The sequence below is a fragment of the Akebia trifoliata genome, chromosome 4 (genome assembly GCF_017979445.1).
Source record: "Akebia trifoliata isolate Shusen 1 chromosome 4, ASM1797944v1, whole genome shotgun sequence".
NCBI classification, from domain to species: domain Eukaryota; kingdom Viridiplantae; phylum Streptophyta; class Magnoliopsida; order Ranunculales; family Lardizabalaceae; genus Akebia; species Akebia trifoliata.
Window position 1 is genome coordinate 39321234 of NC_141378.1, and position 72089 is coordinate 39393322.

General features: G+C 34.3%; 2 protein-coding genes across 2 annotated transcripts; both read right to left on the bottom strand.

Annotated features, from left to right (window-relative positions):
• Positions 1-16223: 16223 nt before the first annotated feature.
• LOC147404921 (B3 domain-containing protein At3g19184-like) lies at positions 16224-25128 on the bottom strand. Its single transcript, XM_086441024.1, has 7 exons — positions 24929-25128; positions 24741-24839; positions 24619-24650; positions 24364-24526; positions 19645-19851; positions 18205-18294; positions 16224-16372 (listed from the first exon to the last, which is right to left on the bottom strand). The coding sequence occupies exons 1-6, from the start codon at positions 25058-25060 to the stop codon at positions 18271-18273; spliced, it is 657 nt and encodes a 218-aa protein (XP_086297150.1). The 5' UTR covers positions 25061-25128; the 3' UTR covers positions 16224-16372; positions 18205-18270.
• Positions 25129-29421: 4293 nt separating this feature from the next.
• Positions 29422-43507, bottom strand: FLDH (NAD(P)-binding Rossmann-fold superfamily protein). The gene is made up of 5 exons (XM_086441025.1): positions 43183-43507; positions 42964-43095; positions 36413-36577; positions 32386-32691; positions 29422-29856 (listed from the first exon to the last, which is right to left on the bottom strand). The coding sequence occupies exons 1-5, from the start codon at positions 43450-43452 to the stop codon at positions 29716-29718; spliced, it is 1014 nt and encodes a 337-aa protein (XP_086297151.1). The 5' UTR covers positions 43453-43507; the 3' UTR covers positions 29422-29715.
• Between the last annotated feature and the right edge of the window lie 28582 nt (positions 43508-72089).

Consider the following 72089-nt stretch of genomic DNA (forward strand, 5'->3'; position numbering starts at 1 on the left):
CATTGCTTTTGTTAATTTGTTGATGGTGTCTGCCATCTGGGCAACTTGTTCCTCCATTGTTAACGCTCCAGCTGTCATCACTGCTCTGATGGATGTGTGAGTTTGTGACGGAGAAGTAATCGATAAAGATCTAGACGATCCCTCGCTTGACTTCGAATCAGATCCAGAATCTGACGAGTCGTCTTCTACCACGTCCGCCCACGATTCTTTCGTGGTAAGTGCCGTTTTTGTGGCACGTTTCTTGGAGTGATGCTGGAGAGGCTCCATTAGCTTGATTCCACCAGTCTTTGTCTTTGTTCGTGTCACATGATGATCGTGACTAGTAACCTGATCAGATTCAAGATTGGAAGAAAGGATTTTCTTACCTTTCTCAGTAGCGGCAGATGCGATAGCGTTGACGTTGCGAGATGCCATCGATGCTTTAGGTGATGTTCTTGCAGTTGACTGAAAGATGAGAGGTTGAGATGGTCCCACCGGGCGTGCCAGAAATTTGTCGACAATAAATTTCAACGGATCTACCTCGAGATCCGTGAAATAAGATCGCAAATGATTTTATTGATTTTTGATGAAAAGTGGATACAGATCTCAGTGTTTCCTCTGATTAACAGTCAAGTACAAAAATAGTGATGACGTATGTAGCTTTTCTTCTCTCCGTGCTTCGCGCTTTATCGGCTGAGAAGGTTGCTTGGACGGTGGCTTTTTTTGTGCTTGATCTTCTGTAGAGGCTTCTGTAGATTTTCTTCTCTCCGGGCTTCGCGCTTTATCGGTTGAGAAGGTTTTCTTGGCTTCCGGAGAAGGGCTTTATGCTTGATCTTCTCTTTAGTCGGAGTCCGGATCTCTGAAGAACCTTGCTTTGTCTCTGGAGGAGGGCTTGAGAGCTTCTTCTTCTCTAGAGGGAGAGCTTCTGTCTTCTGAGAGAAAGTGATCCAGATCCCCTCTCAATGAGAGAGGCTCTTGTATTTATAGACTTAAAGGTAATTTAGCTTTCCAATTATACCCCAACTTAAAGAGGTTTAATTGATTTAGTTAAAAGGCTAAATTTGTCCAAATCCCATTTTAAGGATTTAATGGATAATTATTGGGCCAAACTCATTTATTTGGGTATAGGGCCCAATACTTAACATATGGATCACTTGATTTTATTTGAATCATGGGCTTTATCTGCGAAAGCCCAAATCCAAACCATATGTGGTTGTTCCACCAATGGCCCCAATTTAAATTTATGGGCCCAATTTTAATTGAAGGGATTTTCATTAATTTGAAAAAAACGACGAAGACCCATTTCAATTTTGATGTCTACAATCACCATCACTAAAAATAAGGGCCTGTTTGGATACTAGGAGCAGAACTACTCTTCCAAAGAATAGGAGCTGAAGTACTCTATGGAGGAGTTGGAAAAGTAATTCTGTGTGAAAAGGGCGTTTGACAATCAACTCTGTGAAGTACTGGCATAAGTACTTTTGTGCTGGAAGTCTGTTTGGGAACCATACTGACTTCTCATGACTTCTAGAAAAAAGACCAGAATACCCTTATATTATACCAGTTACTGTTTATTATCTTTTAGTGTCATAATATGCCTTCAAACTATACTGTTTTTGACATTTTAACTATAAATATTAATATAATGTAATATAATAAATATTAATATAATATAATATAATATTTTAATATTAAATATTAATATAATATGTTTAAATCCATTATACTCAAAATTTTAAAAAAATTTGACAGACTATTTTTGACATAATATGACATAATATTAAAAAAAAAATTGACAGACTGGTCTTTTAGTGTCATAATATGCCTTCAAACTATACTGTTTTTAACATTTTAACTATAAATATTAATATAATATAATATAATATTTTAAATATTAAATATTAATATATGTGTTTTAAATCCATTATACTCAAAATTTTAAAAAAAAAATATTAACAGACTGTCTTTTAATGTCATAATATGCCTTCAAACTATATTGTTTTTGACATTTTAACTATAAATATTAATATAATATAATATAATAAATACTAATATAATATAATATTTGAAATATTAAATATTAATATAATGTGTTTAAATCCATTATACTCAAAATTTAAAAAAAAAATTGACAGACTGTCTTTTAGTGTCATAATATGCCTTCAAACTATATTGTTTTTGACATTTTAACTATAAATATTAATATAATATAATATAATATTTTAAATATTAAATATTAATATAATGTGTTTAACTATAAATATTAATATAATATAATATAAATAAATACTAATATAATATAATATAATATTTTAAATATTAAATATTAATATAATGTGTTTAAATCCATTATACTCAAAATTTAAATTTTTTTTTTAATATTAATAAATATTTCTTTCATTTGATTTAAGGGCAAATGAATTAGGAATATTTTCATAGAAAATTAATAAAGTTAAGGGTATTTTGGTAAAACGAACCGTTAGATTTTGACTCCCCGCAAGATGAGTTTTGAGAAATAAGTTTTCTCGACTTCTTCACAAAGAGTAATTTCTTGCTCTTGCACGGAGTAACTTTTCGAAGGAGTTGTTCATCAAAACGCATCCAAACGACTTATAACTCCCCGCAAGAGTCAGAAGTAGTCAAGGAGTCTTATCCAAACGCCTACTAACTTTTTTCATAGTTGTTGTCCCGAAAGTATCTTCTTGAAGCTAAGAAAAATCTTGGACCAGAAGTACTTTCTTGCGATAATAAATAAAGTGCAAAAGGTCGTTATTTTAAACAGTGTTTTAGAGGTTTGTGAGGCTTACACCTCGAAGCACGCCTCAAGATGAGGCTCATTAAAGATGCCCTAAGGTAGAAGGTTGAAACCTAAACAACTAAGCCTCACACCTCAAACCCCGAGGAACTTAAAATCATACACCTCAATGTGAGGCATATATATGCCTCACATTTTTTTTTTAAATATTGCATTTCTTTTTATTCTTTTTTAACAAATTTGATTCTTTTTTGTTATCTAAGTAAGATATTCTTTTTTTTACTTTTATTTATTTATTACTGCTAATAAACAATATAATTGAAACATTTAAAAATGAATTCAAATACAAAATAGTGATATATACAAAGAAAATCATTGAGTAAAGTTGATTTATAAATAATTTTTTCATAGTATTAGTGTTATAGCTATACAATTTTTAAGTCCAAATATCAAAACTACAAGGATTTGAAGTCACCACCACTCTTTTTTAGAAAAGGGTGTGAATGGACACCCAAAAAATAGTTTTGAAAAATCATTTTTATAGTGATTCTCATACAGATAAAGATACTAATCTACCTAAGATCTATATAAGGGGTCCATTTAGAAAGTAGGGAATGTGCTAGGTATCCTACTTTCTCCACCTTAGGTGTAGTCTTAGATTCGGACAATTTTCGAAAAGAAAGAAAATCAAAAAATCCGATTTTGTGCCCTCGAGTTCGAAGGACTTTAATCCCGACTTAGATAATATGGGATTCCTTATTAAAGAGAGATCCATCTTATATCAATGCCTTGAGAACATATTTTTGAAAATGTGTGGGTTTTGTTCGTTAAGAGCCCATTTTCAAAGAATGAGAAGGCCTTATGCCTTAGCATCGAAAATGATTTTGTGGTGGATGCAAATTGTGTAGGAATTTTTAAGAAAGATTTTTTAAAATGATTTTCTACTGCTACCCTTTTGATCAAGTCGAGACCCAATCTACTAGGTGTAGGTGAAGGTGTCCACTACATCTTAAGGTTGATATAAAACCAAAAAATAAAATAAAGAGAATGAAAGATAGAAGAGGAAGAATTAGAAATTTTTTTTTTTTCTACTCTTCCTTGGGACCCAATCTACTAGGTGTAGGTGAAGGTGTCCACTACATCTTAAGGTTGATATAAAACCAAAAAATAAAATAAAGAGAATGAAAGATAGAAGAGGAAGAATGAAAGGGAGAGAAGAGGGAATTAGAAATTATTTTTTTTTTTCCTTACTCTTCCTTGTTCTTGTTCTTTTTCTTTTATTCTTCTTTTTTTGTGTTCTTGAAGTGTTTCTTGGTCTTGAGTTGAGTGGCTTGTAATGTAGAGTTTAAGGGTTGATGGACTTTTAAATTAAGAGTTGAGTGAGTTGAGGTGGTGAGTTTCTTTAGAGATCGAGAGGTATGAAACTTGAGAGAGAGAGAGAGTTCAAGCATGAGAAGAGTTTGTGAGAATGAGGTGGGGTTTTATAAGGTTTTGAAGTGATTATTAGGGGTAAAATGGGTGGTGGGAAATGACTAGAGATTTGTAAATGGGAGGGTAAGTATAGAAATAGAATAAGTAGGTTGCTTTTGACCCAAACTCATGAATAAAATCTAATTGGATTGGGTAGGCAACCTATACCTAGGTTGAGTGTTGGGTAAGGTTGAGGGGTGTGGGTGTTAGGTAAAAAGATTGACTTATTTAAGGGATTAGGTATTGATATTTTAGGAGGGTAGAGAAGATGGTGACACATGGCAAAAGAGTATGTGAGTGTAGGTTAGGTGAGTTGATTAAGGAGAAGGGGTGTGGGGATTGCTTGTGATGGAGATTTGGAAAACTTGTTGAGGTTAAGTTATGACATGGAGTGTGGATCGATTAGCTATTGAGGATAATGATAAGGTTGGGTGAATTGATTTTTGGAGATGAGTTATGGTGGTGACAAGTGTCCATCTTGATTACCAGATCAATAGGCATTTGTTGTTGATTGGTTATGGTCACTACGTCATATTGCGTTTATTGCGACACCACAATTGCACTAAAAACGACTGCTAAAGGCTATCGCTAATTGCGACAGTTTTTTGCTATTATTTAATCGTCGTTTTAACCAACTGAAGGTAATAAGTAAAAGTTGGGGTGCCAATAGCCCTTCTAAAAAAATTCCTTCGACAGAAGCTCTATCTTACTCTTTACTCGTCTCTATCGAACTTCTCTCTTCTCTCATTCACACTCTCTACTCGTCTATGTCTCTCCTCTCACTCTCACTCAACTGCTCTTCTCTCTTGTTCTCTCTCGAATCCGTCGCTCTTCTGGTTTTCTCTCTCTCTCTCTCTCTCTCTCTCTCTCAGTTCCAATTTAGTGTATCTCTCTCTCTTACTTAATTATTTCTCTCAAAATCGATCAGTCTTTTTCATTTTAGAAAGTAAATCGATCAAAATTTTTTTTGGAAAGAAATCGATCGGAGGTTGATCGAAAGATCTTCGCTCGATCTCTCACTCACTGAATCTATGATTTTGAAGACGCAATCAGATTTCGATTTGCAAGTTTTAAGACAGAATCAATCGACGTTTGATCGAAAGTTTTATGGTTTTGTTCGATCTCCCTCACTTTTTTCGATTTGTGATCGAATCTTTAGGTATGTTAAAGTTTTTTATTGAATCTTGGATTTTCCTTAATTAATTTAGGGTTTCAAATATTTTCTTTATTGTTAAAGCAAGTTTTAGGATTTTGTTTGATTCCTCCTTCCCTAATCATTTTGAATTACCTTCTATCGTAGAGGAAATCCATATAAGATCACATTTTAGCAAACTAAGTTTCGATCTCTCTCGGATTTGTCGTGAGTTTTTGCTAGGTTTTTTTTAATCTAATCTTAAGGCATGTTAAGGCTTTTGATCGAAACTCAGATTGTTCTCAATTATTTTAGGATTTTAGATTCTAATTTTAATGTTATTTGTCAAAATGTTATAGATTCTTGGATGTTAATTGTTTAATTTATATAATTATAAAATCTTCATCTAATTTAGTTTTGGATGTTAGTTATTTATGTCCACAGATTTAACTCCTAAACAAAAACGAAACTATTGGAGAAAAAAAAAATTTGGATTTCATTAGCAAAAGATAATTGCAAGAATAAATAGGTTATTCTTTGTTCTTTTTTAAGCAAATTGGACACCTCGACAACCTTTGAAAATTCTTCTAATTTCTGACCTCATCTACCTGCAAATATATATAATAAAGCATTTTCCAGATGAACAGTTCAATCTGAGTTGGTATTCAAGATGACTACACCAATTTCTAATCATATGTCGAATTTTAGGTGCAACTTTGAAAGCACCCTCGATCCGCGGGGTGAGTGGATCCGCTTTTGACCTTTGAGGTTTGGGAGTCGCCACCTAGTTATTACGGTCTAAGAATCGAATTTTGACTCTAAAAAAAAAATAAACTAATCTACGAAGAAAAATACGGGTCCGGGGATCACGTTACGGGGTTGGAAGGTGTTAGGCACCAACCCCGCCCAGCTACTAATTCCCAAATAAAACTACATTGCTAACAAGACCTAAATAATAATAAAAAAATAAAAATGCTCACCTTTTCCTAGCGCAATGATTTTATTCCCTCAGATCTAATAAAACCGTTCCTTGTACCGTACTCCTTGCTTCGTTCTGTCTCCGGATCTGATTTCTGATCTCCGAGGCAAAGTATCTCTTTCTTAAATCTGGATTCTTTGAACTTTTTTATGGATTTTAGGGTGTTTTTGAAGGATTTTTAGGTGTTTTTCAGGCTAAAATCGAAGTATGGGTGTTAGGTAAGGAGTTGGGGCTTCAAAATTAGAGTTTTGGGAAGGTTGTGGAGGCTTCTTGACCTACTTTTTCTATGATTTTTTCTTTGATACGAAAATAGGGTGTGGAGGCTCCTATTTATAAAGTTTTTTAGAAGAATTAGGGTTTGATTAGGGTTTTTTTTAGAGTTTTAATTAGGATTTTGACTTTAGTCTTATGAGATTGACTTAGTCTTTAGGGTTTTAATTTAGGGTTTTGACTTTAGTCTTATGAGATTGACTTGATTAGTTTAGATTAGGGTTTTAATTAGGGTTTTGACTTTAGTCTTATGAGATTGACTTGATTAGTTTAGATTAGGATTTTGATTTAGCGTTTTGACTTTAATTTTATGAGATTGACTTTAGTCTTTCTTGGTTGACTTTTAATATCTTGACTTTAATCTTACTTGGTTGACTTTAAGATTGACTTTAGTCTTACTTGATTGACTTTAATTTTTGGAGAACCCCTTTTTATTATATCTTTAATTCTTTGGGCTCCCAGATAGAGGGGTCATTGAATAAATATCTTGGCAACCATCAACAATTTTGCCTGAAAGTCTGATTGATCGATTTTTTGATTCAAAATTTTAAATTGATTTTATTAATGTTTCACTTTACATTATTTAATGGTTTATTTGTTAATTTCAAAAATTTTAATTATTATAATTGTAGAATTACCGTTTTGCCCTCGGAGAGGATTTTTTACGCTTTAAGTCGTTTTTCAATGTTCCAGGATGTTTTGGAATCAGTTTTTTATAAGGAATTCAATGGGAATGTTGGTTTTTGTCATTTATGAAGTTTTTTGTATGAAATGGTCGTAAACTTTATGAGGGGCATTTTCGTAATTTTGTTGAATTCTGTGAAAATTGGCGAAATGATTTATTTGGTTTCGATTTGTTATTTTATGTGTTTGAATGAGTTTTTCTAATCGTAATGTAGGTTCTAAGGATGTTTCAAGGTTAGGGGTATTTTGGTAATTTGATCGTTTTAGTGACTTTTATCGTGAAGCTTCTTTTTAGTCTGCAAGATGATGATTTATATGTTTCTCGGGTCGTATTTTCCTAGCGTAGCGTGGTTTCTAAGTTTTGTCAGTTCGAGATACTTCATTTGGATTTCTGAAACATATCTGGTAACAAAATAAAGCATTGGAATAGACATCCATTATTGGGAACCGTTGCGATCGGGTTGACGAGTTGATTAATCAGGCGAGGGAAAAAAGGGGTGTCTACAAACTTCTAGTCATGATTAAGGACTATGTTAACAAGGAAAAATGCAAATTTTGGACATTTCGATGTACAAAATCTTTATTTTGTCGGTAGGTTTGCGTGCTATAAAATCGATTTTTTGGTACAAAAATGTTAGGATGTTAAGGGTTGTTTTAGTGATATCAAACATAATTTTGGGACTAATTTTTTTATGTTGTAAAAATAGAATTTTGGAGTTGCTATACTGATGATTAATTTGGATTTTTGAAACTGTTTTGATCGCGTAAAAATACCAAAATTTTAAAATGGTAGTTCATTCTGATTTCTTGTTCTGTACTGCATCTTTTGAGATAATGAAATTGGAGATTCTTTCTTGATCTGAGTTTTCAATCAAGCTGTATTTACAGGATAAATTTTTATCGTGTCACACTGTTTGTCTCATATTTTTTACATGGGTATACTGGTGATTCAAGGGCTTTGAGGATGATTCCGCATACCCTTTTAATTATAAAGGGATACTATTTGTTCTATAAATTACAGAATTCAATTCTAATGGTTTATTACATGGTGTGTTGTTTTTCAAGACGTGGTGAAGCGAGGAATTGAGATGAAGCATACAACTGATACATTGATACAACTGATAAAAGATCATGGTCGTTGGGTGGACCCATCATTGAGATGGATCATCGCATGTGGCTTTCTTTTGCAATGCCCTCTTTTGAATATAAGTTATTGTCCTCCATCAGAAGTTGATTTGTCTCCAGAGAAAAGCTTGGTAAGGTTAAAAATTGGTTTCTTTTTCATTGAATAGAAGACTACAAACTTCTGCTATGAATTCTATCTTTCTGTTATGAATTCTACCAACATGTTTTAGTGTCTGATCACGCCAAGCTCAAGTTTTTTACTTCTTTTCTCAAGGATGTGTGACAATTGTTCCCATCACAGTTACAATTCCAGAATTACCAATGGTAGAATGGAAAATTAACCAGAAGGGTAAGACCTGTTACACTGATTTTATGCATCATGATAAAGATAAATCGATAATACTTGCTATTGTGATTTGTGACCACAATGTACGGCTTCAACAAATTGATTTAGAAATTTTAATAAATAAATGTGTTGTGGGGTCTAGAATATAGATTAAACTAGTTGATAAAGATACAATATTGACAGATTATGCAACTGAAGATTAAGTTTCTAGTGAACCCCGTTGTTTCCCCCTCACTAAACAAGTTTAAAACAAAAACCAAATAAATCTAACACCTTGGTGTTGGTGTTGATGCTTGATTAGTGAGTTATTTTGTAATATAACACCTTCATAGTGTTGGTGTTGATGCTTGATTAATGAGTCATTTGGTATTCTTGAATTTTCATAGTACTATTAGTGCTGGTGTTGATGCTTCCTTAGTGAACCATTTGGTACTTTTGCTTGATCATGCTGATATTATTGTTGGTGTTGATTTTTTTATTAGTGAGCCATTTGGTACTCTTACAATTTAGTATGTATCGTTGGTGTTGATGCTTAATTAATGACTCAACCAGAGCCCTGGTTGTAATTCCATCAAGCATAGAGGCACTGTCTACCATCCCTTTGCACAGAATATCTAAGAGATCAGAATTTTTTCAACGGTGTATTAGGAAACCCTTCTCTGTCTTAAAAGTAGAAGCACTTGTTCAAGTAGTTGAGAAGCTTGGAACCGGAAGGTATGTTTGATGATTACCACCACCCCTTAATATGACCATAAAGCCTTTGGCATTTTTTTCCCCTGGTACAGGTGATGATTCCCATAGTAACCAACTTTAGATTCTGCAATTATTCGATGTGGGGGTCAGTTTGGTTAATAATTCAAATAAATCTGGGAGAGTTTCAGAAACAAGTTGAAGATTAATCATCGAGGTTCTTATTTTAGAAAAAAATAAAATAAAATAATGTTAGATACGATTTTAGAAGTAGAAGAAGAATTGGGGTCAATGGATTTGTAGGAAAATATCAAGGTCCCAAAAAAGACCCACAAACCTTGAACAAGAATGGAAATATTAAAAGAAAAAAAAAAAACAACGTACCTCGATTTTCCACATGCAGGAAGATTGCCACTCGTAGGAGATTTATCACAAGTAGTTGGACAAGTAGAGAGATGGAGAGGTGGAATTGGAAGTTTGAACATTTTCGAAAAAATGATAAAATAGAATAACACACTCGAACCCTTAAATAGTGAAGTGGGTAGTTAGACAATATTCCAAAATTAATTGGTGCTTCAGCTATTTAATCAGCTTGAAGGAGGCGATTAATCAAGATGCCAAATTAATCAATAGTTCAACAATTTAGTCAACTTGTGTCTTCTTGGGTTAACTATTTTTTTTTTTTTGAATTTTTGGAGAATTTTATAGAATTTTATTACAGTGATGATTCCTTGCAGCATACCGAATTTTAACACACTCCTTATTCTACAGGTGGCGTGACATCAAACTACGTGCTTTTGATAATGCATAGCATTGAACTTATGTGGACTTGAAGGTAACTTTTTTTTTCTAAGAGATTTACACCATCTTTGTGATTATTTTTTAGTATTGCCAAGTTGTAGGTACAATACACTTTTGCTGTTGCACTCTAGTTATGTAAATATGCCAAAAAAAAATTTCGATGATTTTAGTTGAGGATGCTTGTCATTTTTGTGAACACATCTTGTGATTCCTGCATATAGATTGGCCCATAAGATCTTAGGGTTTAGTCATTTCAAATGGCCCAGTCAGTCTCATGGTTTTAAAACGAAATATATTGTTTGTCTCCTTTAAATTTTTTAGAACTATTTATCAATACATATTTATATTTGAATAATTTTATTTATCTTATTATAGGTAGAGTAGTAGATGCTCAGTCACAAAATCTTATTTTTCATGGATTACAAACATTTAAGTCCAAAATATTGGATAGAGACTTGTTGGATCTCTCCAGTAGCTATTAAAAAAAATGTAAAATATGTAAATCTTTCCAATATAGCTTTAAAGACTGGTTGGGTCAAAATAATTTTACATTGATGAGTTTTTGATAGACATGGATGGATGGGGTGTTGGGTGTTGGTGTGTGTGCAGGATAAATGGAAAACATTGGTCCACACGGCAAGAATATCCCCTTAGCAGAGAAGGGGAGAGCCAGTGCTGCAGGAGCTCTTGGATAGGGTTTTATTTGCTCATGCGTACTGGTCTCAATAGCAAACCAAACTACAGATGAAGCATCAACAGACCAAGACACGTCTTCTTCTCTAAAGCTTATATTATAGAGGAGAGGAGAGACACATAGATCTGATTATTATTCTATAAAAAATCACTGGTTCTTCTTATTTTTGAGACTGCTCTACTCACCTCTGGGTTCATCTTGGATGACCCAAACACCTTTGGCAACAGAATCCACAGGATGCTGAAATTGAGATTAAGCATTGATGAAAGTGGTGATGGTGATGCAAAAGATCCACTCAAGATATCTTCTATGTATTTTTATTTTCTATTTCATGCATATGGATATTAATAATAGTAGTAATAATAATAACAGAAGCAAATGAGGTTTCAATAATTTTTTTCAATTTATAAATTCAGAATTTTTTTTTTTTTAATTATAAATCAAGAAAAACAACTGTCTAAGACAATCGTTTTTACTGTCGTTTTTTTTTACTATAAAAAACAGTCGTTTTTACTGTTGTTTTTTCCAACTGTCAAAGACAGTAGTTTTTTTTCGACTGTTAAGGACAGTTGTTTTTTTTTTACTGTTTTGGTCTGTCATAATTTAAAAAGCACTCATTTTAAAATGACTTCTTTTGCAACTGTATGAGCAATCATTTTTGGCACATTATGACAGTGGGTTATGAGTATGGATATGATTTTGGGCTTGGATATAGGTTTGATTTAGAATAAGCTTTTGTATTTGGGCTTAGGATTAGTTTATAGTTAAATTGTATTGAAATTGACTTAGGTTTAAGATTAGATTAGGTTGAGGCATTTTGAAGCTGTGGCTAGGGTTAGGGATTTGGTGGGCCTATGGGTTTGATGGGGCTTAGGAGTTTGGTTGATTTTTTAGAAAAATGATTTTTAAATGATCCCATAAATTCATTAGAACCTTAGGATTTTTATTTGAGGTGAAAAACAACATTTTTGAGTGATTGGGCCCTGAGGCATTTTTAGTTCTAAAAACACTACTTTTGAACTATTTTAGCATAGTCCTGGTCAAATTGGGGTGTTTACAATTATTATACAAATGAAGTTTATGAAAAATAATATCTAATTGTATTTTTGTGATTGTGATGAATATAAAATAATTAGTTATTATAAAAACTTTATTTAACTAAAATATAAAGTAATAATATTTTATATTATTAAATATTATTATAGATTAAAATTTGAAATTCGATTGAATGGATTTGGAATTTATAAAGATGCAATGGTTATCCTAATTTATATTTTTAATATTATATTATTTATTTAAAAAAAATATCATGGATGTGAAACTTACGCCTCAAGGCACTAGCCAGTTAAGCACATTGCCTCACGCTTAGTGTTGAAAACATTGGTTTTAAATAATTTTATATTTAAAAAAAAAAAAAGATTATCGATAAGAAAGAAGTGATTGTTGAAGATATGAAAGGAACGTTATGTAGTATAATAGGGACACACTGCAATAGAGTTTTCTTATGATATTATAGTTTGTAGCTTCATTACAATTACAACATACATTAATATCATATCATATTGGCCTTCAAAAAAAAGAAGTTAAAATGCTATTATAACATAACTCGTATTACTCGAAAAGGATATATTAAAATGACAATGATATTTGTTCAAAATGATATAATAGGATCGAGTTACAATGTATGAGTGATACACAATAATATATTATTGAAACATGTTAGAGGTGTGGCTTGGTGCTAATTTAGTAATGTACAATTTCAACATCTTAGTTATTCATTACAATATCTAATGTGTATGCTATTATAAAATATTACCACACTTGTTTCTTATTTATCTTTTAGTTTTTAATCTTCCAAACAAGTCTATTGATTTTTCAATGTCAAAGTCTCAACATTTAAGTTTTAAATTGATAGTATACAAATATTTACTAAGAAAAATTAATGATGTATAAAAAAATGTTGTAGAAGAGGAAAAGAATGTAATCTTTTATCTTCACACAAACATTATATTTGATATCTTCAAGTACAATCTCTTCATAATTTTTTTAGATATAAAAAAAATCTCAAATCCTATTATCATTGAGACACACTTCTTTTAGTCAAAACAAGATATAATTACTAAAGAACAAATCTTTTACAAGTACAATGTCTTCTCTATACACTTCATAGAGTTTGACTATTATATCTTCTTACAATACATAAAGATTTGAATTCTTGTATTTTCTAAGTTATATGTCATATAATAAATATGTTATTACAATTCCTTCAGATATGTAGAAAAGAGGTAAATACAGTTGTATCGTACAAGTTGATATTTGTTCTATATAAGAAAGAGTATAAATTAATATATTAATTCAAGAATGCTTGGGAGGATTATTTCAATGTAACATATGAGATAGTTAATCCACTTAATTCATGAAGATAGATTGACAAATACCTTATTAAACTAGCAATTCGATATTAAAAAAAGTTAATGTGTTTTGTAATGGAATGTGAGTTCAAAGAATTATCTATTATTTATAGATGTGGTTAATGAAATTTTCTGGGTTTTATAACTCCTTATTCAATCATTTCTAACAAAATTAGATGTGGCTGATGAAGGATTTTTACTATGTGTAAATTGAAGTTGTTGGAATTAATATTATATATAGATTTTGAAAGATTTCGATATGAGAAAATAGGTTAATGAATTCAGTATTTGTGATTCATTTGGAAGATTAAGAAAACAATTACATGAAATTGTAAGGGAGTTTAAATATGACGCAATGGAAAAAATCATAAATCAACATAAGAAAAAATCCAACAGTTTGATTTATATGATTCAAATGTTCACGTCAACAATCACGTTTTATTAAAGAATTAAAGAGAATGAATTACTAGTGATTGTATTATAAACGATTTGTAAACTTGTGTGACTAAATTTTGATGTAAAATAATTAGATTTATTAGTCTAAAGTAATGAATTTTTTTTTTCTTACTTCATTTTGCGTGATTTAATGATAACTTTATTACTCTAAAGTCTTATAAATTTTGTTGTATTGTATTGTAGTTATTATGTAAAGAAAAAAGAAGGAAAGAAAATAAGTTGAAAGAGAGAGGATCAAACCACATATTTTCCTCCTCTATTTCTTGTATATTATATTAAAAAAGATGAAATAACCATAATACATTTATACAAAATAATACCAAAATACTCTCACACCCTTCTCTCCAAGCTAGAGAATAGATATCAAATAATTTCAACTTACAACAAATAAAATTAACACAAGTAGGATTAAAAGCTTTTGTAAACATGTTTGCCAATTGATCTTATAATTTCACTTATCAAGTCAAAACTTCATAAATATAACAAAATGAAAATTTGTTTTTATATGTTTTGTCCTCTTATGAAACACATGGTTAGAAGAAATATAACATGCAACATGATAATCACATTAAAGTTTTATGGGAAGATTCATATTGAAATCCAACTCACACAAGAATTGCCTTAGCCACACCAATTCACACATTAGAGCCTTTATTATTTATTCACTAAATCTTACTACTACATTTTGTTTATTATTTTTTCAGAAAACAAGATTACCAACAAGAAATGTACAATAACAAGAAGTTGATCTCCTATCAGACGATGAGCCTGCCCAATCATCATCAATATAGTCTTCTATATTTTAATGATCGTTGGTCTTGTACAATAGTCCATGACCTAAGACTCCTTTTAAATACCTTAAAATGCAAAAAATAGCTTTCCAATGTGGAGCGTGCTTCCATAAACTAACTGCAAACAATATGTTTGGATGAGTGATTGTTAAATAGTTCAACTTACCCACCAACCTCCTATATCTTCTTGGATCATCAAAAAATTATCCTTGGTCTACTACAAGTTTTGTATTAAGATCCATAGAGTATTAGTTGATCTTGAATCCAATAGACTAATCTCATTAAGTAAATCCTCGACATATTGGCAACTAAAAAAGGTTAAAAAACAACACTTAATCTAGTAACCTTAGTGCCTATGAAGTATTATAGTTTTTAGATCTTTAGTATGAAATTGTTGTTGCAAGAACTTCTACAACTCGGAGATATTAGAAGAATCACTACCCTTTACTATAATATCAATATAGATTACTAAAATAAAAATTATTACAAAAGAAGTACTAAAAAGGACTTAATGATCTAAGTGACACTGTTACAATGTTTCAATCCAAAAGTTTCACAACATCATTGAACCTCCCAAACTATGCCTTGGGAAATTATTTCACTCCATATAAAGTTTTTGTAATGGACTATGTAAATAAACATTTTTCACATCTAATTAATATAATGCCCATTGAAAATTTGCAGCTAAAGCAATAATAATACGAATAGATGTAATCTTTGCAAAAGGTGAGAATGTTTCAAAATAATCCAATCCATACGTTTATGTGTATTATTTAACAACAAGAAGGGCTTTCAACCTTTCTACAGTTCTATTTGGCAAGTACTTTACTATATACATCCAACAACAACAAATTGCATATTTTCCTCAAGGAAGGGGAACTAATTCCCATGAACCATTAGTGTAAAGAGTCTATTTTTTATATCATAACTTCTTTCCATCCAGACTAAAAAACAAAACTTCCTAAACATTGTTAGAAATAGATATGGAAACCAAAAACAAAGAGAATATACAAAAAGAAGGCAAAAGACAATGAAAAGATACAAAATCAAAAATAGGATATTGATTGCAAATTCGAGTACCTTTTCTTTAAGCAATAGGACGATCAATAAATGAAAGATAATTAAATCAAAATGAATCAAAATTTGGGCATAATCAGATCCATGACTAACTCTAATTAAGTAGGAGTGCAATACTGACTACAAGTATAGAAGGACAATCCAACACTGATAATCAATTATGGTCTTTGAAGGCGGACAAATCTCACCAACTAAGAAAGTCTAGAATTTAACATTAACTTGTGAGTGACTTCCTCTATAGAAAATGCTAAAGTGACTTCCTACCACTCTAGGTTCAACACTGCACTGACATGGAGGTGTACTCAAAATCATAGATGATCTTCCTCAAGATATGAGTGAAAAAACATCTATGGTTCTAAGCACACCTCCATGTCAACACAATGTCGAACAGTGTCCTGTGCAATCTCAAGTATCATTCTTAAATATATATTGTAGAGAATTTTGTAGACAAATGACAAATCAAATGCCGACAAGTGGCATTAGTTTCCAATGAAATTAATTTCCATAGATTTTCCAAAAATCAAATACAACAAAAGGATCTTTGGAAAAGAGTAAATATCATCGAGAATTGTTAAATGTTCTCAATAAGATCTCTCAACTTGACAAAACAAAACACTAAGCAACAACAATAAAAAAACTTGTCAGTGCTAAGCATAAGTTGACTCCCGATAACAAAGAAAAAGCCAAACAAAGGTTGCTTGCTATGTTTAACCTGTAAAAAAAAAAAGGGGGGGATGGATCAATAAAAATTAAATAGTATATGAAACCTAACTATCAAAAAAATACTGCAAGAGATAATAAAACATGAGAAAAAATAAAAATACATTGTGATTTAGACATTGTCCCTACATTTTGGTGAATATTTGAGATACCCCATATGTTTCAAACTAATGACATACTCATTGGCCGCAATCTTCTCTTATGTGATTATATAAATGACCTAAATGCCAACATCTTCAACATCTATCAATAAACCCTTGATTTTTCTTTCAAAAATCTAACATCTTCGTGCTCTTCAACATTTATGGTAACTTATCTTTAATCTATTCAACCTCATCTTCAGTACATTGTTGTCAACCTTGCATTTGTACTCAAATGATGAATATGATTTGTTTTGGAAGAAAAAGAGTTTTAAGCTGAAGGTTGAAGCAAAGCGTGTTTTAAGTCATTTTCTATTATCCTAATAAAAAAGACTAAGGTCAAAACATGTTATTAGGTTGAAAAGTGTCTCAAATATTAACCCAACCATATGCCAACCAAAAAGAAATTAATCATGCTTGGAGAGAAATAGGAAAGTCCATTGGATAGATGACCAGTTGGATGGACCACATGTACAACAACCTCAAAAACTTAGGCACGTGCCATACCGTGTAGAACACTTTTCTCTATGAATTATGCAAAATTGGCACAAAGACGTGTTCCACTATCTAATCCACATAAACCCAATAAGATGGAAAGTCTACAAAAAAAAATTTCCATTTGATGTATATTGGTATCATGTAACAATATTATAAATAGTAGCTGAAAACCAAATATTTGAATAAATTTGATCCCATTGATAATACCATTTAGAGCGTAAAACCCCACCTTATGTTTTTATCTATGGTTCGGGTTCATTATGAAAAAAATATATGTTAAACTCCAAAATGGCTAAAAATCACCAAACATTTTGTTGTCAGAGTTTAACAAAATGATTATTTTAGGTAATTTAGGTTCATGGTTATTTTTCAGTTTTTAATTTTAGGGTAACGTCTCCGTCATTTTTGGAGATGTGAAGGGAGAATTCATTTGGAGATCAAAAAGCTAATGTTGTATCCACAAATCGGAGTCGCTTGATTTGCATGATAAGAAGAGGTGGGCAAAAATTTTGTCAATATATGGATAATGGAAGGAAGGATCTCAATCTGAAATCCAGATTACAAATATATACATAGCCATCCTAACCAATTTTCAAGTAAGCCTGTTTTAATGAGATTAATATCTCGACAATGGCGGGAAAAGAACCCAGGTCTATAGTGTCATCCACCTATACACTTTACCAATTAAGCTAGTTAGCACTTTCAATAAAAATTTAAAAATGTTAATAGATGGTACCAACATACATACATACAACGCACAATAAAAAGGGGTTCTATTGTTTTACTCTTTGCAATATCGTTAATAAGCATATTGGGCCTGTCAAGTTAAAATAAAGGGTCTATCTTATTTTTCACCACACCATGTAATATCTAAAGGAAATGAAGAAAATACTCCTAAGTATGACTTTTAATCTTGTTCCACTGCATAAAATATTATCATGACTTTTATTATTTTTTACATTTTGTTGTCATTCTTAACCTTACCCTACAACAAAACATGTACTGAGCTTTCCTACAAAATAAGCATAACTTCCTTAGTACTGGTGATAAAATTGACCTGTATTTTTCTATCAAGGAGGAAACAATTGATATATGAGTTTAAATGGTTGGCTAAAATCCCTGGATATAATATTTAAGGATAAAATTAACTTTGACAAGACTACTAAAAGGGCTCCAAGAAACTTACCCCCGCATTGATTCGATTTGCACCAACATCCAAATTTAGAAGCCCTAAAGCCCATCAACTTCTGAATCATTCAGCCCTTATTATGTAGACCTACAAGAAATAAATGGTAAGTGTGAAAACATATAATTTTGACACCCATGATTAAAATTTAGTTCTACTTATAGATAATTGTCATTGTAGCCTTGATGTGCAAGATAGGTTGCATCTTATAACCAATATATGAAATTGCCAAAGGAGTATCTTGCTCTATCTTAAGGTACAATACTTGAAGCAACAAAATATTTTTCATGTATATTATTTACAGCTACACAATGAGCACGGGCATTATCACTATTTATAGTGGTTGGGTGGGTCGAAAGATATATATGATAAAGAAATTAGCAATCTTCTAGAGGTAGTGGCAACCTCAAGATAGATCTTTTCTATGGAGGTGGTTGTAAGACCCCAAACGCATAATTTCTTATAAGCAAAGGAAGATGGCCAAAAAAAAAAATACAAGAAGCCGAGGATTGAAACTTGAGTATAATATCTGTTAATGGTCAGAATCAAGAGCCTAACTAAATATGAACAAATTGGAGACAAAAGAAAAAAATATTCGTATCTTCAAATTTGTTAGAGGAGTTGAGACAATCAATTTTAAGAGGTAAATTTTTTATTTAGTTATAGATATCAAATAAACGAGCAAAATATTAGAAAGATTTTTTGAAGCCTTATGGCAACTATTGTATCAATTTTTCAAAATCATTTTGAAAAAAAAAAAAATTTTAGAAAGTTGAAAACTCAATAATTTTGAACCTTAAATATAAATTAGAAAGTTTATTGATGTACTGGTGATGGAATATTTAAGAGTTGTTTTATGTTATTTTAAATGGATTACTAAGAGTAGTTGCTTGGCAACAAAGTTATCTTCTCCATGTCTTAGAGTAGAGAATACATTTGTTCTTAAAATATGGGAAAACATTGTGAAACTATACTCAAGTCTATTTAAGATGTTCCTCTTCCTAATGAAAGTAATGGGAAATTGTCTTCTAAAAACTGTAGCCTTTGAAGTTCTCTCAATTACAAAATCCTATTATGTGATAGTCTTCAAGGAGAATCAATTTTGGAAGCATTGTACTCAAACTTTAAAGGCTTAAGCTCTTTGAAATCTAAGTGCGAAGAAATGCTGATGATCTTCGTTTTCACTTTTTGTATGGTTGTTTAATATAGTTTGATGACGTATAAGAGTCTTCATGTCTATTTTATCCTTTCCTACATATTCAATGAATTTTTTCTTAATATTTGCATCATCACCATGAAAATTCTGTTCATTTAAATACTAATCGAAATATTTCTATGAAGTACTACTTCCATTTCCAGACTAGTTGAAATAGATTGAGCACAACAAACAAAATGAAAGTAATATAAAACAGTTGAATATGTTAAAATGCAAACCACCACCTTAAACTTTCTAGGCTTGACAAGCTGGAAAACTAGAGCATCACCATCAACTAAATCATGAGCAATAGAAAACCCTCTCCATCCACCACTTAATCCTCTCTTTTGAGCAAGGAAGATTGTTGGGTATTCCTCCCCATTTTCATCAACTAAAGTAATAGTCTCATCACGTTTCGGTAAGTTCGTCACGCAAAACTGTTTAGGAAGACCCTATTGACATAGACAATTGTGAGAAACAATTATATTTACTACTCAAAGTAAAATGATTATCAATGGATGTGTATGCATGTATGAGTGTGTGTTTATATGTTTGTATGTATGTATGACAAGCAATAAGCAATAATCAAAAGAAAATATATAAAAGTGCATAATAACTCTACTTCAGTCAAATGTAACAAAATTAATAGAGGGTGCATACACCAGAAGCACTCTTGATCATTCCAACTTCCATTTATATCTCTAACATCATTCAATACTACCTAATACATGTCTTTAAACAGGGAGGCCTGATGCAAAGCAGTTCATTGGCTTAAAACATAAACCGTAGAGCATGCCTTTCTAAAAAAGCACTCTTGATCATTCCAACCTTCCATTTATATCCCTGATATCATTCAATACCAACTAATAAATGTCTTTAAACATGGAGGCCCAATGCAAGGCAGTTCATTGATTTAAAAATGAACTGTTAGCCTCCATAGACGAAAGCCTCACAAGCATGCCTTTTAAAAAACAAACTCTTGATCATTCCAACCTTCCGTTTATATCTCTACACAAAGGCCTAAAGTAAGGCAGTTCATTGGCTTAAAACATGAACCGTAAGCCTCCATTGACGAAAGCCTCACGAGTATGCCTTTTTTAAAAAGTACTCTCGATCATTCCAACCTTCCATTTATATCTCTAACATTATTCAATACTAACTAATAAATGTCTTTAAACATGGAGGCCCGACGCAAGGCAATTCATTGGCTTAAAACATAAACTGTAAGCCTCCATTTGACGAAAGCCTCACAAGCATGCCTTTCTAAAAAAGCACTCTTGATCATTCCAACCTTCCATTTATATCCCGGGCATCATTCAATACTAATAACACATGTCTTCAAACGTGGAGGCCCGAAACAAGGCAATTCATTGCCTTAAAGCATGAACCATAAGCCTCCATTGACAAAAGTCTCACGAGCATGCCTTTTAAAAAATAACTCTTGATCATTCCAACTTTCCATTTATATCTCTAACATAATTCAATACTAACTAATACATGTCTTTAAACATGGAGGCCCGAAACAAGGCAATTCACTGGCTTAAAACATGAACCGTAAGCCTCCATTGACGGAAGCCTCACGAGCATGCCTTTTTAAACAAGTAGTCTTGATCATTCTAACCTTCCATTTATATCTCTAACACTATTAACTACTAAATAATACATGTCTTTAGACTTGGAGGCCCGAAACATGGCAGTTCATTGGCTTAAAACATGAACCATAAGCTTCCATTGAAGAAAGCCGCACGAGCATGCCTTTTTACAAAAAAACTCTTGATCATTCCAGCATTCCACTTTATCTCCAATATTATTCAATACTAAGTAATATATGTCTTTAAACATGGAAGCCCGAAGCTAGGCAGTTCATTGGTTTAAAACATGAACCGCAAGCCTCCATTGACAAAAGCCGTACGAGCATGCCATTTTAAAAAAGCACACTTAATCATTCCAACCTTCCATTTATATCTCTAACATCATTCAATACTAACTAATGCATGTCTTTTAACATGGAGGCTCGAAGCAAGGTAGTTCATTGGCTTAAAACATGAACCATAAAGCCTCCATTGAAGAAAGCCGCACGAGCATGCTTTTAAAAAAAACATTCTTGGTCATTCCAATCTTCCATCTATATCTCTAGCATCATTCAATAGTAACTAATATAAATCTTTAAGCATGGAGCCCCAGAGCAAGGCAGTTCATTGGCTTAAAACATGAACTATAAGCCTCCATTGACAAAAGCCTCACGAGCATGCCTTTTTTAAAAAGCACTCATGACCATTCTAACCTTACATTTGTATCTCTAACATCATTCAATACTAACTAATACATGTCTTTAAACATGGAGGCCAGAAGCAAGGCAGTTCATTGGCTTAAAACATGAATCGTAACCTTCCATTGACAAAAGCTGCATGAGCATGACTTTTAAAAAAAAACACTCTTGATCATTCCAACCTTCCATTTATATCTCTGACATCATTCAATACTAACTAATACATGTCTTTAAACATGGAGGCCAGAAGCAAGGCAGTTCATTGGCTTAAAACATGAACAGTAAATCTCCATTGGCAAAAGCCTCACGAGCATGCCTTTTTAAATGAGTAATAGAATAACATAATCAAAATAAAAAATGAACTATTTATGAAAAGACAAGAGCCAATATCACAATGGGAAGAGTTGTTTTTGTTGATGTTATTTAACCTACAATAGCTTTTTATTATTTAGTTGAGGATTAAGATGAAACTATTTGCTTAAAAAAATGAAAGAAACGGCATTGCAATTTTAAAGATGCACCTAAGTTCCTACTAACAGCAAGGAACAAAATTATGGCTCAAAAAGCTATAAAATTTCATGGTATGGGTGTATGTAGTCATTACATGCATACACTTGGAAATGGGGCCTAGAAGGATACCCCAACCCTAATGGGTAAGATAACAGCTATGGAGCAAAAAATTTCTAGAAGCAAATGTATGACATTACAAGGGAATAGAATGTGTGACAAGTCATTTTTCTTAAAGCCTTGGTAGATGTGTTGTATGCTTCACAAGCTTTTACACCTTTTTTCAGTAAGTCCCAAGGTGTTTAAGAGAAGTCTGTCCTTAAGGTCAGCCTTGAGGTTTAAGCCTCAAACGCCTTGAGAAACACAAATATTAATGATATGATTGAAGGTGAGGCCACAAGAATAACTTGAGGTGAGGCACTCAAGAATACCACCCCAAGTGAGTAAGAAATAATTTGAGTAAAACATTTCTAGAATCATATATATGACACATTAAAAAGGGTTTATACTCTTTGTTTTGTCGATCGAGATGTCAGATGTGTTGAACATGATCAGTTGGCGTGGCCAACACATTTGAAGCATCACACTTGAAGTGGCTACCAATCATACTCAGCTAAATTACTACCTTTCAATATCGTTGAAATTTAGTCACTAAAGCCTTCAATTGTTGTTGTTGTTGAAGAACACAAAGTTGCTTGAGCAACAACAACTTCACACACATCATTTCTAAATACAGCCTAAGAATGTGTGAAGCATCCTCTTTTCTAATGCATTAATGGAAATTAGTCGTATGCATCACGGGATTTTACACTTTCTAAATGAAGCCTAATGGGTTTGGAGAAATCCCACCATAAGGTGTGAAGCCTCTTTTATATATACTAGAGTTCACCCATGTGGCATGAGCATCCTCTCTCAAGTAGGTGGTGGCAATTTTAACATGACCATCTAAAGCGACACAAAATTAATGGGTTTGGCTCAAACCTAATTGGGTTTGGGGTATCATTGAAAAAATTTAAGTTTAAAGGGGTAAAATAAGAAATATAATAAAATTATAGAGGATGAAGTGTAAAAGAAATATAGTGAGTCCCACAAAATTATAGTTTGATAGGAGGGTTAAAGGAGTAAAAGTAAAAATAAATAAAATTGGAAGGGTATCATTAAAGAATTTTGAGGTTAAAGGGATAAAAGATGAAAATTAATAAAACATGTTAAAAGGGTAAAAGAGGAAATAAAATAAATTAGAGGAGTGAAAATAAAATTTAGGGGATAAAGAGAAAAAGCAATAAAGTGGGTCCCACACAAAAGTTTGTGTCTCGCAACTATACCAACGCAATAGTATTCTATTATATATATATATATATAAATAAATAATTTAGAAGGTGTGAAGCCTCTTTTCTTAATGTTATGTTTGTGACTTGTATTTTGTTCGTGTTATTATATTGGCAAACTCGTTTTAGGGTTTCTATGATGGATTTTCAAAAAAAAAAAAAATTCTAAGAAAGTGAGATGCAAGATTGTAACCCTAATTTTCACGAAAATGAACAAAAGGCTCTCACCATCAAGTATATAGGTAAGTATACGGAACCACGCAAATCGTGTGTCACATTTTCTCTTTATTTGTAATTTGCATATCTCACACCTATTTTTTCTAAATGTAAAATCCCTAATAGATGAAACGTATGTTTCCCAAGCTTTTTACACTCTCTAAATGAGGGCTAAGGGGTTTGGCATAAGTCTCTCCCTAAGGCGTTCCCGCGCATTTTTTATTTATTTATTTTCATTTTCAGGAATCCCATTGATATTGAATTCTATAATTAGTATTATAATGGGTATGTCTCTCACAACCCGAAGGGATTCGAGAGAGGGGTCATTTCATTTTTTGATCTGGAAAATACCAAATAGGTTCAAGGGATGACAAAATTAAGGATAGCTACCAGAAAGACTAATCCAATCCATGATGATGTACCGGAGAATTCAACATTTTTGTTACTTGACCAACCATTAGAAGAAGTAAATACATAGTACTTTGTATAATAATAATAATAATAATAAATCAATCTGATTTATTCCTTACCCTTCGCTCGATGAGAAAATGGATCAGATTCTACAAAATCAAACTCACGTTTTAAGCCTCAAACACATATAAAACACTACTCTACTAATAAGATACATAATTGATTATACTTACCAACCAAAACCCACCAGTCACATGTGATTGAAGCATAGGCTTTACAAAGCTAGGAAATTCATTTCCAAGGCTCGATTCTAATTCCTCTGCTCTCTCTGTAGCATTTTCCCTGGATTCATCCGACGCATATACCCGATTCGATAAATCCCTCCGCTTAAAATACCTTCCAAAAATAAAATTCCACTTAACCCCAATACTTAGATCAACATTGTCGAATCATAATAGTAAGTAAAGATGTAAATTTTTGTTCCCAACCTTCTAGACCTTTCTAGTCCTTCCATTGGTACCTGTAAGAAGAATCATGGGGAAGGTGAGGATTGATGATTGACTTGCAAATGTGGATTCAACATGAGAAATGGTTTGACACTTTGACTTACTTCTTTGTAAACTGGAGCTGGTTTGTTTGCGACACGACTAGATCTTCTCACTTGGACAAATTCTAGTTGGCGAGGCGTGCGTGGTTTGAAACTCTTAATCTGTGGATTTTAACAAAATCAAAGACATGGGCTTTTAATAGAGAAATGTAGAGAGAGAGAGAGAGAGAGAGAGAGAGAGAGAGAGAGACCGGAGAGGGCTTGGAAGGGGTGTTTCGGAGAGAGAGAGCGAGCTGAGTGAGATTGAGATCCTCCATTCTTTTCTTATTCTCTTCTAATCTCTGCTGACGGATCTCCTCGTACGATGGCTTAGCTTTCACCATTTCAATCTCTGTATCACTCACACACAAAGAAGGAAGAAAGGAAATGGAGATGGTGTAAGAGGTGAGAACTAAAACCATCCAACAAGAGAAGACGACCGTTGAGGCGTTGAGTTCCTCTTTAAATTTAATTTGATGGAAAATGCTAAACTGACTAATTAAGACACTGAGCGGACGTGGATATGCACGAAACCATAGATGCTTGTCGCTCGAGATACGAGTGATAAGTATCTATGGTTCTTTACTCACCTCCACGTCAGCGCAGTGTGAAACGCAGTGTCCTAATTGGACTTTACGGTGGAGATTGGGCGCCAAAGTTGAAGTTTAAATTCAAATGAGAAGGCCTCGTCTGCTCAAGTTTTTTGACCTTGGTTTCCTTTGAGAGACTTACATAAAATGATTAAAATGACCCCACTTTCAATATCTAGTCCAAATACCATTAGTTTTCTTGGAGAGCTGCTATTCACACTTCAATTTTTACTTAACACACACCAATTTCTTAAATTATTTATCGCACCCTTGTTAAAGATTAAAACACACTCTTCAAACATTACAAAAGGTTTGGCTTAAATTTAATTGTCAGCGTTACAAGATATTATAACACTTGTTCAAACAATTTGATTAGTTGTTTACAATTACTCATATAAAATCCTAAAAATAGAAATCTAGTTTTTTGTGAGAGCTTCTATTGGCAACCAAACGTTTGTTTATTCTCGATCATTCACTTATTTTCTTTATTTTTAATTGGAGTATAATATGTAAAAGTTGGGGTGCCAATAACAATTCTATTTTCTTACCATAGCAAAATCAATTGAATGAGTGTGTGTGTGTGTGTGTGTGTTTTTTTTTTGAGGGGGGGGATTTTCACATAGTGTTGGGTGAGAAACTGAAATCCAACTAAGTCGTGGATTTTTAATTGAGTATGAAAAAATCATTTTTTTTTATGGAAAATGATCAAACAATGAAAAATTGTATTTTTCATAAAATTCCATTTGTCGGCCATTCTCCATGCTTTGTAATCATATATGAAAAGTTTTTCCTCTTTCTCCTTCAATCTTCAAATCTCAAGAATAGGATAAAAGAAAAAAAAAATCATAATAAGATGCATTTTTTTCTAAAACATATGAAAATTTTTAAGTGTTCTCATTAAAATAATCATTGATTTGTTTAAATTATATTTGTTTAAAACTATAGATGGATCATTTCATTGATCATAATCTAAAAAAGTCACTACAGATGCCTAAAGATGGACTAATGGCTCCATTATGTTTGTTATACACATTAATAAAAAATATATATATTCTTTCAAATATAATAAAGGAAAATGGAATTGACGTGGAATGATAATTAAATTTAAAATTATTTGAAAAATAAATAAATATCGACCCTGCGTTCCACATAACATAACAATCCAACTAATTTAATAAGTTTTCAGTCCAAACATCGAAATATTTAGAATTACATAAAAGGACGTGTAAAATGTTAAAATTATTGGTCATCTTCATTTTTTAAAATATTTAGCATATTGGGTATATGTCCTTTTTTGGGATTGAATTTTTTTTTTTTTTTTCCAAAAAGGATATCCATTATACTATTTTTTTTTATGATTTTACTTTTATACCCTTCTTTGAACTCAATACAAATACACTTTACTTGAAGTTCATAAGAAAGATATAAAAGTAAATTAAAAAGATTCGCAATTACTTTATTTCAAAAAATAATGATAATAGTAATAATAATTAATATCAAAATGAGTATATAACATTTTTGTTAAATATTATGAAAACATGTATGGTATGATGGTTTCTTCATCTCCATTGCCTTTCTTCTGTTTTACTAAAACACCCTTTTATTAGAAACTATTTAAAAGAAATTGGATTTCGAATTCTGCTAGAGCAAAGCATGACTAAGAAAGTGTTTTTTTTTTATTTTTATGCCCGTAAGTCATTATGTTATTTGTCAAAAAATGCATGTTTATTTCATTAAAAACACTAGTTATTCCCAATATGATTGTCGATTTAACAGTTTCTTCCAATAATTTTTTAATGTCAAGTATTTTAAAAAATAACAAATAATGTATTGCACTATATAAGAAATTAAGAATTGGTGTCTGAAAGTATGATCTTCATACTCGTGTTAAAACGGTTTGATATCAACTTTGAAGTTTTATGTCATCTTAAAATGTTTTTCGACGCATCTATATAATAAAACACAACTGAAGATCCCACTCTTTTGTCTTAATCTTTATACCCTCAAAGACAATGTATCTCAAGGATGGTTATCTCCCTTTTTTGTCTTTTCTCTTCTTCACATTTCAAGAATAGCTTTAAACATTATTGCATTTTCTCTTCTACTCATTTCAATAACACCCCTACAACTTTATATATTACCTTCCCTCTTTTACCTGCTTATAATGCTCCTTTCAATTGATTGCCATTTCTCTTTTACCCTACTAAAACTCAAGTCTCAATTTAAGTAAAGTTGGAAATACAAACATGATTATGAGATATTGAATAATTCTAGATTGCCTTGAATTATCTCGATAATGGCAATCTCAATATTTCTCTTGATCAAAGCAATTCAATTGGGATGAATAATTCTCTTGACATTTAAATTTATTAATTTATGGTCAGGATATGTTTGACTCATAAAAACTATGAAATCTTGTCTTACTTGAAAGTAATGCAATATTGCAGTATTGATGGTTTAAATTTAAATATAAATTGCAAACTTAATTTTCTATGGGTAAATTTTGTAGTGTAAGAGTTGCTATAATAGATGATAAACTAAAGAGACAGTCGACTATGATGATTTGGGCAATGTTATCGTTAGAAGAAATGTTGAAGATTCCAAAAGAGTAATAATAAGATGATCCAAAAATTATGGATGGAGATGGTGAGAGTGAAAAAATTGCCGACTAAATAAAAAAATCATGATTTTTTTTAATAAATTGCCAAATTTTCCCCACTGCCCCTCCCCCTCCTTTTTTTTCCAGCCTAATCTCAATTTTTTTCTAAACTTGCCCAAATTTATCCAAATTAACCAAGCTGACCCCTGCCAATTTCCTGTCATCTATTTTTTGGGATTTTGAAGAAAAAGAAAAAAAATATTTCAAATTTTCTACCACATTACATTAACCCCAAATTCTGATAAATTATTTAAAACTAAGTGTTATTGATTACTGTTTTTATATCCAATTTCATCTGACCAAAGGTTCATAAATAACACTGTCAAGGCCACCAGTTCAAAGCTCCAAAAGGTTGGACTCCCTACCCCTTCATTAAAGGTTAAAGCTTTTCAAACAAAGGTTATAAAGATGGGTCAAAGCCATCCAATTCAAACCTGATGAAGGAATTGTTAAATAAGATATTTTGTGAACTAATTAGAGATCAAGAAAATGTTCAATTTATAGTTTGGGATACTTCGATGAAAGAGTAATTATATTTAAAGATTCACGTTGAAACCTGAGTAATCAAGTTCGTTATTTGGAAACTGTTCAGTAAGAAGTCAGTTCAATTAGAACAGGAAAGTGTTAAAGAGTGTATATTTTCCTCCACTCCGAGGTGTGTCAAACCCCAGTTAAGCCTCGTGACCCTCTTATGTTAATAGTTCACCCTCTCTCCAACAGATCTGTTTTCTGGAGTAGTTGGTTGGTTAACAAGGTATCAGAGCACTAAGTTTGTATAAATTACGAGTTCGATTCTTTCCACCCTTATGAGTGAAGGAGAGTGTTGAGTATATTTTTTTCTCCTTTCTCTGGTGTATCATACCCTAGTTAAACCCCGTGACCCTCTTAAATTCGTAGTTCTCTATATATATTATTAATCCAATGATTCAATGATTAAATTGAAGAATTACCTCTATTTGCTGATTTTTTTTTCCCTAACATTTAAAAAAATTCATCGAATTTTGTGAACCTAGGTCATGGGATCAACTCTCAAACCCTCACCACTCAGCTAAGTGGCAACTTCAATTTTGGTACAGTGGTTCCTGCATGCCAATTGCAGAACATTTCTTTAATTGAATTTATTCATAGTTTGTAGCCCTGGATTAAAAAATCATTGGGTTTAATTAAAGAGAGATTCTATTGTCACGTCAACTTTTGCTAACACCACCCCAATTCATATGTAAATTACCAAAGAATTAACACACATCTTGGGGTGGCATTAGCAAAAGTTGGTATGGCAATAGAAGCTCTCTTCGTTAATGATGCAGTGAGTAGTGTACATGTCTCTCTCCCTGTCAGAGAATCAATGCAAACCCAAGGTTTGATACATACAAAGAGACAAGATTTAGTAGGGAATTTCAAAATAAAAAGCAACAAATACTAGGGCAAAACTAACTCATTATCAACAAGTTAATCGTTTTCAATAAATAAAAGATTTTATTAAGAAGCAAAGGCGTGGTCGAGAAGACCCACTCGAAAGTACAAGGGCCACAAAAGAAAAAGAAAAGCAAGAGCCCATTACAACACTGAGATGTTGCAAACCCTATCCCATCTCCCTACAATTTCTTCGACGAAGATGCCCCTAAACTCATTAAAAGCTTTACACCAAAAGAGCCAACCTAAGATGGATAACATTTTATTTTCCTTCGAGGTCGAATAGCCTTCAAAAGGTAACTGATTTCTTTCTTTCCAAACTCTCTAAAATCTTTCTTCAGTATTTTATCAAACCTAAGCTCTTCAACCATGATAGCATCTCCTCTAGACCTTCCTTCAAGCTTCTAGGGTTATACCCCAATTCCACCTTGGCCTTCTCACAAGAATATGACCATTGATGTCTCAGAACATACACAGTCTGCCATCCATTACATATTAAACAAGTCAGAAGTGGATCCCAAATTTTACGGTTAGTAACATTACAAGAAACTAGGGCTATCAATGGATCAGATCAGACCCGAAATCCAATCTGTTCCGGTAGGATAACCACGGATCCGGATCAACGATTTGGGTTTCGATAAGGAACTGATCCGATAATTTATCTGATCAATTTGGATAAACCATCTTTTGATCTGGTAGAGCTCCAATCCGGTGATATTTTTTAAATGTATTAAATTATGTACATTATATTTAATATTTTATTTAAGTAAATGGTGTATGCTATATTTTATCTGTACTTTTATTAAATTGAATTGGGTTGGATTAGAATCGATTCAAGAATATTGATTTCTGGATCCAGTCAAGAACAATACATCTCATATAGGATCCACTGACAGCCCTACAAGAAACTACTCGAAAAGAAAATAATAATAACTTATCAGGCCAAGTCCGGAAGTGTTTGTCTTGCAACACTACAAAAACCATATCTACTATTCCAACTAGACCCCTTATGTCCCACCAACACAAACACACAAAAGTGTGCTGCCCTCCATCCAGCTTTATTAACATGGAACTCACCTTGTGGTGACTAGTGAGCAGTACAAGGGTGCGTCAAAAGCACCACATACAACCAAACCAGGGTTATCACTATAAGAGTCATGGAAGTCACAATAGCCAAACATAAATAGCGCAAACACCTCTACATGTCGTGATTTACAAGGGAGGCACACTGAACTAAAACTGGAAAAATAGCCAATCTTTTGTCCCGGATTCTTTCGAAACATGCGTCAACAATCTAAAATAACTCATGGGAAGGGACTGAACCAGACTATCTAAGAGTTTGATACAGAGGTTAGACCAATGAATATTAGGAGTGCTGGCAACATTAGACACTATGGACCAAGTATCTTGGTTATCGACTCTAATAATAGGTCATGTGCTCATCACCTATAAGCCGTGACTGATATTACAGTGTTAGCGAAGTAGACGGGAAATTTGCCGGATACAAAAATTAGCAAGGAGAAGGTGATAGCAACAACTTTGAAGACCAAATAATAAAAAAACCATATATATCAAGAGCCTAGTCCATACTAGAAAACTGCAACCCCCATTTTATGATCGTTCTTGAAAATCTTTCTTGATCCAAAGGACATTTGGGCCACTAAGTGTTGAGTGTATCTTTTGCTCCACTCTTGGGTAGATCATACCCCAGTTAAGCCCCATGACCCTCTTATATTCATAGTTCTCCCCCTCTCCAACAGATTGGCTTTCGTATTTGGTCGCTTAACATGGTATTAGTATCAGAGCACTAGGTTCATATAGGTCACGGATTCGATTCTTTCCACCCTTATGGGTGAGGGGGAATGTTGAGTGTAAACTTTCCTCCACTCTCAAGTGTGTCATACTCATACCCCAGTTAAGCCCCGTGACTCTCTTATATTCATAGCTCTCCCCCTCTAAAACAGATCTGTCTTTTGGAGTTGTTGGTTGGTTAATAGGGATTAGTAGCTAGGCCAGATTGGAGCCCTATGAAACAGGCAGTTTGGTTTCTCCAAATACACTAATAAAGGCAGCTCACACCCTATCACGTTTGATGATGCTCGACATGAATAACAAATACATTTCGTACAATTGCAAAGTAGTGGGGATGTTGGGAGTGCCGTTACAGATGGAAGTATAATGGTCCACTAAATCCATAACCACCTCTGTCTCTATAAAAAGGGAGATCCCCATCAGAAGGAGATTGAATCCTTGAGCAAATTGACATCTAGAAATCTGCTCTGCAACTTTTTTTGTGTTCGAGTAACTAACTTGGAGAGTCTTCCGCAGGCACTACACCAGTGTTTGGGCGACATTAGCCAGATGGATGGATAAGAAGGGAAGAATCATTGAAGAAGACCGATCTCTTATTGGAGACCACATCTCACAGATCCTGACGTTAAAATGCATTACAATGTCCTTTTATTGTTACAAGCCAACAACAATGTGAAGAGCTAGAGATCTCAAACATTGGAATTTTTTGGTGATTACTTCTTATGATACTAACAATAGATAGTGATTACTTCGGTACTTCCTAAAATACTAAGACTATTGATTCAACCATTACAAGACGAAGAAAACAAAAATCTGTTATTGACACCCTAATTATTGCTTGTTACACCCCAATTAAAATTAAAAAAAAGGCTGAGAGTAAGTAAAAGTTGGGGTGCTAATAGAAACTCTCTTTTTTTTGTTTTTTTTGTTGATTTCTATTTGCTAGATTTAGGATTTTACACAAGCCTAATCCTAATAGCTAAGACCTGCAGAAGTTGTTTGAATGTGTTATAATGCTTTGTAATGTTGAGGTGATAACTTGAACCAAACTTTTGTAATGTTCGAATGGTATGCCCTAATCTTTAATTAGGGTGTGATAAATAATTTAAGAAATTGGGGGGTGTAGTGAGTAAAACTTGGGATGCCAATAGCATCTCTCAAAAAAAATATTCAATAGTAGGATGAAAAAGCATACCGGAGGACTGATAAGAGGAAGCCTTCCTGTAATTCGAGAGAAGAAGACTGACACCCATCCATAAGCCTCCACCATCCATAAAGGGATGTGAAACCAAGGCCTTTTTGTTCCGGTGATAACAGCGGCAAGATCAAAAACATGCTTGAAGGAGGCATTTTCACCTGTAAGTAGGTATCTTTCTCCAGCTCGACCTTTGGTCATTGCTGCTATATGTCCATCTACAACATCCTCAACATGGCTGAATGAATATCTATCATTTCCGTAACCAATATAACCAGGTAACCGCCCATTGAAGCGTTCGATCAACTGACGGAAAAAAATAATATTAATTACATTCGATTATTTAGAGAGCTTCTACTGCCACACCAGCTTTTGCTCACACCACCCCAAATGAGTGCTAATTCTTTGGTGATTTACATATGAATTGGGGTGGCGTTAGCAAAAGTTGCTGTGGCCATAGAATCTCTCATTATTTGTCCCCCATTGAAATTTGTTCTAAATGTGACAAGAAACACAGAAAGATGGGCATCATTACTGTCATAACTACATTTCAATATTTATCCCCCACTCAAGTCTGTTGAAAAGGCAATAGCAACAGAGGGAAGAAAAAAAACACCGAGTAATTTAGTTCTTTTATCAGTGGTTTTTCTACTCGTTTTGATCACCATGCAAGAGTTGCATTGAGATGACAGTATCCCATAACATAATGTCCAGTATTTCACAACCCAATTTGCAAATCTATTATCAGAACCAAGGTTTAAGAGAGTTCTGTATAGGTATAAAGAAGTCAAACTAAGATACTGGCAAAAAAAGAAAACATTTGTATTTGAAATTTGAAATCAAGTTGGAAACTTAAACTCAAATAATACTAATTTAAAATCAAAACCACTATATATATATATATATATGAGTCATGTTCTAATGACTCAGGTAAAAAACACATGATCCCAAGTTCCCAACCATATAAACACAAAATCCAATGGTTGGGATTTATCCTCGAGATAAGTGTTATTGGGATATGCATAAATCCCAACCATTGGATTTTGCATTTAAACAGTTGGGATCATATGTTTTTTACATGAGTGACCGGAACCCAACCCTATATACATACATAGTAACAAAAAACTCCGTTTATATATATGTATAAAAATGTCTCATTTAAAACAAGTTTCATACCTCTAAAGATCATTACAATAAAATATAAAAAACTCAAAGACATTTTTGGAAAGAAATGCGTTTTAATGGTTTAAACATGACTGTTACGTTCTAAACGTGTTTTTTTACATTTTAAACACATTTTTTATGTTTTAAACAAAATAAATTAAAAACAAAACTAACCCAGTTTTGGCAGGTCTATGGTTAATTTATATGGCCTTATGGTTGTTTGTACTTTGGTTCATTGATTATTGTAGGATTTGATGATGATGTTTGATGCTATAATGTTTTTTTCAATAGCTTGTTATTTTTCTCAAAAGATACATTGATGGTTAGACTTCTTTTATCATCATAAAATGTATAATTATGTGTGGGAACATGCTATCATACATAGATATTCAATAATAAAAATTTCGCTCAAAAATATATTATATTTAAAATAAATGCCTAATGTATTATATTTTACATGATGAATAGATTTTTTTTTTTAATTTTTGATATATATAATAGAGTTTGCTTGTGCCTACGACACAAGCGTCTTCTTTGGGATTAATGGGGTAAAAGAGGAAAAAATAAAGTTGGAGGGGTTTTATTAAATATTTTTGTGTTTAAGGGGGTAAAAGATGAAAAACAATCAAATGTGTTAAAGGGGTAAAAGAGGAAATATAGTAAAATTGGAGTGGTGAAGAGGAAAGACAATAAAGTGGGCCCCCACAAAAACTATAGCTCGATGGGACATTTGTCTCTAACGAAACTGTAGTTGAAAGGACGTTTGTCCCTCACAAAATTGTAGCAAGGTGGTTTCTCTCGATTTTTTCTCATTTCTTTCCCGTTTGAAATTTCAAAATAAAATAACTTGATACAAATTTTTACAATATAAAGTCAATTACAAACAGTAAAATAAGCAATTACAAAACATAAAGTCTTCTACTAGATTGCAAGCCCAAGTGTTATATACATGTTCTCCCCTAAAGTTGAAGAAACTCTATCAAAGCCTTACTTTCTCTTTGTTACAAGTTTTCCAACTACAAAATTAAAAAAGATAAATGGCAGGATCACCCCTCATTTTGCACCCATTGAGCATACGTTACAAAGGACAATTATAGCTTTCTATGGTGTCATACACATACCATCCAACACAAGTAAATCGTACATTATTTAAGAAATATACTTTTTTCAAAAATTTAATGTTCAGAAATATCATAATCTTTTAATGGTAAAAATAAAGATTAAAAATGGAAACCTACTACGATTTTTAGGTTTTCGATATGATAAAATGTTACGGTGTTGAATGCTTTTTTAATTTACAAAAACAAAACCATAAGCCATTATAACCATTTTTTTATGGTTTATATACAACAAAGTAAATTCCACCTATTGTAATGAGTCGGGCTAACCTGACTAACTTGACAAAATTTCAAATCTTATTTGATTTGCATGACTAACTTGATACATTTATCTATGTTATTTATGTGTGTGTGTGTGTGTGTAAGGGATGCTAATGTCCAAGACCTCATGGGGACGTTAGCATTGTCCAACACTTTTTTTGTCCAATAATACCCCTCCTTGTTTTGCCTTTTAGTGAAAATGACAAGGACATGTTAGTCTTTTACACAATAAATACATTTATTATGCAATTAATAAATGCATTAATTATGTTGGCATTGATTGCCAAAGCATTTACTACAAAAAAGAAATTTAATTCAAAATACTTAAATGCTCATAGCATTCATTATGTAAACAAGCATTTATTGTATAAAAAACCAATACACCCTCGTCAGTTCGTAACAAAGTTGGAAAAGTAAGGTTTGTAGAGAGCTTCTTAACTTCAGGGGAGAAAATGTAAACAGTACTTGGGTTGGAGGTCTGCTCGGTAAAATACTATAACATATACCATAAAGGGTCTTGAGTGTGATCATTACAATCTCCATTAATCCAGTATTTCACTATTTTAGCTATTTTTCACTAATTCTAAATCACGGTTAGAATTTCTATAACAGAAAAAAAAAAAAAATATATATATATATATATAGGGTCGGGTTCCTGCAACACACATTGCGACACACATATAGACAACGTGTTTGTCTTATATGGGCAAAAATGTTTGGAATGGGCTGATTTTTTGTGAGGATGATCTCTGTGATGAGGGGATCATCCTGGCAAAAAATCATCCCATTCCAAAACTTGTAACCCCATCAAAATTGATTTACAAAAATTGGACGGCCTATAATTTTTCAACAAAAATTGGACGGTCTAAAAGTTTCATAATGAGCTGATTTTTGGCAAGGATGATCTCCTCACCACAGAGATCATCCTCACAAAAAATCAGCCCATTCCAAACATTTTTGCCCATATAAGACAAAACGCGTTGTCTATATGTGTGTTGAAATGGTTGTCGTTTGAACCTGACCCATATATATGGGTCAGGTTCAAGGGTCATATGAGAAAACATATGAGAAAACTTTCGTTTCTCAAAATAAGGGTTAGAGGTTTTGGATTGAGCTGATTTTTTGCAAGGATGGTCACTATGATGAGAAGATCATCCTCACAAAAAATCAGCTCAATCAGAAACTTCTAAATCCATCAAAAGTGATTTACAAATTAGTGATAAAAATTGGTAAAAAATCGACAGTCCACATTCTAAATCACTTTTAATGGGGTTAGAAGTTTCAGATTGGGCTGATTTTTTTTTTTGGATGATCTTCCCATCATAGAGATCATCCTCATAAAAAATCAGCTCAATCCAAAATTTCTAACCCATATTTTAAAATTTTATTTACCGTCGAAAGTTTTCTCATATGATTTCTCATATGGCCCTTGAACCTGACCCTATATATATAGATATAGATATATAAAAATAAAGAAAACTAACCATCCGGGCAACCACATTTCCAGCAGTGACCTTCCCTGGGCCATAAATTACTCCAGGATAAAGCATAGTAATTGGCAACCCATCAGATGCAGCTTGAAGCGCAATCTTATCTGCAATTGCTTTGGATCTCTCATATTCAGTGCAAAAGAAACTCTCTTGATGAATCTGACATCACCAATTAACCAACAAACATTATAAATCAGACATAAATTATCTCCAATTGGTGGGTTTGTCAACCTAAAACAAGATTTTTGTTGGAGATATTCTCTGAAATTGTATGGGAGTGACACATGTCACCTTGAGATCCAAGCCCGACAAATGTGGATGCTAATTATGTACGAAGCCTTGGGACTAAGTCAGAGATTGGTATGGTTAACTCGGACTAGGGAGCATCTCATTGGGCTTAGACTAAGTCAATTGGTTTGTATCAGTTTCAATGTTTTTTTTTTTTGTGTATGCATAATTTCCTTTTTAAGAATTTAAACTTTTTAATTAATATAAAATGAGGTTTTGCGATTGCAACATCCATTAACCAATTGTATGATAAATAAAAATTTATTTTAAAATCTAAGTTCATATTTGCCAATCATGGTTTAAAAACTCAACCAAACAACGATGACAAGAACAAGTCAATCCTGGTCTCGGGGGCAACTGTACAAGATAGTTAACGTGAATTGTCCATCAAATTGACTCGTTCGATGTGTCCAGGTGGGAGGGAGGGTTGACTCGTTCGATGTGTCCAAGTGGGAGGGAGGGGCAACAGCCCCCCCCCCCCCCGGTTCAAGTTTTGGGTGCTTTAGGCATACCAGTCCAGTGAATGTTAGAGATACACTCCTGCATTTTCAAACTCATGACACGGCCCCTTGACCTCAGTTTTCTCTAATGGAATACTAGAAAATGACCCAAATGCTATATCATCAATTTATAGCCAAAAACCCTAGATTTTTCTTCCAAAAAATTAGTCATCTTCAAGCACTTCCATCTATATATATATAGATAGATAGATATATTTAATCTAATTAGTGTTATCTTCAATCTATCATTTTCAGCCTACCCTTAACCTTTAGTAGAAAATCCTAAGTATCCACTTCTATGGTAAATTAAGTTCAATTTATTTAACCTTATCTTCAATCCATTGTTTTCTATCTCACTTTAACCATCAATAGAAAATCCTAGATTTTCTACTCAAAATTCCATCATTTTCTACTCCATAAAAATCTTGTGTTGCCTTGAGGTTTGAAGGTTGAGGTGGATAGAATCTTAAGGTTGAAGACGAAGATATAAATTTTTACAAGAGGTTGAAGATAATTAGTTTTGAGAAGAAAAATCAAGGGATTTTAGCTAGAGGTTGGAGATGAGGGCATTGATGTCATTTCCTATCAATATATCAAAAAAGACTTAGTTCAAGGGGGCATGTCATCAATTTGAAAATACAGGGGTACCTTCAATAGTTCATCAAAACATAGAGGGTTTAGGTAGCATTGAAAATAATGGATTGAGACAAGCAAAAATGCTTAAATAGATTAAAAGGAATTCACCATAGAGGTTAAATATCTTAAAGATGACGAATTTGAAGAGAAAAATCAAGGATATTTTGGCTAGAGGTTGACGTCGAGGTTAGTCTATAAGAATATATTGAGGTCAAGGGGCATCTCATTAGTTTGAAAACATAAAGGTATACAAATGTAAGAATATACTGAGGTAAGGGGAAGTATGGAATAAAAAAATAAAAATAAAAATAAAAATAAAAGGATTAGAGTATGATACTGTGCAAACCTCAAATCCAAGTACCATTTACATACTCCCTAAAGTTGAAACAACACCTCACAGACCTTGCTTTTTCAACTTAGTTACAACTCCCCCTTCACAAGATCATTTATTTTTAAATGACAAGATTACCCCCCATTTACAAATATTGATCATAAATTATTTTAGGATAATCATAGGGATAGGCTAGTTGCACACCACCTAGAATCAATTGAACCCCATCACTTAAAAATCCACCTTGCATTCCATTGGTATGATTGCATTTCCAAAGAAGAAGAAAAAAGTTGTAGACCAACTTATTTTTCCTTCAATATAAAACAGAGAGATTATTTTATCTTCTTTGCCATTCAATAAAAATATAGAAAGAGAGCTTCTTCTTCCAAAAAAAGACAATAATATAGATAGATAGAACTTCCTCTCAATCATTTAACAAAAAAACAGAGAGAGAGAGAGAGAGAGAGAGGTGAAAATGGTATGAAATTGAAAATGGGAGGACTATTTGCACCCACTTTTTTGTTGGTCTCACATGCTTCAGAGTCATTTTCTAATAAATAGTGAAATTACTTGCCACACCCATTTAAAACAAAAAAAAAAAAAACTAACTTTTTGTTCAATAGGAAGGCACCGAAAACGAAAATTCATTGAGACTTAGTAGGATTCTATTGAATCTACCTAAAAGGTCATAGGAACCTATTTGATTGGGACACAATCGGAATCTACCGAGTCCTTTTAGGTAAATTTGATAGAATCCTACTAAATCTATGTTGGAAAATTATGGCTATCAACAGATGCTTATCAGTTCAAATACAGTAATATCCGAACCCAAATCCTAAATTTTTATTTGATATCTGAATTCGAATTCAAATCCGACAGATGTTCTAAAACTCTATTCGAATTTGAATCCGATTATCCTATCGGATATCGAATAATATCCGATTAGAATTTGAATAATTTGTATATAAAAAAACACAATTTTTCCTTATCCAACTGATTTTTCATTATTAAAAAAAAAACTTAGTAAATATTATACTATTTATATTATTTTATTTGTATAATAAATAAATCAAATAAAATATTATATATTATATATTATTTTTAATCGGATGTCATCGAATTCGAAATGTTAATATCTGAATCCGTGTCCGATAAGGATTCAAATATATAAAACTATCCAAATTCGAATCCAATATCTGAAATTTTCAAATAATATCCAATTTTTCGAATTTGAATTTTCGACTATCCATTGACACCCCTATAGAGAATTTAGTATTAATCTACCGAATGATGCTTCATTCAATTTTTTGTATTTTTTACTATCGAGATTTTCTAACAACTCCAAGATTAGGAGTTGAGGTTTCCACGATCATCTCTAATCTATTTTGAGAGCTCTAAGAGTATTGCTTCTTCTACCACAAAATCCTTGTTGAAACCCTAGTTGAAACTTACCTAAATGCAAAAAAGAAAAAGAATGAGAGAAGAGGGAGAGGTGTGTTGGAAAAATCTGCAAAATTTTGTAGATTTCTGTGACCAAGTGGGTCACTTTTAGCTATGAGTTAAGTGGGACCCGCACTTTGTTTGAAGCGGGAACACTTGAAAACCTATTCTTCTCTTTGAAGAGAATAATTTCATTTGTTAAGTTGTCAAAAATCCCTTTTGGGTGAATGAGAAATCGACTCCAAACAACTCCTACTAGCCATGGTTTGTTAGTATGTGGTTTATAGAACAATCGAGTTTGTTAGGGAAACTCTTTAGTCCCACATCGGATAGGAATAAAAAATTTGTCTAGTTCTTATATAGAACTTCTCATATCATTTAAGTGAATACGAAAGAGAGACTTGGGTAAGCTCATGCACGTGCAAGGGGCCCATGGGTTCAAGAAAGATTTAAACCATTTGTCTAAAAAATCCTTAATGTGTGTGCGTGCACGCAATGCGCATGCAGAGGGGTGCAAATTTCGATAATTTGAATTCATGTGGGTGTGTGTGTCGGGCCTTTTTGCTGATTTAAATCTTTCTTGAACCCATGGGTGTGATATATGCAGATTTTTCCAATAATCCCTCACATGAAAAAAAATGATGACAACTAAATGACGATAAAACAAAACAAAAAGAGTACAAATAAGAAAGATACTACATCAGGATAGGTAACTTGGGGCTTTGAACCTTCCATTGTAAAAACTATAGGATTTACTAGCTAAACAGTGAACATGATGTCTTAAACTATTCAAACTTTAAGTGTAAATCAAGATAATAGAATTCACATAGATCATTTCCTGGTATAGTCGATTTTCATGGTGTGTTCATTTTGGCCCTGAACAATCCTAGATTCATTAGTGTTATAGAGAATTTTAGCTTTTATAAATTCTTATGAAAGCGATCAAACTTCACACTCACATAAGTGATTCCTATTAAGAGTATCCTGTTATACCCCACTTGTGAATCAAGTTATAAACATCATTAAAAGCAAAGCTTACCCTAAAAACCGTTACAGGCAGCACCGTTACATCATAGGAATGGGTAGGGGTTTATCTCCTCACTGCCACTGGTGAGTCACACACAACTAGTTGTCCCATTGAACCTAGATCTTGAGATCCCCAGTCAACCAGGCTGGGTTGCCATTGAGATGACCCTTTTATGTAGGCTTTAATATCCACTCGATGTGACAGTATATTAGCTCTCTTGTTAAATATTTGGTAAGCAGATCCACAAGGTTGTCATTAAACTTTATATAATCAATGGAAATAACTCTATTTGAGAGAAACGACTTAACAATATTGTGTTTACGACGAATATGTCGAACTTACCATTATACATATTATTTTGTGCCCTTACTATCGATGCTTGATTATCACAATGTACACAGATAGCAGGCACGAGTTTTAGCCATAATGAAATATCCTCTAAAAAATGCCGAAGCCACTCAGCTTCTTCTCCTGCTTTATCTAAAGCTATTAATTCCAATTCCATGGTGGATTAGGCTATACACATCTGCTTAGAAGATTTCCAAGAAACAACTGCACCTCCAAGTGTGAATATATATCCACTTGTGGATTTTGATTCTTTAGAATCTGATGTCCAATTAGCATCACAATATCCTTCAAGTACTGCTGGATACCTAGTGTACTGCAACCCATAGTCTAGACTCAATTTTAAATATCTTAAAATCTTGACTAATGTCTTCCAGTAATCTGATCCTGGATTACTTGTATGTCTACTCAGTTTGCTAACCGAGTAAGCAATGTCTGACCTTGTGTAGTTCATGAGAGTACAAACTTAACGTTCGGTTTACTAGACGTGAAAATTGAAGTGCTGCTTCTGCGCGTGTGATCGTTATATCCTGGGAGACAATTGTTCATAGATCCGTGGGGCACCAAATTGCGGGAACAAAATTGTCTTAAAGACATTGTGTTCAACACAAGCCTCAATCAACCTTTAATTTGTTCGGTTTGGATTTCTAACCAGTTCTGATTTTACTTATTTTGAATCGTTTCTTGCTGATTATTTTGTGAAAATAGATTATCGGGAATCTACCTAATAACAAGGTGAATGTTAGAAAATAAGAGAGAAGAAGAAGAAGGAATAGAAGGAGGAGACCAAATGAGATTCAGATGGAATGGTGGGTGTATAATTAAAACTATAATTATCCTTTCAGTAAGTGGGTGAGAGTGACGAACAAATAGGGTTGGTGCAAATAACGCACCCCATTCGAAAATAAGTATGAAAATTAGTATTCTTATAAGATTGGGGTGTTATTGGCAACTTTTGATCTACAACTAGTTGCTCCCTACTATCAACAAGGTTGGACAAAAAAACCAACACTATTAAAATATTAAATATTTTAAAAAGACAAAAATACCCTTACTCATTGGTATATATTTAGGATAATAAAATTCTCCAAATGTATCACACATGTCTTTTCACCATAAAGATTCTATTATTTCTATATCTTTATATTTTAAACTAGGGTTTCGTTAACACGTTAAAGTGCATTAACTACACCTTGGAAATTGATTTTTATACCCTAAAATACTCTCAAATACTTATATCCAAAATGGATTTAATGCACTTTAACGTGTGCCCTTAATGGGCGAAATTAATAAAATCCTTTAAAATAAGTCATTTTGAAAAATATATTATCCTTTTGCAATTTGCACACAATTGTTGATGTAAGGAGGGGTAATCTGGTCATTAAAATTTAAATGACTTGTGGAGGAAGAATTTGTAACCAAATTGGAATTATTTCAACTTGAAGGATCAAATATGTAAATAACACTTTGATTTGGGGTCTGCATAGTAAAAGACCAAAAAAATAATAATAATAATAATAATAACGGTAAATTACACTTTCACCCCCTATAGTCTGGCATAATTCCATGTGATCCCCTAAAGTTTCGACAATCGCACTTTCCTCCTCTATAGATAGTTATCTATGGGGTACACTTATCTCCATTCCGTTAGCCAAACTGTTAAAAATTATATTTTGCATTTTATAAAGACTATTTTACACATTTTAAAGTGTTAAATTATTTTTTAAACAAAAGTATCCTTGTAAAAAAATGGGTTTACTCGTGAATGTGAATGACGGGTACATTTTTATAGTTAAAAATTATTTTTTTTAATAAAAAGATAAAAATGAGAGGGTAAAATAGTAAAATAAAATCTAAACTTAACACCGTTTGTGAAAAGGGCAGGGTAAGTGTAAATGTTAGGGGGCCAAAGAGGAATTATGCCAAATATAGGGGTTCAAAGTGTAATTTACCCCCAAAAAAAAAAAAAAATTATTACTTGGGTCTCATCTGCGATGGCTCCACCGTCGGTGCAGCCAAGGGCAAAGAAGGAAGATGTGTAGATAATCTTCTCTACTGTCTTCGTCTCTCTAAATACTTCCAATACGTTTCTAAGACCTTCTACGTTTACCTGCACTAACAGAACAAATTGTAATTTTATTTTATTTTATTTTTTTAGATTCGAAGGATTTAGGGTTTTAGGGTTTGGGGGACTTACGGTGAAGAATCTAGAAGGATCTGGAAGCCAGGGTTCAACAAGGTCTGCCACGTGGAAGATGATTTGGCAGTCAGTGCAGGCAACGAGCAGGGACTGATAGTCGTTAACATCGCCATAGGCGAGCTCAAGAACTCCATTGGTAATCGAAGAGAGGTCGTCTAGGTTGCTGGTACGCCGTACGAACGCACGTACGGTGTAACCTTTCTTCAATAGGGCTAGGCACAGTTTACCTCCTAAGTAACCGGAAGCACCGGTCACCAATACCTTCATTTCTCCACTCCCTAATAATGCTCTCTCTCTCTCTCTCTCGTATTTTCCAAGGTTTGACCGTGGATCGCCGTTTAAATCTGTTTAAATTTTATGGGGAAATTAGGAATGCCTCCCTAATAAATGAGAGAAATTAGAGATACCCCGTCATATTCAATATCAGGATTCCCCCTTGGCAAAATGTCAACGTGGCTGACTGCTCATAAATGACGAGATTTTGATTTTATTTAAGATCTCTACTTGAGTAATGCTGGGGTGATACAAATCTTGTACGGTGATTCTCACACTTCTGACGTGGCTTAGTATTTACCTCACTTACTTAATGAGTCAGCTGTCACATCATTTTTTATTATTAAAAAAAAATAAAAATTAACGCCTTTTCCTCTTCTTTTCCTATTTCTTGTGAGGTATGCAATGATTCTTTTTTATTGTGCACGATCAGCAGAAGTTGATGTTGGATTTAATTCTCTTCTTTCTCTCTCTCTATTTTTTTTTTTTTTTTCATTTTCTCGATCTCGCGATTTCAGGCAGGGGCAGGGACAAGTGGGTTTGCCCAATCGGATCAATGAAGATAGGCGTTTAAAATCTGAAGGAAGATATGAAAGGATGCAGAGAGAGAGAGAGAGAGAGATCTCTACTTTACTATTTATGACATTTGAGAAGCATTTGAGCTAAAGAACCATCAATGGGTGGCCTTTATTTTCTTATGTTATTCTTTAATTTTCTCTGTTTTTTCTCTCAAGATACCTCAAGTGCTGCCAACATCATAATCTATCAGTGATGGGCAGAGGTTAGTTTCTCCATATGGAACCTTTGAACTTGGTTTCTTCAGCCCCTCTAATTCAAAAAACCGTTATGTAGGAATTTGGTACAAGAGAATCCCAATTCAAACAGTAGTTTGGGTTGCTAATAAAAGACTCCCCACTTAAAGATTCGTTAGGAGTTCTAAAAATAGGCTTAAAGGCCAATCTTGTTCTTGTCAATCAAATTGGAAGCATTATATGATCATCGAATTCATTGAAACCAGTGGATAATCCAGTTGTAGAGCTCTTAGAATTTGGAAATCTTGTCTTGACAGACAAGAAAGAAACTTTTCAGAAATCTATCTATGAGAAAGCTTCAATTATCCTTCAAATACTTTGTTACCTGATATGCAACTTGGATGGAATTTAAAAACTGGGATAAATCGGTATTTATCGTCGTGGAAGAATTTCGACAACCCTTCTTGTGGAGACCTTACTTATGGGCTTGAACTTATAGAATATTTTGATGCAGTTATGAGGAAGGGCTCGATGAAGTACTATCGAAGTGGACCATGGAATGGTCTTCGATTTAGCGGTGCTACTGGAATGAAATCTAACCAAGCATACTTTTTCAGTTTTATTAGTAATGAGGATGAGAACCATTGCATATCTTACAAGAAACAGGGAGAGAAGAGGAAATGACTTAAGCATGGTTTTAAATCTCGCTCGAGTCATCTCGGTCTCGTTTAGCAAGAATAAAGATATGCCATGTGTCTCAACATTCAAATAATCTTGCAAGATAAATGAGATGATAATCTTGCAAGATAAATGAGATGTCTCGCACGGTAATTCGAAAATCTAGGCCAAATCATTGAAACTTGGCCGAGTTAATGAGAGTAAAACTTGACTAAGTCAATGAGAGTTTGTAGATTTTGATTAAAATAATTATTTAAAAAAAAAATTACTAATTTAAAACCATTTTCACAAGATGATTACTAAAAAGAGTTGTGCTGGTGTACCATTGAAATGAACATCATGGGGAACATTTCTAACGTGGATCTATGTTAGAACCCTTATTAACAATCTTCCATTTAATCCTTGAAAATTTCACAAAATTTTTGGTTTTTTCAATGAAAGTATTATTTTCTAAATTATTAAATTATTCTGAATAATTCAAGGATTTTAAGTTTGAAAAGAATAAAATGTAGTTTTTACGACTTTTACGAATTTTTATAAAACTTATAGTGGAAAAAAAAAATGTTACTATAACCTATGGTATATTGCAAAGTGTAAACTTGTAAGTTATGACGTGTAACACAAGTCAACTTTCAAGCTATCATGCTTCAAAATTTTAGAGGAATCCACATTTTTATGTGATAAATGTCCATTTTATCTTTTAAACAAAATAACTTGACCCTCTATATTTATTTGAAATTACACCTTAATTTTTCAAATTGATGATTTGTCTATTGACTTTAGTCTTCTTTTAAAAATCAATGGAACAATAACCTCAATGTCCTCGTTATCACCACCATCATTATTATCATCATCATCACTATTAACATCATTATTATATAACCGAATTTTTTATTTTCGAATTTTTGAAATGAAACAGATAATACACGTACGAAGCATATCCCTTATATTTTTCATTTATTGAATTTTAGCTGAATTTTAAATTGGATTTTTGCAATCCAAAATTGAATATAACTCGAATTTTTGTTGTATTCCAAATTGCTAACAAAGATCAGAATCATAAATGTTTTTCATCGAAATACGAGTGAGATTTCGATGAAATCATCTATGGTTCTAACACACATCCATGTAAGAAATGTCTCCCATGATGTAAATTTTAATGTTACTTAAGCATTATCTTTACTAAAAATGCTTTTGAATAACCATCAAGAAAGGAAGAGTCGTAATCCAAAATGGTGTCTCGTTCCTATAACAATGTTAGGTATCTACGTAGCACATTTTATTGAAGATCAAAAACATCAAGCTGCGTGCACAGCTTGGTTAAGAGCCCTAGGTGTTTTAAACTCCAACAAAAACGTGTCATGTATAGGAATAGGATATTATTCTGGATCCTAACTCAAAAAGAAATGCTTTTAAATATTTTTAAATAATCTTCTATCCTCTACATGCTTAAAAAGCAAATTGATTTTTCTTCGATTTTATTTTATAATTAATTATTTAATTATTAAATATTAATTAAATTAAAAATATTATTTTCATTGATGACTCTTTTTCAGTTAACCACTCCACGTTGATGCCAAACTCTAGGAAACTTATCCCACCTCAACTTTGAAAATTAAGATCTCTACCAAATTATTGCCTTTTTTTTCTTATATGTCAATGTTGGGCTTGTCACTGCAAACATTATGAAAGAAAATAAATTTGTAATGATATGAGAAGATAAATTTGTTTTCTATTTGATTTCACTAAGAAAAAAGAATTTATGACCTTCAATACATAAAAGATGCATAAACAAAATTTATATAATATATTTTTACATCAATTGATATTCATCATAAGATTCTAATATATATATATATATATAATCTTCAATTCTTTTTCAAATGTTCACTAGGTAAACTTGATATCAATTTGAATATACTTTTAAAAGGCCAATATTGAGTTCTGAATTATTAAATTTTATGCACCTACTTCAGCCACAAGACCAATTTCTTATATTTGAATTAATTGAAGGTCCTTAGCAATCATGAAGTGGTGAATATCCATGCAAAATAATTAATATATATATATATATATATATATATATATATATATATATATATATATATATATATATATATATATAATTAAAAAAAACTATATGATTGTCAATTGATCAAAATTTAACTGTAACAAGTTTTAATGGTAGGAAATACTTAATACACTTAACCTAAATTATTTGACTCAGAAATTTAACCAAGAGAAATGAAAATTATGTCCAATTGACTCATAATTTCCTATTTGAAATTACCAACTCATAGGCGAAAGATCTCAAGATTGGTATTTTTCATCCTACGCCTTAATATTTAAGGGGTCAACATGATTTTATGTCATACCATAGGGGGTGAAGTGTAATTTACTTTTTAGACATGGCCCTCTAAAATATTATTAACATTAGATATGCTCATATGTGTCAAATTAATGACATGTTTGATACCTTCCCTTACCTAAGTCTTTTTTAAGAGAATAAATTTAATACCAATATCTTCAACTTCAACTAAAAAACATTGGATTTTCTCTCCCAAAAACAATTATCTTAGATCTAAAGGTAAAGATTTTACCTTTGATTTTTTTACTTAAGATTTTATCTTATTCTCAATCATCGATAAGAAAAATTTTAAAAATCAAATCAGTCATATTCATGCTTTTCAATCTCTTACCAAAATCTATCGATAATTTTCTACCAAAATCAATTTCTTTAAGCTCTTCAAAATCTTTGATAAATTATTTAATCTATTCAACCTTCTATTATTCAACTTCACTCTGAATTACCCTCACAAAATCCTTGATTTTTCTACTATAAAATCATTGTCTTTTACTTCCTAAATTTTTTATTTTACTCTATCTTAAACGAGTATAATCTTGCAGTTCAAAATCAGGGTAAAACTTTATACCATATCTTACTTTTGGAGTAAGATAGATTTTTGTGATAAAAAATAAAGATTTTTAATTAAAACTTTGGTGATGATCCATTTTTTATAAATTTAGGAGAAAAGGGTTTGTCTGACGTCGAAGAAAAGGTTAAGCTTTAGGTTAGAAGGTTGAAGATGATCAATTTTTTGGAAGAAAAAGCATTTTTTTTTTTTGGTTAAAATCTTTAAAACAGAATTCCTAAGAATTTTTTTCCTAAAGGTTGAAGACATAAGTATTTTGATCATTTCACATTAATGTGTGAAATAAAAGCTCGGTAAGTCAAATGTTAGGTCATCACTTTGAAAATACTAGCCAATATATCTATACCATGTTTTTTTACTTCAAACTATCTCTATATTATATTTTTTTAATTAAAACTTTAGTGGTAGCTATAGCTCCCACTTGCCCCTATGTAGCATAGTTACAAAATTTGTTGAATATTCAAATATATTTTAAATTTTTTTGAAGTTTTGAGGGTTCACTCATTAATCAACGATTAATCACACATATAATCAATTCATTGATTTATATTAAAATTGAAAAAGTCAATAATTTTGGTATCTAAAAACGTCAGGCATCTATCACTAACCTCATATTTAAAAAGAAGGAAAATTATATGTAACCCTTGCTTTAGGGATTTTTTTAATAATAAATACACCTGAATTTTGATGGTATATTTAATAACATACTTTTAGGGCATATTTGTTTGCAAGGAAAATAAGGCGGAAAAGAATTTTTCATTTAAAATCGATATTTTCTCGTGTTTGACACAGCAAATCAACAAAAATTGCATGGAAATCAATTTTCCATTCACGCAAGATTTTCCATGATTATAGGCAAATCCTTTTCTTAGCTGTTCCCCCTCTCTTGAAAATCGATTTGCGAATACACATACAATTAATAAATGTACACAAAAAATGAAATTAAAAACCAGCACTTTTGAGACTCTTTTCCTGTTCATCTTCCTCAACTAGAAACTTTATTGCTGCTCTTCACGATATCTTTTCGCTTTTTGTAATAAAATTTCTTTGATTAATGATCATATTGGATTTAATCATTGATTTTTATTTAATCATATTAGAACAAGTTGATTAAAAAAATCATAAAAATCCCCATGCCATGCATCCATAGAAGTTCTGTCATTTTTTTCATTGAACTTCCTATTTTTAGGCTTTAGGTTAGGAATTCATACAATCTTACAGTTGTAAAGTTCAGAACAAAAAGTGACTAAAGAGTTTTAGAAATTTATAACTACATATAGATTGTTGCACAGGTGGTACAGTGTGAAACAAATACTCATTAAACAAGTAGTATTTGTTTTTTTCATCTTAAACTATTGTGGTCACATTATTTGCATGTTTGAATTTGCAGAAACATTCACTAAGTTATTGTGATTACACTATTTGCATGTTTCTTATCATTGTATATATTTTTTTTACTCAAACAAGTGACAAAAACTCCAAAGTAAATTTAAACCCCCATGACTATTGATAATGAAACTCAAAGGTTTCACCTTACAGACTATATTAAAAATAGGAACAAGTATGAAAAAGTACAGAAGATAAAATTTTGGGTAAAGTAATTATAAAAGGATCTCACAAATTAATAATGGGCAACTTAGTTATAGCCAAATTTTTTTGTAAAGGTTAAAAGTTTTGGAATGAGCTAATTTTTAGTGAGGATGATCTCTATGATGAGGAGATCTTTCTCACCAAAAATTAGCTCATTTCGAAAATTTACTTTATATCATTTTGCATTTAATATTTACATTTTAAACTTACCTAAATTTTTTTATTAGAAATGTAACATCGTGAAATTTTATTATGTATATCAAGGAATTTAGTTAACTATATTGATATGTTTTTCTATTAAAATTTTATAAAAATTATTAAAAATAAATCATGATATTATCGATCTAAAATAAAGATTTGTTAGAATAAGAATTTGACAAATGAAAGATACAATTAAAGGAACTTATCATTATTATAATTGGAGAATTAGAATATTTAGTTAAAGTAGATAAAACTCAAAATTTTATAGGAAATTTTTTTGGTTAAATAGACGATACCATTGAGTTCAAAAGCATTGAAAAACATAGTCTAAACTGTTAATATGCTTAAATTTGAATTTAATAAGATAAATTACAAAAATATTAATTTTATCAAGAGAGCTTAAAACTCAAGGGGTATTTTGATCAACAAAGAAAAATTGATGAGGAATTTCTAAAGTTCGGGATACATAATTCGAATTGGTCTAATGTAATAGATATAACAGAGAAAAGAAAAAAATATAAAAAAAATAATATTATTTAATTATTTTTATATTATTAAAATATTAAAATAAATTATTTCTATAAAATTAGGTTTAAGTGTAATTATTTATATAAGAATGATTAATTTGAAATTATTAAAGTTTTAAAGGGGTGAGGTGTAATTAGCATAAATATAAATATAAATATTATTATATTATATTATAATATACTATAAGTTATAAATGTTTAAACATTTTAGATAATCAGGTGTATTCATTTCATATATTATAATATAATCTAATGTTCATTCATACTACGAGTGAGAAACATAAATAAAGATGAGTAGATTTTGATTGTGGATTCGTGTACGTTATCTTTAATTAATATTAAAACGTGTTTCAAACGAGAATTAAAATCTAACATTGAATAACTAAAATATAAACGACATTGAGATGTATTTAGTCACATGAATATTTTGTTAAATCGCCAAGAAAATTAGTTAGAAAAAATTATTTTAATGTCGTAAGGACGAATAAAATCCACTGCATAGGTAGAAAATTTATAAATTCAAAATTGTAATATAATTTTCAAATAAATATATTTTATTTTAATTTTAATAGTTAATTTCAAATTTCTTATGAATTAAATTTAAAATTCATGTATCGAATTATAGAATAATTTATTTTATATCTTTTCTCTGATATTTTAATATTGTAAAATAAAAATAAATGAATTTGGGTGGGTGTAACCAGAAAATCAAGTTGAAAATAATTGATTTTCATAATAATTTTCGTAAAATGTTCATTTTAAAAACTGTTAAGACGTCCTATTTTAAAAGTGTATTTTCATTGGATAATAATTTATAATAAAAAAAAATGATAAAATATTTAAGTTTAAAATAGAATCAAAAATGAAAATTTTGGTTGGTTAGAATTGAAAATAAAATTTTCAATTGGTTGGAATTGAAAATGGAACTCTCGGTTGTATGTGCTTGCGTTTAGAAATTTTCAAGTTTAAAGTATTTTTGAGCACCGTGTAACAGAACATGAGATGCAATTAGGATGGTAATCATGGGACGGTGTATATGAATGTTTACTAGTTTCGATATATTACTACATATTTATAATTCTAGAATATATAAGAAGGTCATCATAGGTACAAATTTGTTTTAATTTATTTTAAATAAATTTTGAAATATATATATATATATTATTTTTGTTATCCATTAAAATGATGATAAATGTCTACATGATTAATTGCTAGTTCATTCAAAAAAATAATTAATTAATTTAGAATAATAAGGATTTGATATTCTCTCCGATAGTATGAGAGCACTTGAGAATATCAATATATTTATAATTCGAAAATTTTCTATCTTATCTTTATTGAAAAATAACAAATTGTATTATAAAAATGATTTGTAGATAATTAGATTGATTGAGGACACGTGTATACCACAAATGTACGATGAAGCTTGTTTGACAAATAATCATTTAAAATCTATAATAGTCAAATGATTAATCTTCATTAGGAATCAATGACCAACTTGAGTAGAAAAACAAAATCTACCAATTATGGTAAGTTGTCAAACCGACCAGAAAATCAGGATCTAATGGTGATTTTCACTCTGGTTTAATATTAAATGTAAAACCCCGAATTTTTAATTCGTATCTCGAGGAAAAAATAAATAGTGGAATTTTAAGAAAATCTTGAAAGTGGGACTTAGGGGTAAAATTTTAGGATGTTTCTGATCATTTTTAATGGAATCTGACCTCACCATTAGATTCAAAATGATCGAAAAACATAGTTTAGCCTGTAAGCATGCTCAAATGCGAGTCCGAATATAAAAGTTACAAAATCCTCGATTACCGGGTCGGACCAGGCTAAAACAGTGATTTTTTGTTAGAGCAATAATTTTTAAAATTTGATCACACCATTGGGTTCATAACGAAAAATTATTCAACATGGACTATTTATTTGTCATTTTTGGAGATCAGAAAGTTGAATTATCGCCAAAAACGAAAACGACATCAAGTTTATGGGTCACGTTAGGCCAAAAATGTAAATTTTTTATGGAGACATAATTTGTAGAAATTAACTATACCATTAGATTCGGAATGAAAAATTAGGCGAAATAGAGTATTCTTTTGTCAGTTTTGGAGACCGAATGATCAAGTTATCATCGATCAAAACAATTGACAAAATACCGAATTCGTCCCACATTTTATTTAAATAATATTTTTAATTTTTTTTTTCTCTCATCTCCCCCAACTCGTACACACAGCCGCGCGACAAATAAAAAACGAAAAAAAAAAAGAATTTTGTTTTTCCTCCGATTTTTCCACTTCAGATCTCTCGCAAACGGTCCATTTTCGACGACCGCCGCAGAAGAGATAAAGGTCCGCAGCTACGTTCTCTACAAACCCACCCAACCTTTCTTCGTTTCACTTTCTATTTCATCCAATATCGTCAAAAATCAGCCGTATTTGGATACGGAAATTTCGAAACTTTGACCTCGGATTTTGTCCGTTTCAGGATCAAACCGTCTTTTGACGCAGAAGGGAGAAACGTCCGCAGCCTCATTCTCTACATAACCCCACCAAATTCCTTCCGTTTTCTTGTATTTTTCACCCCGTATAATAAAAAATCAGCCGTATTTTTATACGGAGATTTTCGTAACTTCGACCTCGATTTTCATCGGTTTCGGGGTCAAACCGCCTTTCGCCGTAGAAGGGTGAGACGAGCACATCGAGATCTTCAAAACCACCAGGTCGATTTCAAAAATCAGCCGCTTCGAAGTTCGGTCCGTCTCGATTTCCGCGCCGATCGCATCGATTTTCTCTCACACGCTTTGATCCTTTTGCCTAGAGATTGTAAGGAACTCTCAATTTCTATTAGTAATCATAGATTGTGAAAATTGCATTTAGGATTTTATTTAAAAAATTTGGATGTATTTCCGAAATATAGAATTCTTTGTTTATTTCAAAATTCACGCCAGAAATTGCATGTTTGATATGTTTAATTGTATTTTTAACAAATTATATGTGGGTAGAGTATTATAACGGGTTATTTCCATAAATTGGGTCTTGTGCACTGTTCGGACCTCGTTTTGATATAAAAATTGTATTCTTTTTCAATATTAGTGATAGAAATAAATTCTATAGTTGGAAAATGTGATTTAATATTCAATGAACTCATTTTGAGTTGATGAATATCATAAAATGGATATTTTATTGAAGAGATTGAAAACTGTAAAAATCGGAAAAAAAAAGGAAAAATGGTATGAAACGGTAAAATGTCAGAGTCACACCCGAAGGGTGATGTCTGCATTTTACGTTGTTGTGTTGTATGCAGGTTGGAGAACGGATATCCAGGGATAATGTTACTAGTTGCATATTTATTTACTTTCTGTTAGCGCGAGGCGCTCTGTTATGTTATTTATTTTAGGCCGGGTGGCCACACTTGCATGGTAGGAAACTGGATATCTATTCTCAACCTTGTATTGTTAATGTCTCTTTTGTTTTCAAATGAAAATAATATATATAAGTAGCTATTTTGTGAGCTGTTAAAGAGTTTGTGAATGCCTGAAGGGATAGTGCATCATATCATCCGGAGTGGTGTACTATCCTGGGATGTACGGTAAGGACCACCAAACTCATACGTGGTATGGGACGCGTATGAGAGTGGAGTCACAACTGGAATCCGGGTTTATTCCTCTCTATCTTTACCAGTGAACTTGTAATGTAAAGGTGGTCGTATACGAATGGTTTGTATATTTGGGAATCATATGTACGCCTGATAGGCATAGACGAAGATGATTAGTCAGTGATCACTAACAATCTATAGTAATCGAACGTTCTGACACATCGAAAAGAGACCCATTGCTTACGGTCACGTCAAACGGCCAGCCTGAGCCGGATAAATGGTCAACCAAGCGTGGTAAACAGCGACCAGCCACAAAATCAGGAACTAAAAGTCAGAAAGGAATTGTAACATCATGTCCCGACTGGGAGCGATCCAGTCGTGAATCCCAACTCTCTAATTCCAATACTCCACCATTGTGTATTATGTATCTGTTGCTTATTTTGATATATAAAATGAAATGCATGTTTATTATTTCCATTTGATCAATTAGATTTGTATAAAAAGAGAATGTTACAGTGAGTACTGCTGATCGATGTAACGTGAGTTTTAAAATGTTTAGTTGCTCATCCCTGGCTATATATACCAGTTAATCGTAGGTTTCTTTTGTAAAACTTTGTTTATTTTAAAATGATTCAGTATGTTTATTCGTTCATATTAGGAGAGGTTATTGGCAGAAATTATTGCTTCCTTACTGGGTAACCATTGTTACTCACCCTTTCCTTCTCCATTTTTTAGTTTCAGATCTGAAGCTTGGCGAAACAAGTGTAGAACAAGAGCGAGGATCATCTGGTTGGTCAGATAGACAACCAGAGTCCGTCACCTGGTAAGTATTAGGGCTATACCCCCTAGTGGTGTCAGTTTCTCCAGGTAGTCTTATGGATTCTGTCTTGAGTGTTAGGAATTATGTTAGAGTGAGGAATTTTGTATAATCCTATATATAATTTTTCTTCTTCCACACTCTGATATATCGAACATTATTAAACGTATATAGGCTTCCGCTAGTATTATATTTTGTTTGTTATATGCAGGATTGTATGTCGTTTATCAGGTGCAGGTCGAATCGCCTTAGAATGCTAACATAAACAGAGGAGACCATGCCGAAATTTCGAGGTGCCACCTCGTACCTTGAAATCTGACATGGGGATTTGTGTTAGCGTTCGGCGGGGCGCCACAAAAGCATCGATATATAAATCAATACTTTTGTATCGGACATATACCTCGTCATTCTTATCAAATAAATTACCGAGATTGATATTCTTATGAGATGTTTATATTTCTTTTATTTTATTATGAAATGGAGATATTTCATTATTATTTTAGTAAAGATGAACATATTTCGAGTGTTCCCTTTTTTTATTTATTATTTAAAATTTTATATTATTTGTAATAGATTAATTTATTTATCCATTCATATTAAAACTATTAATTTGCAATGTGAGTTTATTATTGAGTAACTTTTCTATAACTCACCCTACCAACAAAATACTATAAATGTCCTAACTATCGAGATGCTTGTACTTGATGGAAAACATTATATAGATGGATTGTAAGCTGAGATTGGAGTTTGGTGGAATTAAATTGTGTAATTTTTGATTTATATATATATATATATTAAAATCATGTGTGTTGTGTCTTCTTGTATATATATGTTCAGAGTGTAAGAGTTAGTGTTTATGACATGGATAATTGTTGATCCATATAAGATGTGTAGTTGATGTATGTACACTTTTGAGTTATAATTGTAGTTATATATATATTTTAATGATATATATTCGTTATGATATAATAGTTGGAATGTAATTGGATATATGAATTTTGATTATACAGGTATATCTAGACAGGTGAAAATTTTCATAAGTCTAATTTTTAGGGAAAACTCTATCAAAATTATTTGAAAGAAATTTCTATCGTATTTAAGTTTTGAAGATCTTGATTTTGATTTTTTTTTCTTTCATTCCACCCTTGAGATTTGAAAAAAAATCTAGATCATAAATCAGGGGTGTGACAAGAAACATCTTGAGAAAGCAAAATATAGGTTGAAACACATTCCATATTATATTGATCTTGCAAAATTAATTGGAAATGATCAAGCAGTTGGTGATCGCAGTACAACACCATTGGAGTTAAATGAAGACATGTCATATCTTGATGAGACAAGTTAGTTGTCATATTTTTATTTAAGATAATGATAATTGATTATATTTTACACAAAATCTAAATCAATTTCTTGTATTAGGTACTCATAACACAATTCAAGATGATAAGAACTTAAATGATATTGTTGATGAGGTTATTTACAATACAACCGGGCATGTTATTCCCCATGTGTTTTGAATGGATATATCTTTGGAACGAAAGAGAAGTTATAGTATTAGTAGTTAAGATAAAACTTTATAGAATTTGACTGATGCAGCTAGACGGATAGCCGTTACATTGGAGTCAAGTAATATACTAGATGTAGCTGTTATATATAATGAGTTACGGAAAATATCTGATATCTCTATTGATATTCTTTTGGCTGCAATATTTTACCTTGGAGACTACCCAATTGTTGCTAAGGCCTTTCTGAGGTTGGATAGAACATTAAAAAGGCCATGGTTGCTTCACCGTCTATCTTGTACCAATCATTAAGATAATATTTGCAACTTTTTATTGGTGGTCTATAATTGTATAAACAATCATTATTTTTATGGGTTTAAACAATTATTGTTAGTAGATAGGTTTTTAGTTTCACTAATACAAAACAATTTATGTTATTATTTTGAAATTGTTGGTTTGTAATGTGAAGAAACACACTTTTTCTAATCGTACTTTTGTTTAATCTTATTATATAGTATTCGTTTCTAAATATTGTAATTTTAAGTACCATCAATGCTTGTCTATTAAAAGTAATTTTTTTTAATCACATTTTGTAATAGAGAAGATTTCAAATTTTTCACAAAAATAATTTTATCATGATTTTTTATATAGCTATCACAAAATTCAAATAAAAATAATGATTTTTTTTTTTTTTTAAATGAAACTAGAACAATAAAAATAATTTTCGCAAAATTTTTCATGATGTGCTCAAACAGTAGAAAATTATTTGCCATGCAATATTTTCCCTACAATCAAACTCGACTTTCATAAAATTTTCTTTTTAACAACGTAATCTTTTTTTTTTAGTGCCCCTCACCTTTCTTTCTTAATGCCCCTTTACCCCATAAAAACCGTTTACCCTTATACCCTCATCCCATATAACATAAGATTGAAATAAATTATTCAAATGACCTTACTTAAACTTTTATTCTTACTATCAATATCTTATTATTTATCAATAATAAAAACTTATTATTATTATTAAATATTCTTTAGTTTAAGTTTAATATATATATATATATAAATAAATTCTCGAATGTATCCGAATTAATTAAACTGAGCCTTTATTGAATAATAGCTGAATTCAAATTTTGTTACTATGCTATGTTGCTTTGTCCTTGCAAAAGGGTATATCAAATATTCACTAAAATATGAAAATATTTTTCTCGAACCTCAAATTTATTTCATCAACATTCAAATCTCAAGAATAAGATAGGAATTTTAGAGAGGTTAAACATAATGGGCATCGGGAAGAAACTAAAAAACATCCTTTGTATAATCCCAAAAAAAAAAAAAATTTAACATTTTTTATAAAACTTTCTCCAATTGATTGGGATTAATTAATGAATTAACCTCCCTGAATAATGGTTGAATCCAACCTACATCACTAACAATGAAAGGAATAGGGGTATCTAAGCCAAACATATCAGCATGGTCCCATGAAAACAATTCGATTAGGTGTGAGCCTTATTCTAAAAATGTCTATTCTACCTTGATTCGCAAAATAATGTCTTGCTAATTTTTGTAAGACATAGGATCATTTTGATAATTCACTTGACTTCCAAGTCTAAATTTTTATTTTGCTAACAAATAGCTAAGAGAAAAAGCAAAAGTAATCAAAACCGGACTCGATCACATGGTTAATAGGATTTTTTTCATAAGAAGGTACAAACAACCATATTCATTTTGAAAAAAAGAAAACTCTATTTGGATTTGTATTGGAAAACATTGAACTGCTTTCAATTCTCCATGTTGAGTAGGGTTGACTGAGTTGAACGAGAGAAATACAAAGCCATTTTATCAAAAAGGTTATATGTATATTTTTCATATTTATTTATTTTTGCAAAAGTGGATTCCCTTCTGTAGACACCCAAATTTGATCGGGCCCTCGACGCAAAATGCCCCAAAAATCGTAAAAATTGGAATGGGCTCCGATGTCCAAACCTACAAAAATCCAATAAATTTTGTCATATTAATTTCAATAAACGGCCCAAGGCTTCTCACGTGGCCCACGGACCGAAAGCTAGCCCACTCAACTCAACCCCCAAACCCCTTTTTATGCTAACCAAACCTAAGCCCACTCAACTCAATTCCCAAACCCACTCTTATCCTACCCAATACCCAAGCCCATTCAACTCAACCCAAATCTATTCCTATTTAACCCAACACATTACCCAAGCCCAACTCTCTACCCAAGCCCAACATCACAACCAATCACCACAATCATCAAGGTGTGACACATGTCATCACCCCCTTCCACCTCCCTCATCTAACCAACCAACCAACCAACTCCATTACTTCCCTTCAAAAATTAATTCAACCCATAACCCTACCCTAACCTATCCTATCCATTCTCTCAAATCAAACACTTATAACCTATCACCCTCCCCTAATCTACCTCCATCATTTCCTACAAAACCTACATCTACAATCTAAACCTACACTCATCCTTTCAAATCAAACACTCATCCTTTCATATCAATTCATCTCAACCCTTCATTTCCACCCACTTTCACACATGTCATCATCTCCCTCACCCTCCCAAAATATCATCAACCACCTCATTAAATCATCCATTCTCTTAAACCAAACACCATTTAATCACAACTACTACCTTAAACTCACCTCACCAAACACTCAACCCAAATGGGTTGGGTTGGATCCAAACCATTTGGGTCAAAACTCACCCATTCAACCTTCTTACACAAATACCCTTCAATCCCCATTAAATTACACCCACCCTTCTCTTAAACCCCATACCATTCTACCACTTCTCAATCCTTTACCCCATTATACCCTCAAAATAACCCCACAACCTCTATAAAAACCCCATCACTCTCAACTCTCAATCACTAATGAAAAATCCCACATCCAACCCTTCAAAAGATAAAAAAGAAATCACTCTCTCAACCTTTCTCTCTTAACTCTCAACTCACCTTACATCTCATAACTCTCAACTCTCAAACTTCTCTCAAACAAATCAAGCAAGGAAAAAGAAGTCAAGGAAGGTCAAAGGAAGTCAAGGAAGGGTCAAGGTGGGTTCAACAAAAGGAATACCCCCTCCACATCCCCTCTTCTACTTTCCCCTTTCCTACACACTTGCACACACCCCCATGGGTTAAATCACCAAAGGGCCCCTTCTTCATAAGGGTGCCCTTAATGATTTGAACCAACATCGAAGCCCCTCACACTTGAGGGCACATCATCGATTTTCTTTCATTTTATTTTCTTTTTATTTCAAAAAAAAACCGAATCCGAGGTTACCACATTGTGTGGGTGGAGTAGGGTGCCTAACACCTTCCCTACTCCATAAATGGACCCCCTTACCTTCGAATCAAAGGTTGGACCATACCCTTTATCCTACGAGAGTCATCAAAAATGTCAAAATGACATGTTTTTTTCAAAAAATATAACTTCGGGTGACCATTCACACCCCTTTCCAAAAATGAATGGTGGCGACTCCAAAACACCCCAAAGTGGAGGGATATTTTAAAACATTGAAAATCCCGTGTCCACAGCTTGGCGACTCCACTGGGGAAACATACTAGTAGGTCCGACCCTCTTCTTTGATTCGGTTATTTAAAAAAAAAAAAATATGTTCGCCTTCCTTTTTGTTGTGTTTTCTTTTTATTTATCTACTAACGTTTGCTTTGTTTGTTTTGTTTTATTTATTTCACAAGTTTCACATGGGAATGGTTGTAATATTTATTTACATATGTTTTTGTTTTTTACTTTTGAACAAGGGATGTAAGGATGGATACGATTCAAAAAAAAAATGCACGCACATGCACATGCGATTCATACCCCTATGCATAAGCCACCCCCTCCCATTTAATTTTCTAACCACGGATGCCGGTACTCTCAAGCCCCCGAGATCGCTATTTTGGGTGGTTGGGAGGAGAACATCCACCCCATTCACCAACCCAAGATGTGTGCACTTTGGTGTCCATCAAGGTTTGAAGAATGGGTAGCCGAAAAACCACCCACAAACCGCATGCATCGAAGCGTAACTAATAGACAAAGGACACTAAGGTTTCCAAATTTAATTCCGTATCCATCCCACTTGTGTGTGTTGTAATTTTATTTTATTGCTTTTCTTGTAGCCCACGATGGCAAGTTGTATAGATTTTAGGATTTTCATGTTTTGTTCTCATTTATATGTCCCCCTAGGTAAAAGGGGGAAATCTGTTTTTTTTTATGTTATCATATGCATCATCAAAAAAAAAAAATGACATTTTTGTGGCCCAAGCCAAAAAACAGAGGCTATGTGCCTCAAAACCCAAGAATTTCGGGCCAAAATGGGATGAGGATCAAAAACAGAGCAAGGTTGGAAGGCCAGAAAAGGTTCTAGTCCGTGCTTGAAGCACGGACTCAAGAAATATTGTCAAGTCCGTGCTTAGAAAACGGACTGGGCAAATTTTCTTAAGTCCGTGCATGAAGCACGGACCAAAAAAAAAAAAAAAAAAAAAAAAAAAAATTTTGATGTTCTGGTCCGTACTTGAAGCACGGACCAGCCAAAAAGTGTTAGGTCCGTGCATGAAAAACGGACCCAAAAAAAAAAAAAAAAAATTTTTGATGTTCTGGTCCGTACTTGAAGCACGGACCAGCCAAAAAGTCTTAGGTCCGTACTTGAAAAACGGACCCTAAAAAAAAAAAAAAAAAAATTTTTTTTTGCTCATTTCGTTCCTTACGTCAGTCTTAACAACTTTTCTTCTTGAAGTTTTTTTAGTTTTGAGTTTTAAAGCTTGAAAATGATCAAATGATTAACTTTACTAGAAAACTCAGGGCCTACCACTTGTAATCGATCTCGCTCCAAACGGATTTTGCCCAACGTGGCTCACTATCGATCTCGATCATAATCAAACTTATCCTTCATGAAGTATTCATTCCAAACTGGGTCCACGACCCAGATCCATATCAAACTGGGTCCACGACCCAGATCCATGTCAAACTGGGTCCACGACCCAGATCCATGTCAACTGGGCACGACCCAGATCCAATCAAACTGGGTCCACGACCCAGATCCATTTCAGCTGGGCATGAACCAGATCCACTTCAACTGGGTCCACGACCCAGATCCACTTCAACTGGGTCCACGACCCAGATCCATGTCAAACTGGGTCCACGACCCAGATCCATGTCCAACTGGGTTCCCAACCCAACTCCATGTCCAACTGGGTCCACGACCCAGATCCATGTCAAACTGGGTCCACGACCCAGATCCAACCGAACTGGGTCCACGACCCAGATCCGCATTAAACTGGGTCCACGACCCAGATCCAATCAACTGGGTCCACGACCCAGATCCGCATCAAACTGGGCCCCGACCCAGATCCATGTCAAACCGTGTCTACGACCCGGATCCATTCCAACTAGGTCCCCGACCCCGATCCATTTCCAATTGGGTCTACGACCCAGATCCAATCAATTGGGTCCACGACCCAAATCCAATCAAACTGGGTCTACGACCCAGATCCAATCAACTGGGTCCACGACCCAGATCCATGACAATTGGGCATGACCCAGATCCACTTCAACTGGGTCCACGACCCAGGTCCATTTCGTTTGGGTACTCGACCCTGATCCATCTCAACTAGGTTCGATCCAAATCCAACCAAACTGGGCCCCGACCCAGATCCACTTCAACTGGGTCCACGACCCAGATCCAATCCAACTGGGTCCACGACCCAGATCCATTTCAGCTGGGCATGAACCAGATCCACTTCAACTGGGTCCACGACCCAGATCCATGTCAACTGGGCACGACCCAGATCCAATCAAACTGGGTCCACGACCCAGATCCATTTCAGCTGGGCATGAACCAGATCCACTTCAACTGGGTCCACGACCCAGATCCACTTCAACTGGGCACGACCCAGATCCAATCAAACTGGGTCCACGACCCAGATCCATGTCAACTGGGTCCACGACCCAGATCCATTTCAAACTGGGTCCACGACCCAGACCCATTTCAAACTGGTTCCCGACCCAGATCCATGTCAACTGGGTCCACGACCCAGATCTAATCAAACTGGGTCCACGACCCAGATCCATGTCAACTGGGTCCACGACCCAGATCCATGTCAACTGGGTCCACGACCCAGATCCAATCAAACTGGATTTACGACCCAGATCCACTCCAACTAGGTCCACGACCCAAACCCATTTCAGCTCCACAACCCAGATCCATGTCAACTGGGTCCACGACCCAGATCTAATCAAACTGGGTCCACGACCCAGATCCATGTCAACTGGGTCCACGACCCAGATCCAATCAAACTGGGTCTACGATCCAGATCCATTTCAATTGGGTCCACAACCTAGATCCACAACAAATCAAGTCCACGACCCATAGCGAATCAAGTTCATGATCCATCTATGATCTAACAAAGATAACAACTGATCAATCAACTCCAATGCATTCAACTTTTTCAAAAAAAAATAAAAATAAAAAATAAAAAAAAATAAAAAACAAAAATTTTCAAAAAAGCACCAATTGCAGTCCTTAATCAAAGTCGGTGCCTAGAAAGATCTTACCCTGTTGATACGAGGGGGATAGACTACGTCTATTCAGGGAACAAGGTGATTTAAGAGTGCCATTGTGCGCCGCCTCTTCCTTGGAGATCGGCCTGGCCGGCGATGATTTCATAGAACTGAATTGGAGGCTACCAAAAACTATGGGTTATTTTAACTCGATTTATCTCAGAAAACTACTCTTCAAAATGTTTTCCCGACTCCGTGTCGATGCCAGCCCCGTGCTGATGAAATTACCTTTTTAATAATAATAATTAAAAAAAAAAAAAAAAAAAAATGTCTTCCCGACTCCGTGTCGATGCCAGCCCCGTGCTGATGAAATTACCTTTAAAAAAAAAAAAAAAAAAAAAATGTCTTCCCGACTCCGTGTCGATGCCAGCCCCGTGCTGATGAAATTACCTTTTTAATAATAAAAAAAAAAAAAATGTCTTACCGACCCCGTGTCGATGCCAGCTCCATGCTGGTGTAATTTCTTTCCAAAATGTTTTCCCGACTCCGTGTCGATGCCAGCTCCGTGCTGAGGTAACTTCTTCTTAAAATGTCTTACCGACTCCGTGTCGATGCCAGCTCCGTGCTGAGGCAACTTCCTTTTAAAATGTTTTCCCGACTCCGTGTCGATGCCAGCCCCGTACTGATGAAATTACCCTTTTCAAAAATCGTTTTACCGACTCCGTGTCGATGCCAGCTCCGTGCTGATGTAACTTCTTTTTAAAAAATGTTTTCCCGACTCCGTGTCGATGCCAGCTCCGTGCTGATGTAATTTCTTTCAAAATGTTTACCGACTCCGTGTCGATGCCAGCTCCGTGCTGATGTAATTTCTTTTATAAAAAAAAAAAAAAAAAAAAAAACGTTTTACCGACTCTGTGTCGATGCCAGCTCCGTGCTGATGTAATTTCTTTTCAAAATGTTTTACCGACTCCGTGTCGATGCCAGCTCCGTGCTGATGTAATTTCTTTTCAAAATGTTTTTCCGACTCCGTGTCGATGCCAGCTCCGTGCTGATGTAATTTATTTTCAACCGTTTTACCGACTCCGTGTCAATGCCAGCTCCGTGCTGATGTAATTTTCTTTTAAAGTGCTTTACCGACTCCGGGTCGATGCCAGCTCCGTGCTGATGTAACTTGCAAAATACTTTACCGACTCTATGTCGATGCCAGCTCTGACTGATGTAATTCTTTTTTCTTCCAAACGATCCAGCTCCGCTTTAACAAACCACGTTTTTAAGTTCCCTAACTAAAATTCTCTTTTGAGTAGCATCCCTAATAATTACCGGACTTAATAAAACATCATGCATTTTCCTTTTTTGTAAGTAAGATGGTAATGCTTGATCTTCTGTGTCCACAGGTGGCCAAACGAAAAAAATACAAGCATCCCGAGAAGCCTCCATACTTTCTTCGATCATCTTCATCAACAATGAGTAACTCAGATGACCCACAGCCCGTTACGAATGAATTGGTCGAGGCTAACGCTATGATAGCAAAGCTGTTAGAAACAACGAAAAGGCAGGAACAAATCTTGACGGCTGTTTTGAGTAGCACTAATCTTCTACAAGCACAGGCAGCTCAGCACCAAGCATCTGGATCAAACCCTGAACCCCCTGAACAAACACGACTAGATCAACAGACCACCCCACCTCCTGCTGTACCAGTATACCAGGGCCCTCCACTCTACATCCCACAAAATCAACCACCTCCGGTGGTGATCCCAGACGATGAGTGTAACTTCAGGGTTCCCGAAGCCAAAAGTTCTACAGATGACAAAATGGCCCAACAGATCGAGTCCCTCCAGGAAGAAATAAGACGAATGAAGGGTACAAATACTTTAGGAGGGACAAGATTTAGGGACCTTTGCTTTTACCCTAACGCACAACTGCCGGCTAAGTTCAAATGCCCGGAATTTGAAAAGTATAACGGAGTTGGGTGTCCTTTGTCGCACCTCAAATTGTATTGTGGATCGATGTGCCAATATGGCGAGGACGACAGATTGCTAGTACAGTTATTTCAGAGAAGTTTAACAGGGCCGGCACTCAAGTGGTTCTCAGGATTGGACCATACCCTCATCAAGAGTTGGCAGGATTTAGACGAAAAGTTCTGGCACAATTATCGGTTCAATACAGATGTGGGTCTGGATCGGAATGATATGGCTAAGATGACGAGGAAACATAAAGAAACAGTGAAAGAATATGCCCAGAGATGGCGAGAGTCCGCCTCACAAGTGCGGCCTGCGATGACTGAACAGGAGATGAACACTACATTTATCTCAACACTGGGGCATGCCTTTTACACTCATTTGGTTGGACACACTACAGGCACATTCTCGAATTTAGTTCAAGTGGCAGACCGGGTCGAGGACGGGATCCGAACCGGTCTAATATTTGACTTTACAGCCTTGAGTGCAGCAGCAGGGACCTCGGCACAAAAGAAATCAGTGCCTTTTGTCAAGAAGAAAGAGGATACCCAAGTCAATAATGTACAACCCAGCCAACCTCTCATCATTCAAGCACCAGCTCAGCGGCCACAGGCACCCCAGGCACAGTGGGCGCCAGTACCTCGAGCTGCCTGGGCTCCAGCGCCGCAGAATCCCTTCCGGACAGTTCCTCCACAAACGCAGCAGGCACCACAATATGGACAGAACCAGCAGGCACCACTATATGGGCAGAATCAACAAGCGAGACCGAACAGGGTTAATAGAGTATTTACCAGGCTACCCATGACATTATCTGAGTTACTGCCAATCTTGCTTAAGGGTGAGTATCTTGTCAAACGTCCACCAAATCCTGAAGCTGCCAAAGGGCCAGGGTACAACCCCAATTTGATTTGTGAATTTTATATGGGTGCACCGGGGCACTCGACAGACCAATGCTGGCAGCTCAAACATCAGGTACAGAACTTGATTGACAAGAAGGTTCTTATCCTGGATGGGCCTCCCAACCCACCCCAACAACAGAATATCAATCAAAACCCCCTACCTACTCATAACGGGGAGGGGAGTGGGCACAGGGTAAATGTCATTTGGGGAGAACTCGACTTCAACCCCTCGGATCTGATAGCACCTATCGGGTCCAAAATCAGGGTCCATCTAACTCAAGGATCAGAAGCACCAACAGTCAGCACAGTCAACCATTACACAACCAACTCACCCCAAAATTCACTACCACTCAGATTAGCCGACCTCACCATCCATCCCACTCATCAAAATGCTACTTCCCAACCTCCTTTAGTCATACCTTACGGATCACCCCATCATCAAAATTCAACCAGGCCTCCCCTTGTTATACCCCACGCACCACCATATTCCCGAGGATCAACTCGACCCCCCCTCCATATACCGTATACTTCATCTCCACGTCCACCACTCGTCATTTCATATACTCCATCGACTCCTCACATAACTTCCCCTACCATCACTACACCCAAATCATCACCACCTCCTCTCATTCTCAATATGAAACCCGATCCACCCCCCATGACCATACATTCACCTAAGCCATTCCCCTATAGCTCTACCCAGGCAGTTCCTTGGAGTTATGAGACTACCATCACCACAACCGCCGGGGTCGAAACAATGAAGAAGGCATTGGTGGCCGATATCGGTAATATGACAAAGACAGGGAGATGCAAAAAAATACCAACAAAGGGGGTAAGCATCAGGGAAAAGACTGAAGAAACGACACAAGGGATAACAGATGAGGAAAAGAGGAAGGAAAAAGGAAAGGGCAAGATAGACGAGAATGACCAGAAGAAAGAGGAGGTGAAAGCGACAGATAAAGAAGCTGAAGCAAAAGTGACAGACAAAGAAGCCACAGACTTTATTAAGCTCATTCTCAAGAGAGAGCATAACATAATAGACAGATTGAACAAGCAGCCAGATCAAGTCAGCATCCTAGGACTAATGCAAAAATCGGAAGAACACCAAAAGGCATTGTTAAAAGTCCTAAGAGGATCACATGTACCTTTGACCACGACACCAGCGCAGTTAGAGCAAACAGTTGGCCAAATCATGGCCCACAATCCTATTATTTTCACTGAAAGTGAGTTTACGCCTGAGGGGACAGGGCATGTCGAGCCACTGAACATTATGGTCATATGCAAAGGCATGATGGTTGCCAGGGTGCTGATTGATAATGGCTCAGCGCTTAATGTTTGTCCACTTGAGACCTTCCGAAAGCTGAACGCCGATTGGTCGTATGTGAAACCCAACAATAAGGTTGTTCGAGGGTTCGATAGTTCGAAAAGGGACTCGCTGGGCGAGGTGAACCTACCAATCACAATAGGACCTTGCACCTTTGAAGTGACGTTTGAAGTCATGGAAATACCAACGACCTTCAACTTGTTACTGGGTAGGCCTTGGATCCATACTGCCGGGGCTGTGCCTTCCTCGTTGCACCAAAGAGTCAAATTTATCATGGGGCAAAGGATGGTATCAGTATTGGCAGAGAACCTTATCCCAGCTGGGAGAGCCCCAGACGTGCCGTTCATTGATATAGAAATGACGAAGGACAAGGCACTCTACCATTCATACCAATTCGCAGCAGTCAACCACATCGAAAAGGGAAAGGAGAATGTAAAGGCGAAGCTATCGAGAGCGAACATTATGGTTGGTCGGGTCATGAAAAGGGGAGGTTACCGGCCCAAGCAAGGGTTGGGACCAGGGGGAAGAGGAAGAGCTACACCAGTCGAAGCAAGCAAATATACTCCTTATTTTGGTCTAGGGTTCAGACCCACAAAGAAGGATATAGCAGAAATGAAAGAAAAGAAGAAAGAACTTCGACTAGCAAGAAAGCAAAATCGGGAATCGAATGTCTGGAACCCGGGCCGAGTCCCTCACATTAGTGTCAGCTTCTCAAAGTCCCATATCAGACCCGACAACTTATCAGAACCACCACGGGCAAAAAGGGTAAAAACGGTAAATACCGCACCACTGCACTTTCAAGAAGACTCAATCGTCGAGTCCCAATCATCCTTCGTAGAAGGCATTGACGTTTTGTTCAAGGGGATTCCGAGGAAAGTCCATCGGAGACCGCTCCAAAATCCATCAAAGTAGAAATCATTACCAGCCAAGGGAACGAATCACCTTTTCCCACCGGCATTGACTGGGCATCAGTCGTCATCCCACCGAGTTTGGGAGGGACTGTGCCCCAACCTGACAACAACAAAGATCAATCGGAGATCATGGTTATCTCCGAACCACCAACCAAATCACCCAACAAATCACTTTCACATCTCATCGCCCCTCAGAGAAGGGGAGACACTGAACAATTGGGAAGAATTCCCTCTAACCCTTGAGGCTACCATAGCCTCAAAAAAAAAAAACGCCGTTAGGCAACATCAGTTTGCCCGAGGATCATAACGAGCCCTCGTCCTCGGGTAAAGACTGTTTTGAGGGCTCCATATCTTTGCTAATGCATGACTGCTCTTCTTATTTCAAGTGTCCAGAAAATAGCACTGAAAAACCAAAAAAACTTCAAAAATTAAAAAAATCAAAAAGTCTACAAAAATAAAAAAAATAAAAAAACATTCAAAATCTCAAAAAATAGATATATTCCAAAAATTAAAAAAAGAGTTTTCTCAGGATTTAAGGGATTTGTCTCAATCGAATGGACCTTTGGACAGAACAGAATATGAAAAGGATAAGTATGACTTTGATCTCGAACTCGACTTCGATCTCATGGGAATTGAAGAAGAGTCGGAGGACGAAATAGATTACCCTCCAAAGGAAATCAAGGACATTTTAGAATGACATGAAAAAGGTGTTCAGCCAAACATTGAGGATACAGACTCAGTTAATCTCGGCACTGAAGATGACCCACGTGTTGTAAAAATCGGAGCCTTGTTAACCCCTCAGCAGAAAGAAGAAATGATTGAACTATTGCGTAACTATCAAGACATCTTCGCCTGGTCCTACAAAGATATGCCCGGTTTGGACACAGATCTTGTTGTTCATAAGCTACCGATCGCTCCTGGGAGCAAGCCGATCAAACAAAAATTAAGAAGACTTAAGCCAGAATGGACACTCAAAGTCAAAGACGAAGTGATGAAACAGTTTCAAGCAGGATTTCTCGCAGTCTCCACGTACCCCGAATGGCTAGCCAATGTCGTTCCGATACCAAAGAAGGACGGGAAAGTAAGAATGTGTGTCGACTATCGGGATTTGAACAAAGCCAGTCCTAAAGATGATTTTCCATTACCTCACATCGACACTCTAGTCGATAGCACAGCAGGGCATGGTATGTTCTCATTCATGGATGGTTTCTCTGGTACAATCAGATAAAAATGGCAGAAGAAGACCAAGAGAAGACAGCATTCATAACACCCTGGGGCACTTTTCATTACAAAGTCATGCCGTTTGGGCTTAAAAACGCAGGGGCAACCTATCAACGCGCAATGACGGCCTTATTCCACGACATGATCCACAAAGAAATGGAAGTCTACGTAGATGATATGATCGCTAAATCAGGCATAGAAGAAGATCATCTGGTAAATCTCAAAAAATTGTTCGACAGGCTAAGAAAGTACAGCTTAAGGCTCAATCCAGCAAAGTGTGTCTTGGGGCAACATCAGGCAAACTATTGGGCTTCATCGTCAGTAGAAGAGGCATTGAGATAGACCCAGCAAAGACCAAGTACATTCTCGAAATGAAAGCACCGGTATCAGAAAAGGACGTCCGAGCATTTCTGGGTAGAATACAGTATATCAGTAGATTCATTGCACAACTCACGCCTATCTGTGAACCAGTATTTAAGCTGCTCAGAAAAGATATGCCGAAAGCATGGAACGAAGACTGTCAAGAAGCCTTCGACAAGATAAAGAAATATTTGCTCAATCCACCGGTCTTGGTTCCTCCTACGCCAGGACGACCCTTACTGATGTACATCTCGGTGCAAGAAACGTCTATGGGCTGTGTACTGGGGCAACACGATGAGTCAGGTAGAAAAGAGCAAGCCATTTACTATCTCAGCAAAAAGTTCACTGATTATGAGGCAAAGTATTCGGCACTCGAGAAGACTTGTTGTGCATTGGTCTGGGCATCTCAACGACTGCGCCACTACCTCCTCAGCTACTCGACTATGCTCATTGCTCGAATGGATCCGCTCAAGTATCTCTTCGAGAAGCCAGCACTAACAGGCCGTACTGCAAAATGGCAATTACTATTATCTGAGTTCGACATCACCTATGTCACTCAAAAGGCCATCAAGGGGCAAGCCATCGCCGACCACTTAGCCGAGCATCCATTGCCTGATTACGAACCATTGAAGACAAACTTTCCTGACGAAGCCATATTGCTCACTGAGATTGAGGATGATGACGAAGAACCAGGCTGGAAAATGTACTTTGACGGAGCAGCAAATCAAAAGGGGAACGGAATAGGAGCAGTCTTGATCAAACCAGATGGGTCCCACGTGCCAATTGCAATCAGACTGAAGTTCCAATGTTCTAACAACGAGGCTGAATACGAAGCGTGCATAGCAGGGTTGAAAGCAGCACTGGATCTCGAGGTAGATGAGATCAATGTTTTCGGAGATTCAAGCCTAGTAGTCTATCAGACGACTGGAGAATGGAAGACTCGAGAGCAGAGATTGATCCCTTACCACGAGTATCTAGAGGAACTAAGCTCATGCTTCGATAGAATCTCGTTCACTTATATGCCGAGAGCTAAAAATCAATTTGCTGATGCACTAGCAACGCTCGCTTCTATGATCAGTATCTCAGAGGACTTAGTCATTGACCCTATTGAGATTGGACTTCAAGACGAGCCAGCTTACTGCCTACCCGTCGAAGTTGAAGAATCTGAAGAAAAGCCTTGGTACTCAGACATCAAAGCCTATCTCGAAGACCGAACTCTCCCATCAGACGCAACGTCTAATGATCGAAGGACTATTCAGAAGCTAGCAGGCCAATTCTTCCTAAGCAATGGCATTCTGTACAAGAAATCACATCATGAAGTCCTACTCCGATGTGTGGCAGAACTAGAAGCAAAACGACTGATCGAAACCGTACATGGTGGAGTCTGCGGACCTCACATGAATGGTCACATGCTTGCTAAAAAGATCATGAGAATGGGATATTACTGGACAACCATGGAAAGTGACTGTTATCAACACGTCCGTAAATGCCATCTCTGCCAGATCTATGCCAATAAGATCAACGCGCCACCATCAGAATTGCACAATATGACTACTCCTTGGCCCTTCTCACTCTGGGGCATGGACGTCATTGGACAGATTTCGCCAAAAGCTTCAAATGGACACCGCTTCATCCTAGTCGCTATCGATTACTTTACAAATGGGTAGAGGCCGCTTCTTATGCCAATGTCACAAGAGCAGTGTTCTGAAGTTTGTCAAGAACAATATTATCTGCAGATACGGACTTCCTAGTGGATTAGTGACGGACAACGCCAAGAACTTCAAAAACAAGGACATGATCAAGATGTGCGAGGACTTTCAGATCACTCATCACAATTCTGTCCCTTACAGGCCCAAAATGAACGGAGCAGTTGAAGCTGCCAACAAGAACATCAAAAGAATCATCGAGAAAATGGCAGTCACCTACAAAGATTGGCACGACATGTTGCCTTTCGCCCTTCACGCTTATCGGACTTCATTTCGAACCTCAACTGGGGCAACTCCGTACTCATTGGTGTATGGAATGGAAGCAGTCTTACCCGTCGAGGTTGAGATTCCCTCCCTCCGAATCTTAAAAGAAGCAGAGTTGGATGAAACAGAATGGGTTCAAGTTCGATTTGATCAACTAAATCTGATTGAAGAGAAGCGTCTCGCAGCTATCTGTCATGGACAAATCTACCAACGGCGAATTGCACGGGCTTATAACAAGAAAGTCAAACCTCGGAATTTCTCACCAGGAGACCTTGTCTTGAAAAAGATCTTACCAATACAAGAAGATGCTAGGGGAAAATTCAGACCAAATTACGAGGGATCATTCATTGTGCAGAAGGTGATGACGGGAGGAGCTTTGATCCTTACAGAAATGGACGGACAAGTCTTCCCTCAGCCGATCAATGCTGACACCGTTAAAAAGTACTACGCTTGAGATCTGACCTTGAGATGACGAAAGGCCATCTTTGCTATCCCAAACAAACTATCTAACCCTAGTCAACCCCTTTGAGCCATCACATTCATTTCTTAACCCAAGACTGGGGCAAGTCAAAGTTACAAAAAAAAAAAAAAAAAAAAAAAACCGAAAAAACAAAAGAAAATCCAAAAAGTCAAAGCATCAAATTACTCCTGGCCCGCATGAGGATAAACTGTGAACGGCTAAAATACAAAAAAAATCAAAAAATTCAAAAACTCGGACACTTGATCTGAGCTCGACCCAAATCTCCAGCCTAAACAAGTTCGAGAGACGCTGGGAGGAGACATAGATCACCTTTTCGAAACAAAAATAGACGAACCCCAAGTCTAACCCACTCTAGACGAACCTACCTTAACCTTTTTGTACCTTCCAC

What these genes read in the sequence shown, in the direction of transcription:
- FLDH (XM_086441025.1), bottom strand. Translation starts at nt 43,452, where the DNA reads ATGAAGGTATTGGTGACCGGTGCTTCCGGTTACTTAGGAGGTAAACTG. An exon ending in GAAATGTGGTTGCCCGGATG is followed by an intron (nt 32,692 to 36,412) that starts GTTAGTTTTCTT and finishes TTTTTCCGTCAG; the next exon opens with TTGATCGAACGCTTCAATGG. An exon ending in TTCCTCTTATCAGTCCTCCG is followed by an intron (nt 29,857 to 32,385) that starts GTATGCTTTTTC and finishes AATGGATGGCAG; the next exon opens with ACTGTGTATGTTCTGAGACA.
- LOC147404921 (XM_086441024.1), bottom strand. Translation starts at nt 25,060, where the DNA reads ATGGTGAAAGCTAAGCCATCGTACGAGGAGATCCGTCAGCAGAGATTA. An exon ending in CAGCTCCAGTTTACAAAGAA is followed by an intron (nt 24,651 to 24,740) that starts GTAAGTCAAAGT and finishes TTCTTCTTACAG; the next exon opens with GTACCAATGGAAGGACTAGA. An exon ending in GGACTAGAAAGGTCTAGAAG is followed by an intron (nt 24,527 to 24,618) that starts GTTGGGAACAAA and finishes TATTTTTGGAAG; the next exon opens with GTATTTTAAGCGGAGGGATT.